Source organism: Paroedura picta, chromosome 7 (genome assembly GCF_049243985.1).
Source record: "Paroedura picta isolate Pp20150507F chromosome 7, Ppicta_v3.0, whole genome shotgun sequence".
Classification (NCBI taxonomy): domain Eukaryota; kingdom Metazoa; phylum Chordata; class Lepidosauria; order Squamata; family Gekkonidae; genus Paroedura; species Paroedura picta.
Genome location: NC_135375.1, coordinates 27,119,713 through 27,191,801, shown reverse-complemented (window position 1 = coordinate 27,191,801; position 72,089 = coordinate 27,119,713). Strand labels below are relative to the sequence as shown.

General features: G+C 44.2%; 1 protein-coding gene across 1 annotated transcript; it reads right to left on the bottom strand.

The window, feature by feature from the left end:
* Positions 1-29,834: 29,834 nt before the first annotated feature.
* On the bottom strand, positions 29,835-65,412 carry GPBP1 (GC-rich promoter binding protein 1). Its single transcript, XM_077347164.1, has 13 exons — positions 65,241-65,412; positions 63,186-64,153; positions 62,065-62,132; positions 42,767-42,892; positions 39,754-39,877; positions 38,745-38,968; positions 38,092-38,158; positions 36,892-37,076; positions 36,425-36,562; positions 35,577-35,738; positions 33,880-34,067; positions 32,226-32,328; positions 29,835-30,743 (listed from the first exon to the last, which is right to left on the bottom strand). The coding sequence occupies exons 4-13, from the start codon at positions 42,833-42,835 to the stop codon at positions 30,585-30,587; spliced, it is 1,419 nt and encodes a 472-aa protein (XP_077203279.1). The 5' UTR covers positions 42,836-42,892; positions 62,065-62,132; positions 63,186-64,153; positions 65,241-65,412; the 3' UTR covers positions 29,835-30,584.
* Positions 65,413-72,089: the final 6,677 nt, after the last annotated feature.

Here is a 72,089-nt window from a genome sequence, read left to right as displayed (position 1 = left end):
CTCCAGGTGTTTCCAAACCCAGAGCTGACAACCCAAGTCTCTCAGGAGGATGTACTGGGCTCCAGAGACAGGGCAAGGCTGGGGTGTTACCTGCAAAACATTGTAGGGTTTTTTTAATATATAAAAGTATTGCTAGTTCTGATGGTGACAGGCAAGAAGTTTATCCTATGTCTGCTGCCCATTCTTCAAGTTCTAAACCAAGAAACAAGCTGGGGATGTGGTTTCTTGCAGAAGGCAATCACAGCAAAATGCAAATACCTAGCCCACACAGAACGGGACCTAAACACAATGCTGGCCTGAAAAGGAAATGAAATTGTTCCTAATTAGAAACATTATGAACCCTCCCCGCATAATGTAACATTTACACTTCAGAAGAATCCATTATGTGGTGACCCATCTGAAAACCCTCCACAAAGAAGATCAATCGAGGTGGTATAAATCCTCTCCGTGTCTTCTAATGACATTTCTCTTCCCCGAAAGATAGCTGAATTTTAACTTTGCTAGCTAAACAGATCAATTTGCCAGATGGCTATAAACCCAGCTTCCTGCTTCGGGGTTGTTGTTGTGTTTTTTTTTAACCACTTCTAAAGGATGATCACCACTCCATAGAGCCATTCTGCACATAGTTTGTCTCTCTTGCAAAGAAATGTTTAAAACACTTCATCTGAATGCTAGGGATCAAGGGTGCAATCATGCAATCAGAGCTGCAAGGCACCTCCGGGGTCACCTAGTCCTGCACAATGCAGGAACTCCCGACTATCTGCCCACCCACAGTGACCCCAGTTTCATGCTCAGATGATCCCTCCACCAAATCCTAAACCTGTTTACTCAAAAGCAATCCCACTGAGCTCAGTGGAGTTTACTTCTGAGTAAGCATGCTTAGGATAGCAGACTTGGTTTTATAGATTAGCAGCGATCTACTTTGCCAGTTATGTCTCAGGGGTTAGTGGACTTCCTAGTAAATACACCATCAGGCATGCCGAGGTCTGGCTGGATAAAGGGTGGAGATGCATTTCTGATAAACCTACAAGGGGCCCTGCCCATCAGAACATGTATCATTTGCTCCAGGGACTGTGATGTTTCCTCCAAATCCCGATTGGAGTGATATTTTGAAATAACCAAAGAAGCACAGAGAAGTATGGATAAGGTGGATGACATCAGAATAGGGGCCTGACAGTTACACCACCATCACCACACATCTGTAACCTATGAAGAAGAAGAAAAAGTAGAAGAACTGTTTTTATACCCCGCTTTTCACTACCTGAAAGAGTCTCAAGGTGGCTCACGATCGCCTTCCCTTCCTCTCCCCAAAACAGACACTTTGTGAGGTAGGTGGGGTTGAGAGAGCTCTGACAGGACTGTCCTGTGAGAACAGCACTATCAAGACTGTGATGAGCCCATGGTTCCCCCAGCTGGCTGCATGTGGAGGAGCGGGGAATCAAACTCAGTTCTCCAGATTAGAGACCACTACTCTTAACCATTACATCACACTGGTACTCAAGCAGATACGTTTATAGACACAATAAGGTCTTCCTGAGTGCTTATGAAGCATCTACCACAGTGGTCCCCACTGTCAAAGGACCTCAAGGTGAAGTGCTTTTTGAAGGTGATGGGTTGGTCAAGGCAAAATCAAAAAAGCTGAACTAGAACTGAATTCTATGGTTTCAGAAGCTGCCTTGCCAAACAGTTTCCGTAGATGCCAACCTGGGAGTCTGGCATCCCATTCCAGCATTCTAAGCCAGGGTTAGTCAAACTGCGGCCCTCCAGATGTCCATGGACTACAATTCCCATGAGCCCCTGCCAGCATGCTGGCAGGGGCTCATGGGAATTGTAGTCCATAGACATCTGGAGAGCCGCAGTTTGACTAACCCTGCTCTAAGCACTACACCATGGGTGGCCAAACTATGGCTCCCCAGATGTCCATGGACTCCAATTACCATGAGCCCCTGCTACCATGCTGGACATGGACTTTGTTGGTCCTTGGCTATTTGTTTCCTGCTCTGCTTATTGCTTGTCAAGAATGCGAGCTGCTCTTCTGTTTTTACTGCCTAGTCTTGTGGGACCCGTGACCAATTCAGCCTTGGGCCTTACATCTCATTGATGGCAAAGCATTGACAGTGGCAACTGCACCTGTACCCACACATCACTGGATAATGTGCTATCACAGTATTCATTTGCAACTGCATTCTCCTGCGGGCAAAGCTCGTGCAATGGCAAAGGAGAGCTGTAGTACAGAGAGAGTACAAAACCCAATGAAATGTGGATGCAGACAATAGACTCCAGGGCTATTGGATCAAAAAAAACCCACTGATTATTATCTTTAGAAGGGTTGTGTGAGTTTCCTTTAGCCTCTGAGACATCTATATTACAGAGACATGCACAACCACTTAAAACTATTTTTAACTGCACAGAGGCATGCCTAGTAACCGTCCAGTTCATGGGTTTGTATATGTAAGAAAAGGTAGTTAGAATTCTGTGCACGCACACACCCCTCCCATTAACCTCCGAGATTCAGAACCATCGTCTGTAAGAAAGCTGATTTCAAATTAAATTAAGAGGATCGCATCAGAAGGTACAGAAATCAATAATGCCCTTATTATGTGGAGCGCCATTACTGTCTCGTTCACTGACAAGGTTCACACCCTGTATTCTCGTTCTCTACTGACTTTGGCACAAAGCGATAGTGCCATTCCAGTGAGATTAAATTAGAAAGTTCATTATGTAGCGCCCTTTGAGAAAATGGAAGGCCAAGATATTTTGAACACAAGTCAGGTATGAACTGATACCGGTGATTCTGATGGCACCATCATCTGCGACTTTGTCATAATGCGGAGAAGTTACATAAACACATGAAGCATCCGGACACTGTTGCAGACCACTGGCCCTTCTGAGCTAGAACAGTTGATCTAGAGCAGTGGGGGTCGGGATCCCTTTGGGGGTCAAACGACCCTTTCACAGGGGTCGCAGCAGGGCGAGCAGCTTGGCCGGGATAGGGGGGCAGCGCCGCTGTTGCCGCTCCTCCTGCAGGCACCCCATAACAGCCTTGCGGGGTAGATCAAGATAGAGCGTTCGTCTGTAAGGAGCAGTGGAAAAGAGCGGGATCAGCATGGTGGGACAAGAGGCAGAACCGAACTGAGAAACCCCAGAAAAAAAGAACAATTTATATACAATCATGACCAATGGATCTTGGTGCCATTGGTCAGTTTCGGTTTAATTTCTGCGAAAGAACACTTGCATAATTTGATGGTCGGGGGTCACCATAACATGAGGAACTGTATTAAAGGGTCATGGCATTAGGAAGGTTGAGAACCACTGGGCTAGAGGGATCTCAGACACATGTTTTCCCCAACCCTACTGCCAATGGCTCTTTAACTGAAGATGCCAAGGATCGAACCTGGAGCTCTCCGCATGCATCTCACAAACCAGAGATGGGAACAAGGACTAGAGCAGGGGTGGCCAAACTGTAGCCCTCCAGATGTCCATGGACTACAATTCCCATGAGCCCCTGCCAGCAGGGAATTGTAGTGAGAGCCACGGTTTGGCCACCCCTGGAAGGAAGGTATAAAATTCTGGACCTCAGGTGCTGGATAGCGTGCCATTCTGAGACTGTAGCAGCTTCCCTGTTCTAATGACAAGCTCACAACAATATTCTCAACAAGCTATGGCTGTTCTGTTCATGAGCCGCTTGCCATCCACCCATGAAGTTACCCCACTGAAGGGAACCTACACGGCTTCCTTGAAACCGACTCCATCCATCTTAGTAACAGCGTGGAACCTTCTTCTCGTAATTCATTAGCTACCGGCACATTAACAAGGCATACACATACCAAATCATTACCATTTAATTTAGAGCCTAATTAAGAGCCCACATAATAATAACCAAGCTACCTTTCAGCATATTGTTGATAGTTCCCTTTATCAAGACAGCCATTAAACAACGGACGCATAAAGACTCAGCAAGAGCTTCATTAGTGGGGCATCTAAATCACCATGATAAAATGAAGGCTCTCGCAGGCAAATGAGCAGCATCCATTCCAGATGTTGTTGAGTTAAGGCACTTTTCATACAGCCAAGCTTAATCACAAACCGTGTCATCTGTGCATGGGGGCTGCCTGGGCCTACATTTTGCAGAGTTCCGCACATTCCAGGTGTTGTGACTGTAGACCTACTGAGGCAGGATCATAGCTTACAACGTTTGAGGCAGGATCATAGCTTACGATGTGATTGACCAATGCATGGCTAGATCCTGTCCCCCGGATCCAGTCAGTTTAAACTGAAATAGGCCAATAGTGTGCATTGGTGGGAAGATCCACTGTTTGCTTGTGTATATAAGTTGGTGTTTTGGGTGGGGGGAGGGAGGTGGTTGGTTCGGTTCAGTTTTTTTGCACCATGCTGGGGTCCTAATAAAGAGCTCAAATCACTACCGGTGTCGATGCCCACCTCTGAGCCCACGGATTTAACACCAAGTCTCGTATAAAGTGGAGGGGCCACTCAGTCACCTGCATTAAACCCTCTCAGCTTCTCTGTGGCATCACAGCAACGAGACAAATAGCAATCAGAGGAGCAATATTTTGGCATAGATCTGCTGTGATGCCAGTCTAGGCAGAACACCCATGGTATAATCCCGCTATTGTCCTCTATATTTAAGTGATTCGTGGAGGTTTATTAATAATATTCAAGTTATAATTATAATCGTTTTTCAGCATTGCCCCCCACACAAAGCCTCTGGGAACCAAACGTGATGAAAATTCAGGTTAAACAAATCGATGTGAAAAACTATGTCTGACTTTCAATAACCGCAGAAGAATCCTTTTACTCGAGTCACACAGCCTTATGTCTTTTAATAGAATCCTAAACCTTCTGAGTCCACTAAAATCAATGGACTCGGTGGCTGAGAAGTGCCATCAAGTCACAGCCAAGTTATGGCAATCCCATAGTGGCTTTAGGGCAGGAGATGTTCAGAGATGGATAGCAACCCTGGAATTCCTTGGTGGGCTTTTATTCAAACCCTAATCAGAGCTGAGCATGCTTAACTTCCGAGATTTGACAAGATCTGGCTGGCCTGAGCCATCCAGGAAAGGATGAATGGACTTAGCAGAGGGAGGGAGCTGATTAACTTTCCCTGTACTTGTCTCCTTACTTTCTCATATTCCGTGAGTCCCCTCAAGTATATCAATGGCATGAGAAACAGTCTTGTTAACCAAACCTTAGCAAGTCCTCCCCAGGGTATTGTGGCTTATTAAGCAACGACTGCCAATCAATGCATGCACAAAAAGATAACTATCACCTATAGGGCTACGTTGGTGAAGAAGGAGCTTGTATTTCCTGAATCTTCTCATGAGCATCTCGCTTTCCTGGCAGTCCGAGGCACGCAACCACTGTGGCATGCTGAATCAAGCATTCGACATTTCTTTTAGCAGCAGGCAAAAGGTGCAACGAGTTATTTATAGGGGGATTTTAGACTGTTTTTACTAGTTAATTCCCTGAGCCTTTTTGCTGACGAGGTATTAACAAGCAAAAATAGCCCACAATCAAAATAACTCTGGGTGATGTGTTTGCTTCCTTCGGAAAATAAAGCAATAGAGGCCTTGTTTAAGTTCAAAGGTGCTTTGCCCAAATGAAATAATTCACTGGTTGAGTGCAAAGTCCTGCAGGTGAGGGCATTTCAGTGAAATCCCATTCTGCCAAAAACAGTGGCTCAGACTGGGATATCTCTGCCTGAATTGTGCTGGATCAGACTCCTTAAAGAAATAAACAGGAAGAGAGGAAATATGAGCTTTGGGGAGTTTATCTAATGGCACAGTCTGTCAACAAAGATTTGAACGATCGTATGGGTTGCTTTCAAATTCATGTCCATTCGTATTTCCTTTTCCCCTGGTTTGGTCATTTTAAGCACTGTCTATGCCATGGTAACACTTCGGATGAGTCAGGTACATTTCCTGCAGATTAATGTCAAACTTTTCCCTTGTGACAAAAACGTTACAAAACGAATGCAAGTGTCTTAATAATCTATTTATTTTTGTATGTCCCAAGACAGCCTCTTTCGAAACTATGTTAGTCATGTTTGACCATGGAAGGGTTTCTTGAGAGCATCTTCGGGTGTTTGATCAGTCCGGAGGCAGGAAGAGGAAGTACGCTTCAGCTTCCTGTTTTGAGTTCCTGCATAATGTCTGAAGTCGAAGCCCTCCCCTCTGCAGGCATGTCTGGTCTCTCCCCATATCAGGACCTCACACACGGTCATAAGGCAAGCATGCATTGTACATATGCTAACAGGACATGTTCCCTTTATTTTGCAAGATAATCTTTCCTTTGCTGTGTCTAATGTCTGCCTCTGCTTCTCTTTCAGTCTCAACAGATCAATAGACAGACAGGCAAAAACCTTCATTTCATACATCTGATGAAGTAGGCCTTTGCAATAAATTAGAAATCTTGTGGTACTTTCAACTTTTTTATCCTAGCACAAGCTTTCATGGACTAGGCTGCATGCATTTATTTAGTCCATTTCGTCAGGTGCATGTATTGAGGTAGACTGATTCAAGTGGGTAGCCGTGTTGGTCTGTCTGAAGCAGCACAACAAAATCAGGGCCATTTCGCACGGGAATCTTTGTTGCAAATTGATCACTGAATGAAAAATCGCCATTTAAAATAGTGGAATTCGTCGTTTTGCACACCTGGCTTTGTAGTGGAATCAGTTGCGTTTTTTAGCGTTTCCCACAGGCTTCCGGTCTCGGCAGAAATCGCTAGAAAGGAAGCGCTATTGCCAAGCTCATCCCGCCCCTGGCCGTCAAGCAGCCAATGGGCAGCCGTTAGCATGCTCCCAAACAGCCCCTCTCCCTTTAAGAAAGGTTTTTTTAAAAAAAAAAAACAGACCCATTGCAACGAATCTGGGTAGATTCCTTGCAATGGAGAGACCCATCCAGCTGCCTAATGTGAGCTGTCGTTTGATCGTGTGATCGTTGCCACGCTGCCTCGGGTGATAAAAAAAAAATCCCCCCCCCTCTCACGGGCCCGATTTTCGGCTGAATTAATGTGTAAAAAATAAAGGGACTTTATTTCAGCAAACGGGCTTTTATGTGGTTTGTGCTTAGTGACTAAAGGTGAAGGACTGAAGCCAGGGAAGCCTCTAAACAGAAAGAGGCTCGCTGGTGCGTTTATCCCCGCTCGCTCGGAGAAAAAAAAATGGTGATCGCTTCGCCGGAAGTTTGGAGGACAGGCTCAGGAGGAGGGACTTTGAAGACACCGCAACAATGGTAACGCACAGAACTTTCCCGCTAGTGTTGCAGATTGGTTGCAGGAGTGTATCGCTTTCCGGAGGGTGAATCCACTTTTTGGGATTCCCCTGAAAGCGCTAAAACGAAGCGCTTTTTGCTGATCGGTTTCAGGAGTGTTGCAGATTGTCTACGACGTCGTGGGTTATGCCAAATTAGTAGCGTTTTCAATTAGCAACCATTGTGCTATTTTTAAGCCGTGCGAAATGGCCCTCAGAGTCCAGTGGCACCTTTAAGACCAAAAAAGATAGACTGAGATGTATATGTATATGCAGGGGTAGTCAACCTGTGGTCCTCCAGACGTCCATGGACTACGATTCCCATGAGCCCCTGCCAGCATGGACATCTGGAGGACCACAGGTTGACTACCCCTGTATATGTATATATACTTTTAAGGTTCAGAAAGAAATTTGGCTGCAAATGGTATGGTAAAGGGTGCTACCATGCAGGAAATACAAGGTGAGGTGATTATATAAAATTCAAATGATATCAAGAAAGGCACAGAGACCACCTGCAACAGCATATGACAAAACTGATCCTAGTCTATGAAAAGTGCTCTAGAATTAAACCGTGTTAGTCTTTAAGATACCACTCCTGTTTCCTTCTGCAATGACTAATGCAGTTATTCCAGTGGAGGCATTGCAGCAACAGTTCTTAAAACAGATTCCAATGAGTAGCCGTGTTGGTCTGAAGTAGCACAATAAAATCAGAGCCCAGTGGCACCTTTAAGACCAGCAAAGATTTATTCAAGGCGTGAGCTTTCGAGTGCAAGCACTCTTTGTCAGACTAAGAACAGACTAGTCCCCTCAAATTCAGTTCATTGGCTGTTTCAGCAAAGAATTATCACGTGGCTGTGTTTGGATGTTGTGATACAGGTTACTGATTTAACAGGATTAACTTTTGCTTATATAGTCCCACTGTCATGATGGTCAGATCATAGTCTGAGGAAGAGTGCTTGCACTCGAAAGCTCACTCCTTTAAATCTTTGTTGGTCTTAAAGGTGCTACTAGACTCTGATTTTATAGTTCTTAAAACAAAGATGAATTTTCAGGGGATCAGGTGAAAGCCATGAGTTGATGAGAATCTTGCAGAGAGTATTGCTAGAAGGGTCTTGGCCACATCCAGCAAACGAAGAAACATGTTCTTAAGAATGGATCGTCATCATGTTATTATTGCTGTTGTTGTTTGAAGCATTTATATTTTACCTTTTGACTTAAATAAGGTACCAAGGGTGGCAAATATATCAGTTCTGCCTCCACTTTTAACAGATCTGGAGTCTGTGCTCTCATCAGTGACCCTGGAGGGAGTAAAATAGACCACTGAAGACGGAAAGCAACCCACCGTAAGTTGCTGCCCTGCTTTTCCTAGGCAATATGAATCGCTAAAGTGATCAGGCTTAAAGGCATGACAGTTTTGACTTGAAGAAGAACCATCAACTCTTAGTACTACAAAGTCAAGGATCAAGCCCCTAGTACAGCCTTGCTCAACATTTTTAACATTCTTGAGAAACCCCAGAAGTGATGCCTGCAGGCCGCACCTTCCTGCTACACCTCAGGAAGTCACATGGCACCAGAAGAGACATCATCCAGACACTCCCACCGGATGTGACATCACCAGTCCACTCCCACAGCACAGGAAGTGACAGCACAGAAATATTTTCAAATTATGTGTGTGTCAGAACCATATCTGTACTCTGGGCTGACTACCAGTTTGCTCTTCTTCACCAAAGGGAGCCTGTAGTGGGAGCCTGCAGAACCAGGCCTGGGGCAGGCCTAAGCCTCCACCCTCACCCCAATGCCAGAAATGGGGCCAGGGGACATCTGTGCTACTCCATTCCCCTCCCCCCCATTCCAGAAACAGGGCTGGGACAGGCCTATACTGCTCTGTCACCCCCACACAAGAAACAGGGCTGGAGCAGGCCTATGCCACTCCATCCCGCCCCGCCCCGCCCCGCCCCGCCCCGCCCCGCAATTAAGTTAAAATGAGAATACCTACCTCTCTAGACTCCAGGGGCTACCAAGTGCAATGAGCCCCAGCCAGCAAGGATTTGTATGACCAGGGCCTCTCCCGTTAACACCTCTTCCACCCCACCCCATCATTGGGTCAACATGATTGAGAAAACCTGCCCTAAGAAGTTAAAAGTAAGTGCCCTTTGACTGAAAGAAACAACTCACCTTTATAGGTCAGGCAATTCTGTCCCAAGATATTTTTATCAATAGAATTTCTGGCTGTTCACAAGGATGAACAAAAAGAAACCAAATAAACCAGAAATATGACTGCTTTCGAAAAACACAGGAGACACAAACTCCGGCGCAAACTGTGCCTTAAAGAGGACATGAAGACAGTAATCCCCAGCAAGAGAACACATGATCAGTCTAGCTGACAAATGTCCAGGAGGGAACCTCTCTCTCCAGCTGCTTCCAGCACCAAGTTCACAGAAAGTCAAGGAAGATCGTTCCATACCCCAGTTCAGGTTTAGGCATTGTGTCTTGATGGAAGAAACAAAATCTCAGTGCACACTATGACTTTTCAGATAATTACAAGATAATTTCATCTTCAACTTTACAAAGTGTTGGCCAAACTAGATGTCAGGCTGATGTTCCATGATGGATTCTTCCAGTCCCTAATCTGGCTTTTAAAACTAGTTTTACAGATCAAATCATTCTGAGGCTGTAGCAACTGGGGGAAGAAGACAAGGTGCGCTAAATCCCCAGGGAAAACACATCTCAACAGTGCCTTAAAGCCCCGGTAGAGAAAAAGAAGATTTTAATACCCTGTTTTTCTCTACTATAAGGAATCTCAAAGCAGCTTGCATTCACATTCCCTTCCTCTTCCCACAACAGGCAACTTATGAGGTAGATGTGTGATAAGGTAAGTAGGAGCCAGCATGGTGTAGTGGTTAAGTGTGGTGGCTCCTAACCTGTTGAGCCGGTTTGATTCCTGAATTCTCCACATGCAGCCAGCTGGGTGACCTTGGGCTTGTCATTGTCCTGTTAGAGTCCTTGGGCTTGGCATAGTCCTGTTTTCACAAAGCAGTTCTGTCAGAGCTCTCCCAGCCCCACCTACCTCACAGAGTGTCTGTTGTGGGGAGAGAAAGGGAAGGTGATTGTAAGCCACTTTGAGACTCCTTTGGATAGCAAAAAGCAGGGTATAAAAAGTCAACTCTTCTTCTTTTTCTTCTTACCCAACTGGAGTTCTTCTGATTTATTTGGGGGAAATAGTGATTTAATTGGAGACATAGTGAGAGGTGAGTAGTAAAGGGCTCTCCACCTATGATGCTGAGATGTTCCCTTAAGAAACTCTAAATAAACCTGTAAGGTATTGTTAGGAATCAGGCAGAGATTAGCAGGTAGAGTCTGAGATAAAGGAACTTCCAGGTCCAGGCAGAGTAAGGATCTAAAAGCAGTACTTTATTAAGCAGAATCACTACAGCAACCAACACACGCCAAGACTCGTTGAGCAACCATCTTGGCAGAGGCAAAGGTATATTAAACATTGGGTATACTTATGGGGGGGACCAAGGATGGGAGGGGGGATGAGTACAAGAAATGGTGGGAAGGCACATTTGCAAATAGTAACAAAGATTCCCAGGCCGACCAGATGGCCCAACGTTTGATCTAAACTAACAGCCTGTTGAGACTCCAGGGAGACCAACAAGGTCATTCTAAACGGAAGAGATAAGAACCCCCTGCTATGGACAGCTTTGGTATGTAAAGGAGGACAGGAACCATTCGAAGATTTATGGGCCCGGTCTGGAGCCCAGGAGAACTGTAGGAGGAAAACGAGGCATGAATTGGGATTCATGACAGGTATAAACTGGAAGCTTTCTTTATTAGAGGGAATTAAAGTAGTACAAACAAGCACATAAAACATGTAAACAAACATACAAGATTTTCTTGGGAAAACAAGAGGTGAGGAGGGATAGCATATAAGGAAAAGAGGCAATATTTACTATCAGGACATGAAGAAGGAAGTCTGCAGATTCAGCAATTAAACGGTCACCGCTTCATGGAAAGAAAAGGAGACCTACACACAAGTAAGGATGAGTGTAAGAGTGTAAGATCCAAGGAAGCACACACAGAAGAGGCAGGCAGGCCCTCACACAAGTGGGAGTATGTGGAGATTTCCAGACTACACTCACACAGCGTTCGCTGGCAGGGGCTCATGGGAATTGTAGTCCATGGACATCTGGAGGGCCACAGTTTGACTACCCCTGCTCTAACTGATAGGGAAAACGTCACCTCAGGCTAGGCTAATGTGCTTGTCCTTAAAACAATGTCTTGATGGGATTTCCTGTCTATGACAATGAGCTAGGAGAGATGAGATGGGATTGCCTGGGTGTGGACAGTTGTTTCCCAGGAGACAGACAGTAATTTGACGTGCCCGCGTAAAATTAAAGGTGTAGAATTAAAGTACCTCTCAAGTACTGGACAGGAAGTTATCAAGGCGGGGCAGGAATTGCAAACTGTGGGTGTGAAGGGAAGGAGAGATTGAAAAAATAATATGATTAATTACCAGGTTTTGGAGAGCCTGCTGTCCCAAAGGTATGCTTCTCTTTTGAGTGGGGAAGAACTCCACTCAGAGAAAATTGGACTGGCTGAAAGTCACTCTCCATGCTTCACGTGGAGGAGCAGGGAATCAAACCTGATTCTCCAGATTACAGTCCGTTGCTCTTTACCACTGCACCATTCTGGCTCTCCACAGACAGATACCCATATCCTGTGATTGTATTTTCCCCTTGGGACAAGCTTGCTGGGAGCAGCAGGGAATAATAATAATGGTAGTAGTAGTAGTACTAGTAGTAGTACTAGTAGTAGTATCATAGAATAATAGAGTTGGAAGGGACATCATGGGTCATCTAGTCCAACCCCCTCTATATGGCACCCTTTTAAATACTTGAAGATGGTTATCAGATCCCCTCTCAGTCGTCTCCTCTCTAGGCTAAACAGACCAAGCTCCCCCAGCCTTTATGAAGAAATGTCTTGGTCTCCAAACCCCTCACCATCTTTCTTGCCCTCCTCTGGACCCGTTCCAGTTTGTCAACATCCCTCTTCAATTGGGGTGACCAAAACTAAACACAGTACTCCAAGTGGAACCGAACCAGAGCAGAATAAAGCAGTACCATCACCTCCCTTGATCTGGACACGATACTCTGTTTGATACAGCCCAAAATCCCATTTTGAGTCATACTGCTGACTCATGTTCAATGTATGGTCTACTAAGACTCCTAGTTCCTTGATGTGTAGTAGTAGTAGTAGTAGTAGTAGTAGTAGTAGTAGTAGTAGTAATATTTTTCTACAGGGAGAGCAAAGACGACATAGCAGAATCAATCCATATGATCCATCCCTTCCTCTAGGGTTGCCAAACTCCAGGTGGTGCCTGGAGATCTCCCACTACCACAATTGATCTCCAGCTATGGTCCCCTGGAGAAAATGGTCGATTTGGACCGTGGACTTTATGGCATTATATCCTGCTGACGTTGCTCCCCTCCCCAAGCCCCACCTTCCTTAGTCTCCATTCCCCAAAACTCCAGGTATTTCCCAACCCATAGCTAGCAATCCTCCCCTCCCTGGAGGCTGCTCTTAAGGTCAGGTATCATAACAGGATTCCAAAGTTTTTAAAAGTCACCCAAAGAGCACATTTTTTAAAATGTCTTTTAAAAAAACACAGCTAAAACTAGTGTTGAAAACACATGCGGGATTTTATCGACTGTTATTTTGTTATACCAACTCCGTGTGTCAGACATATGGGCTGAGACAGACACAACTAATTCCACATGCCCAAGAGGACTCTGGGCTTCTGTTTCCTGCCTCTCTGCCCTCTCCTCCCCCACACCATATGGCAAACCACTTTTGAAGCTGAAGAGGCTTTCCAAAGAAGATTGTGATGTTATGAACACATCCTGTTCAAGGAAATAGAAGCCAGGGATCCCACTGGTAATGCCTAAACCTTTACATGTATTTAAGGCAGTCTTTGTCAACCTCGAACTGTGGAGGAGCCCCTGAAATAATTTTTTCAGACTTCGAGGCACCCTGGAAGTGATGTCAGCTCGCCATGCCCCCTGCCATGCCCTGGAAGTGACATCATTACACCCCATTACACCATCATTACACCTTAGCCCTCTTCTTGCTCCACCCCTTGCCTTTGCTTCTGCTATAATGGCTCTGCCCCAGGTAGGCCAGAAAGAAGAAAAGGATATGAGAAGACCACCATATCCCCCCACCCCGCCAATGCTATGCCACTTCAGAACTCCCACGGACCCCAGAGAGGGCAGAGCTAGCAGAGGGGACAAAGCTCAGTCCGGATGCGGTGCCACAGAGTCCACCCTGTGACGTTTTCTATAGGATGAAGATCAGCTGTAATTCCAGGAGAATTCCAGGCCCCAACTGGAGACTAGCAACCATTTCACCACCAGTTTTCATGTTAATGTAACAGCCTGAAATCCTACTGAATTCGGTTTGTGGGTGTGCTCAACCTCTGCTACTGCACAGATATCTCTATTAATTGAATGGATTCATTCCAGGATTAAGGGCGTGGTGTGTGTGTGTTTAAGAAACTAAGAGTTTTCGGTGGTCTGGGAGATTCCTCTTGATTTACAGTTAAATTGCAACTGTGGGTAGGTCCCATTATGCAGAAAGGGCTAACAGCACAGAAGGTAGTCCCTGGCTATTGAAGGATAAGGTTTCCCATTGGATACTGTCCCTTTGCAAGCAAGATGAAGCAGCTGCTATTTCACTTCCAGAATAATGACCCCCCCATTGTTAACATTTTTAAATCATAGACTAAATCCTGCTATTTTCTTGGAATCCTCACAAAGATGTGAGCCTCTGTCTCCCTTTTGTACACAGTATTTAGTAAGGCGAAGCCACCCACCTCTGGAAGCAGATTTGGGGTGTATCATTAAAGGGCAACCAATTTTAGTTATTTTGTGTACTCTTATACATTTACCCCCATGGGAGGCCATTGAGATTTCCTGCCTCAAACATCAAACTGTCTTGGTTTGTCTCTAAAATTAAGCTGCCATTTGGGGCCTAATTACGCCGATGGGGCCTGTGATTATCTGGCAAGAGAAGCCAGCCCACTGATGAGAGAAGACGGGTGAGTCAACCGGAGCTAGAGGATTGCACCTGCATGTCCCCCAATTTTGTAAGACAATGGCAGGGCAGCTATTTGAAAGTGTAAATGGAGTGATGGGGAGAGATTATGGGCTGTATCTTTCCCAAGGGGAGAGGGGGGAACCTGCTTTCTAAATGAACAGCAGCCATTTATTAACAAAGATTGCCCAGCTCTGGCTGTAATTTTGAACAAAACTATATTGGGCCATTGAAGCAAAATAGCTTTTAAAAACAGAAAAGAAACCAAGTCCTACCTATTCATTCACCAGAGTGAGAAAAAACTGTATTCATTGAAATAGGCAGAGTTAATGCAGAGTAGTCGCTAGAATACTGAACTGTGAAACTTACCTCACAAGAAACCGACTAATGCTTGGGACAGAATGGTCACATTTGATTACATTTTCATTGTTTACTTTTCTTTGCAGAGCTTATTGGAAATTTCCCCTTTTCGTATTTTTATTTTATGAGCAGGGAAGGTTCTTAATTTTGAAGAAATCAATTGACTTCTAGGAACTGTTTCGTGTGCATTAGAATTTTGTTACATGCAAAGAATTTCCACTTGTATCGGTGGATATTATATTCATAATATCCGTCTCCTACTACAGCTGCTACAAATCTACCTGAGCTAGATTAATGTTATTGTTGTTATTATGTTAATATTATTGTTATTTGCCTTGTTGTTCTATAAATGATGTTACCTGTATTATTTTCTTGTTTCATGTAAACCTCCTTGAGCCTTTGGGGAGGGCGGTACATAAATACAATCAATCAATCAATAGTTTGAGGGACAAGTTTCTTAGATCTTATGCTCTCCTTACTGTCTCATCCCTTCCTCAACTTCCTGAGCTTCCCCTTAGCCTGCATTTTAATCAAGCCATTGGAAGAGCAATAATTCATTTTCTTTCAGTAAAGCTTTGAGAGGAGAATGTCCTTGTGCAAGGATTTCCAACAGATATCTTGTGAACCGTCATTTCTGCTGCGGAGTTGCTCATGCAGCTCCCAGAAGGTCCTGGGGGAAATCACAGAAAGATTCGCTTTAGGCAGTTTTTAAAGATCCTTTCATTTCATATGATTTTATTTGTACTGCATAGCTCATTGCTTCATTTCTGGTACACTTTCTAGCCCATATTCTGCTTCTAGGCAGAATCAAAACTTGGTAGCATGCTGAGGGGGGGAGTACTTCTGGATATCTGTCATTACTTAGCTCTCATGAAAGAAATGGTGGGCAACAGCTGTCCTAGTGGATAATGACCTTAGTATGTAGGGGGCCTTTGATAAAGAGATGCTGGATCTCTTGATTAATACCCAGTTGAGGCCCTGCTCTCAGGAAAAACATCATTTTGGGGGAACTGAAAAAATATTATCTCCTGAGAAATATAACTTCTTGGATCGCAGAATTAGAGAAGATGAGTTTCTTTTATGGAGACAAATAGGCAGGAACGCATTCAGCAGCACACAGTGGATAATTCATTTTCAGTGTGCTTTTGGAGCTGGATTTTCTTGCCCCAAACAGGAAAATCTGCTTCTAAAGTGCCTTGAAAGTGTATTAACCAACGTGCGTGGAATGATTCCCTTTTGCTCACCTGCCAGAAAGATGACAAGAGAGATGTCTGCGGAAAATTATTTTTCACTGTGAATGGTGGGGTTGGGTTCTTTAGGTGGATGGATGGATGGATGGATGGATGGATGGATGGATGGATGGATGGATGGAAGGAAGGAAGGAAGGAAGGAAGGAAGGAAGGAAGGATGGATGGATGGATGGATGGATGGATGGATGGATGGATGGATGGATGGATGGATGGATGGATGGATGGATGGAAGGAAGGAAGGAAGGAAGGAAGGAAGGAAGGAAGGAAGGAAGGAAGGAAGGAAGGAAGGATGGATGGATGGATGGATGGATGGATGGATGGATGGATGGATGGAAGGAAGGAAGGAAGGAAGGAAGGAAGGAAGGATGGATGGATGGATGGATGGATGGATGGATGGATGGATGGATGGATGGATGGATGGATGGAAGGAAGGAAGGAAGGAAGGAAGGAAGGAAGGAAGGAAGGAAGGAAGGATGGATGGATGGATGGATGGATGGATGGGAAGAAAAGGCTTAATCTCATACATGCATATACACAGTTTCCCAACCTGCAATGGCCCTAGGAAGATGTTAATTTGCCAAAACTTCCAGGAGCAATTCATGTTGGGAAATGGTAGAAAAGGAAGATTTTAACCCCCTTCTCTCTCTGGATTCCAATTGGGCCTGCTCCTGCTAAGGAATTCAATCCTGTGCACAGAACTCCCAACTCACAGCTGGCCAAGAGGAGGAGGCCTGACAGATTTATGAGGGACAGGGGAGATTTGTAATAGGTGAGTGTGGGCCCTGGTGATTTGCATACCTGAAGCGTATAAATGACAGCTGGGGTTTTGGTTTTTTTCCCAGACAGAAAGATTTGTTACTGTCTTATTGAGATAGAGACATGAGCATGAACAATCAATGGTCACCATGCCAGTTCTGCCTTTAAAAGCTTCCAGCGCCGGAGTCCTTATTCAAAGATCATTCTCAAATGAGGAACTTAATGCATCTTGAAGCAGATGGCCTGTGGTGAAAGCTTCCTGCATCTAAAATAATTTATTCATAATTGCCAAAGAACAACTTTGCAAAGCTCCCGGAGAACATGTATTAATTGTGCCATAAGACCTTTGTGTTTTCATGGGACCCCCAATTATTACTAAACAAATACAGACATTGAGGAGAAGTGAACTATGGACAGACTCTACCGCGCTTGTGTCACTTTAAAGTCAGGCCAGCTTAGCCATCTGTGATTCATTCTTCTGGGATTGCAGCCATTCTTTTACACCCATTTTGTTATCTGGCCTTAGCAAATTAATGAAGTGTTGACCACAATTTCAGCAGAATATGGAGAGTAAGGGCCGTTGCTTATGCAGAGAAATGCCTTCCCATCATGAGCTGTGAATATCATTATTTTTCTAGTTCATCCTTGTTTCCCAATTGTGTACCTTCACATACTGCCTAGAGGAGAAAAAGTACCCTGTCCCTTTAACAGAGGCTTAACGGAATGTTTATTTACCTCTCTGCCTTGAAAAGTTTCAGCTGCCCATTTCAACACATTGTTAAAGGCACAGGGCTCAGCAACCCTAAATACTAAGAGAAACTTGATGAAGGAGAGCTAGGGATCCAGAAGGTTATCCCAAGTTTCATGCTGACATGTAGTTGACCATGCTTGGTGCTGCGGGAGACAAACCTGTGCAGTGAGGACTTGGGAGAAGCTTGAATAGCCTGGAACAGCCTGAACAGGGTTGGCTCTGCTAAACAGCTGGGTGGGAGACTGCCAAAGAAGACAAGGGTTGGTTGGGATGCAGAGGAAAGGGACAGCAATCCACCACAGATCATCTCTTGTCTTGCAAGCCCCAAGAGGAGCTGCTGTGATTAGGAGATGGCCTAATTGGGGACCACAATGCCCGTTTAGGCTTTTCAAGGCATGGAGTTAAATAATCACTAGATTTGAAGTCACTGTTCTTAACTACTACACCACACTGGGAAGGTTCAAGGCGTGGGGACAGATGTACTGGTGCCATACTTGTGTGTGATGTCACTTCTGGCTAAAACCAGAAGTTATCATAGAATCATAGAGTTGGAAGGGACCTCCTGGGTCATCCAGTCCAACCCCCTGCACTATGTAGGACACTCACATCCCTATCGCTCATCCACTGTAACCTGCCACCCCCTTGAGCCTTCACAGAATCAGCCTCTCTGTCAGATGGCTATCTAGCCTCTGTTTAAAATTTCCAAAGATGGAGAACCCACTGCCTCCCGAGGAAGCCTGTTCCACTGAGAAACCACTCTAACTGTCAGGAACTTCTTCTGGATGTTTAGAAGGAATTTCTTTTGAATTAATTTCTACACTATGCAATGGTGGTGGAGATGATGTTCTAAGACAGGGGTAGTCAAACTGCGGCCCTCCAGATGTCCAATGCTGGCAGGGGCTCATGGGAATTGTAGTCCATGGACATCTGGAGGGCCGCGGTTTGACTATCCCTGTTCTAAGATATGCCAAAATAAACCTTTTTTTCTTCTTCAAAATTTCCTTCTGCCTGCCTTTGAGGTGCCAGTAGACAACACAGTTGGGCTGCAAGGACATCTCAGTTTACAGTGGGAGACCCAGGTCCCCTAGCTCAGAGGCAGCCAAACCCAGAAGACTTGGGGCTTTTAAAAAACACAGAGGGGAAATAGCACAAAACTCCATTTAATGTATAGTTTAAGCCTCCGAGTGGCCTGGAAAAGCCTACGAAACAGTTTAAATATCGGAAGCACACAGACTGAAGATACAATCACGCAAATGCTATAGAATTAATTCCAGTCTGGAAATCTATGACAGACATGCCCCTTAGAGATTACCATTTCCAATGAGACTTTTCATAATGACAGTTTAGAGTTCATGTATCAGGGAGTAAAATTAATCGCTGTGTGTGTGTGTTTTTTTTTTAAGACACAGTGCTGCTGATAGACATAGAAAAATAATCCTGCATTCATTAATGACCAGAATGCCAAAACATGCACAATTTTTTACATAAAAAACAACCACCACAGTTGCAAGCCATCTCATTTAAACTCACTGGTGTAAAATTAAGAACACGTTTAATTAAGAGCAGGGCCAAACAGATGGTCAGCTCTGACAGCAGTTGCTAAGTGAGGAAGGAAGAAAGGGATGCCTGGATTTATTCCCCAAAGAAGCTCACTTTGCAGCAGTTCATGGATGCAGATCCAGGAGAGGAAAGTGGAACAAAGAACTGATTTCTGAGAAAGGGTCTCCCCTGAGGGGCCAGGAGACCAACCTGCAAGTCACAGATATGGGGGGGGGGGGTGACAATTCAAGTCAATCACTTTTTAAACAATTATTTGGGCTTTTTAACACATGAAAAATTCTGTGTGGAGAGCACTAAAATGCAATGGCCCTAATGACGCTCCAGTTCTGGGAAACTACTCAGTTTGTAATAGCAGATGGCCTTCTATGATGATGCGCTATCCCCATAGTCACCAAAATGTACATTTAGCCAGTTTCATCAGGAGCCCATGTATACGACAGTATGGTGAGGATTTGCAAAAAGATGTGCCCACTATGGCCGTGCGCATGGGAGGTTGCTTCTGACCAAGGGCTAGAAGCACCAAATACATACACGAAACGACATTCTTCAGAAATTACATGGTACAACTTGGGGTGTCCTTGGGCCTGTTTCTTGGCCTAAATTACCACACAAAGTTCTTGTAATGGGGAGAGGAGAAGGAAAATGCAGCCTTAACTGCATTTCTACATGGACAGAGATGGAAGTAGGATTACCTACTTCCTGGATTGGGAAATACCTGGAGATTTTGCGGGTGGAACCGAGAGTGGGAGGGAAAGAACCTCAGTGTTGTATAATGCTATGGAGTCCACCCCCCCTCCCCAAGTGGCCGTTTTCTCCAGGGAACATGATCTCTTTAATCTGAAGATGACCTGTTGTTCTGACATCCCTGGTTGGAAATGGAATCGCCTTTCAAAGCAGACAAGACTGGCCTCAGCCCAGCTTGATATCCCTGGAAGGATGACTTGAGCCAAGATATGAGTCCCACAAAAGGGAAGAGCTGAACAGCACCGTAGGAAGCCTGAAGTCACTCCAGGCCAAAGGATCATGGTTTGCTCTGTTGTTACGTAAGATGGGTCTCCCCCTTATTTTGCACTTTAAAAGGCCTTGATCTGCGTCAAAGACTTTGTTTCCAGGAAAGTTTACAATTGCGCGGGAAGATTGTATCAACAACAGACTGTGTTAACTAAACATGAACAAGGAAGCCCTAAGAGCTTTGGGAGGAATGGCTGTTGTTTTGTCCAACTGCAAACTCTGCCGTGGGATCATCTGTGAATCACGTTGCTTTGCGGGATAAACAGGATACCGTGTTTTCATACACAGCACCGTTCGCTAAAATGCACGCGAGCAAATGGTGCGGCAGTCCCAGGTTTAAATCAGACTGCAGCAAAATGTCTCAATACATTCAACTTGCATTGGCTTACACCAGCATTCCATTTGCACCATGGATAAATGCAGCTCCAGTTATACATACAGAAAGCTCTTTGCCATGTTTTGGCCAGACAATGAGGATCAGCACTTTCTATCCCAATCGCTGTGTTGCAGGTCTTTGCAAGGAAACTTTATGGAAGCTGCTTCATGTGCAGTCCATTTGCATGCAGCAATTTATCACCATTCCTCTTGGCTCTGTTGGGATGAGGCTGTGGCTCCATGGTTATGTGTCTGTTTTGCATGCAGAAAGTCCCAGGTTCAATCTGTTGGCAGAGTTTCGACATGCAAAGAGGGGCGAAGCACCAGGCTGCTTATAATAAAATATTGTGAAGAGAGAAACAACTTTGTACAAAAAGAGAAAGGAGAGAGTCCTACCGTCTAACCTGGTCTAACCGACTAACGTCCTGTCTGCTGGTTGTGGATGCAAGCTGGGAGGAAATATGATCAAAGGAGCAGGAAGTCTCCAATTGAGCTAATCAGGACAATGGAGGAGAGTATTTGAAAAATTCCAGGATGTTTTTAAGCGATGCTGAATACACATCTCCTCTGATGCCCCCTGTAAGATATTCTTCATATTCTTTTCAGTCATGCACACTGCAGACCTTGCATATTCCAATACAATCCACGGCATCTTCCGCTGAAAAGGTATTTGGGGATGTTAACGGTGGGTACCTATGAGCAGTCCCAGAGCGCTGCTCCCAGTCGGAGGAGACAGCACTGGCCTCACAAGACCACTGGCCCCGATTCTGTGTGCAGCACTTTCATGCATTCACATGATTTTTCACTGGAGCATGAGTTGTGGCATCATGCTGAAATTCCCCAGATCTTAATAACAAGTTGATATTGGGGGAGAATATGAGGTTAATAGAACAGTCACAGAAGCATGATAATGCATGCACCATATAAAGCTTCCAGAAAGCAAACTGCAAAAGTAAAACTTTGGTTTATTGAGAAAGATTCAGTTCATATCTCAGTTGCTGGCCAAAGAAGAGAGAGAAAGAAGCTATGATTAAGAATACTTATTGTAAATGGACAGATAATTTGGTGTCAGATTTCAAGATAATCTTGGAATATGAGGCCATTTTTCCTACGAATATGTGTGGGACCCCAAAGAAAGGCCATGTATAGTAGAACAAAGGGCACAGGATGAGAGGAGGGGACAGCGAGCAGCTCACAGGTTAAGAATAAAGAGAAATCACTCGAGTAACCCATCAGCTGAATGAAAAGCTGAAAAGCCAACCTGACAATGCAAAGGTTCTGCAATATTAAGAATATGCACGAATACTTTGATTAGAACTTGTCATTAATGTAAATGTGCATTTGAAAGAATATATTTATACCAAATAATTTTAAGGACCACAGTGGTTCCAATTCCAATCAATATTCAGGGATCAAGTGGTAACCAATACTACATTAGTGTCTCCTATTGGTATTGGTTACTTCATTCACTGCAATACATGCACTAATAAGGAAATACAGCATTGAAAATTTTGGACAGCCTTTGGAAGAGAGCTAATGACATCTTCTTTCATTAAGTAACTCTGATACTTTATAGCTCTTACTTTGGAGCTTTTTATTGGCTGCTGTACATATTTTATATGTGTTAAGAACTGGTGTGTGTTAAAACCAGACCTTTAGAGAAGACCCTATAAGGACCAAAATGCATCAGTCTTTTGGTTCACATAGTGCATAGCCTACTGGTTTGCAATAGCCTATGGGCTGGATATATGTTTAAAATTCCTATCGCTGTTTTTAAAAATTGTGCACAATAAAAGTAATATAATTTTAACAACAATACAGACATTCAGCCATTGTAGGTCTCAACTGTTACCAGCTGGGTTTTTATGGTTCCAGCTTCGGGGTCTGGTTCAAGCCTGCATGTTCATCACTAAGTGACAGCTGGCGTGGACAAATGAGCTGTCATTGTTCAAGCAACAGCACAGATAAATCTTAGGTACTTCGAGGCACGTCCCTCATAAATGCATCAGCATCCATTCACCATCTCCAGTCATCCATTAAGAATGCAGCAGCCAACTGTGGCTGACTATGGCAGCCAACGAGGTCTCCCTTGCCTGAGACTGTTCCTTTGCTTCCGAGTTCATGCACAGCTTTGCATTTGTTAGTCATGGAATCCTTCCTAAGTGGGATGCCCATAGATGTAAAGTTGTGTTAGACGCATAGGGCTTTTTTGCATAGGCATGGAGTCACTTGATGGCATAATCCTTACACATCCTTGCATTACAAATATATGTTGATGACTTCACTCTCAAGTGATCCCATGCAGATACAAATGAGCCACTTTGGAAATCAGAGATAAAACGTGCCCGTTGCTCCCAAACACAATTCTTGTTGATGGAGTCAGTTCCCAGTTGCCTAGATAGCCCAAAGTAAACTGATCTTGTCAGATCACAGAAATGAAGGGTTGGCCGTGATTAGTATTTGGATGGGAGACCACCAAGGAAATTGAGGGCTGTTAGACAGAAGCAGGCAACGACAAACTACCTCTATCTGTTTCTTGCCTTGAGAATCCATAAGTCAGCTGCAACCTGATACCACTTTCCATCTCCACCACCATCTCCACCCACATTTTGTCTGGGACTTCAACAACAACTCAGCAGTCTAAAAATCAGTCCATTTTGGATTCTAGCCAGAAAACTTTGCGCATGGAGAGCTTACTGGTAGTCCCTGGCCCCAACAAAATGCAATTGGCCTCAACTGAAAAGGCCCTGGCTCCAGGCCTGGTGGAATGAGTTGTCAGCTGACATCCAAGCCCTTTCGGAGCTGACAATGTTCTGAAGGGCCTGCAAGACAGCACTCTTCCACCAGGCACATGGTTGAGGCCAACCTAAGCACAGTATGATAACAACAAAGCCCCCCTCGCTTTAGACCTCCCTACCCATCCTGAAATGTGGACATAAAATTGGAAACAGAATTACTCTGACTGATTGGTCAGAGCCAGGGCATTCAAGAGTGTTTTTAGGCTAAGAATTTTTTTTTAATTACTGTCAAATGCTTTTATATACTTATTCTGTGTACGTATTTATTGGTGTTAGCCGCCCCGAGCCTATCCTAGGGAAGGGCAGCCAATAAACAAATAAATAAAACAACCAACAGTTCTCAGGGTGAGCTTTAACTGTTGGATACAAGAATTCTCTGGGCATGTGGGCCTCTACACAGAGCCTATTGTGCTGAGAATCCATAAGAGGTCCAATATCAGAAAAGGATCTGGAAGATCTAAGTTTGAATCCCTGCATTGCGTTTGTTGTTCTGCTGAGGACCGAGCTTGAGGCAGAATCCACAGTCAATGTAACTGACCAATGTGCAGTTAGAAGATCCCATCTGCAGGATCTAGTCAGTTTAAACTGAAACTGACCAATAGTGCTCACTGGCAGGAAGATCCATTGTTTACTACCATATACAAGTTGGGGGTTTTCAGGGATTTTTCGATTCAGTTTTGCCTCTTGTAACATCATGCTGAGTTCAAAATAAAGAGCTGATTGGACGGCCAGTGGTCCTGGCTTCCTTCAAACCCACGGATTTAACACCCTGCTCTACCATGGAAACTTGCTGGGTGACCTCGAGCCTCTCATACTCTCTCAGCCTATCCTACCTCCAAGGGCTGTTGTGCAGATAAAATGGAGGAGAGGAGTACAATGTAAGTCGCTTTGGGTCCTCCCTGAGGGAAAAGGTGAAGCACAAAGACTGTACATAAACACACAGCTGCACTAGACTGTGTCAGACCTTTACAAGCAGTCCTGATGTAGAGTTATTCTCTTCTGAAATCCATCATTCCCCATGGAAACCGAGTCTATTAAAATCAGTGGGTCTGGTGTACAGTCTCGGGAGGGGGGGGCAAACTATGTCGGTGGACTACTATTCCCATGAGCCCCTGCTGGGGCCTAAGATGATAAGTGTGTCAAGGTCCATATTGGCTACTCTGTCTGGCTTTGATTTATGCAGTGTGTGTGTGTGTATGTGTGTGTGTATGAAGGAAATTATATTTGCTCAGCTCATCTTCAAAAACATATAGCCCTTCCTAAAATACAGATTTTTAGATCCCACTGAGAGTATTATAGATTAGAAAATGCTGACTACCACAGCCCCAGGAGTCACATTGTAAAAAGCAAAGCCCTCCTTTCCCCCCCTTTCCAACATACACACTACAAACAGTGATGATAATTTTGCTGAATATCAGTGCATTTTTATTAACTGGAGCCAATGAAGAGAAAGGTGGGGGAGGGGCTATCTCAAAGATCAATATGAGGCCGATTCTTCCAAATCTGTCTCAGAACTGTATGCTGTTGGAGATTTTAAAAGGAACGAGCCCACAAGGACTTGCAGAGAACACTTCATTTGCCCCCACTTCATTTGCCCCCCCTCTATTTCCTCTTTCATTTCCCCAAACCTCTTTTCCTAATTCCTTCTCTACTCCCCACCTACTTTTCTCTGTTCACCTGTCTTCTGCTTTTCCTCCTTCCTTGTCAGCTTCTGTCTGGACTTGTGAGAACACCTTCCACCCCCCTGCCCCCCCCACCCCCGTTCACTTTTATTTATTTATTTATCATACTTTCCCCACACTGTTCCTTCTTTCTCCTCCTGGCAGCTCTCATATCCTCCCCTTTCTTTGCTTCTCCTCTCCTTCCCATCCACCGAGCTACCCATCTGTCCCTCATCTCCAGCTATATCTGATATTTATTTACTCCATTCATAACCACCTTCTCCCACAATGAAGACCCAAAGCAACGTACCTCGTTCACCTCTTCTCTATTGTATCCTCACAACAACCCTGTGAGGTAATAAACACTAGGTGTGCATGACGGGCCCAAAGTCACCCAGTGAGCTTTCACAGAGAAGGACGGATTTGAACCTGGATCCGAGTCTAGAACTCTAACCATCACACAACTGGCTTCCATGGAGCAGCTGGTGTTGAACAAGAGCCAGCAGACAGGCTGAGTGAGTCATGCAAGTCAGGTGGTCCCTGAGTCACCCAGTGGTTGCTAGTGGATGTTGTCCTGACCCAGCATTTTCTTGACAGAAACCAAGGCTGGAATGCTGCTGTGGCACTTAGCATTGGCCTCTGAGGGGATGTGTTTCTTAAAGCTACAGACACTTCTTTTATCATTTTGGTGGGTGTTATCTCCTCCCATGTTTATTTGTTTTAGATTTCAAATTTTTCTGCAAACCTAGGTGTTTTCTATGGTTTGTAGAAAGATCTGGCTTGTCTGTCTGCGGCCCCAATATGGATTTCAGTGTATATATACATATATACATATATACACATATACACACATACACACACACACACACACACACACACATATATATATACACACAGACATACATATATATACACACACACACACATAGAGCCTCTTGTGGCGCAGAGTGGTAAGGCAGCCGTCTGAAAGCTCTGCCCATGAGGCTGGGAGTTTGATCCCAGCAGCCGGCTCAAGGTTGACTCAGCCTTCCATCCTTCCGAGGTCAGTAAAATGAGTACCCAGCTTGCTGGGGGGTAAACGGTAATGACTGGGGAAGGCACTGGCAAACCACCCCGTATTGAGTCTGCCATGAAAACGCTGGAGGGCGTCACCCCAAGGGTCAGACATGACTCGGTGCTTGCACAGGGGATACCTTTACCTTTACACACACACACACACACACACACACACACACACATATATATGGGTTTTATTCTCATAAAGCTACTCTGCTGACATCTACTGGCTGTGTTCATGTCAGTAGAAGAAAACATCCATAAACGTCAAACTGAGTCAGCATATATTAATTTCTTGGTGAGTGAAGAAGGAATAAACAGATTAATATGGTGTCCTAAACGAAATACTGAATAATCGCAGCCTCCCTTGCACAGGAAGAACTCATCCAGCAGTTAGCAGAGCATTTTCTCCACTGTTCGTCCATCTGTGTTTGAATCATGGGAATGCCCCCTGTGGCTTTCAGAGACCCACTACTCAACCTTGCAAGTAGTTCATATCAGGGTGTGGGATTTTGATCATTTGGACTCTGAAGAGTAAATTTAATCATGACATCAGCACAGGTCACAAAATCAGTATCAAGACAAGATGTCTTTAGTGCCACCTAGTGGAGCTTAGTGAACATTAATACCAATTAATTTTTCACAGGACTAAGATAACAGAGTTAAACCATGTAAAGATGCCTGTATCATTTGAGGATTAGCCTCTGTAATCCTTGCCTTAAAGCCCCTAAGGGTAGAGGACAGCCAGGCTTGATTTCCACGTTGTTAGCATTCATTTGGCAAACTCACTAACAGGATCATGCAGAGAAATGTAGACAAATGCAGAGAATGTGGATGGCAAAGAAGGGGAGGGGGCAGAAGGTCCAGGACCAGTGAAGGTAGAGTGAAGAAACAGAGACCACCAGTGTAGTGTAGAGGTTAAGAGCAGTGGACTCTAATCTGGAGAACTGGATTTGATTCCTCATCCCTCCACATGCAGCCAGCTGGCCAACTTTGGGACTAGTCCCATATCTCTTAGGGTTGCTGTTGCAAATCAGTTCTCTTAGAGCTCTCAGCCTCATGGGTGCCAGTTGTGGGGAGAGGGAGGGAAAGGTGTGTGTTAGCCGCTCTGGGACTCCTTTGGGCAGTGAAAATTAAGGTATTTAAAAGCAGCTCTTCTCTTCTCATCCAGCTGCTGAGATCTGGCTGTTTTCCTCAGCTCAGAAGTTCTGGGGGCATCCAGAAGCACAAGCAAAAGGGCTCTGAGCTTGAAGTGTGTAGCCTAGTGGAGTGGAGACTTCTCTTCACTCAGGCATCCATCCCCCCTGCCTGTTTCTGTCACATCTGTAAACCAATGGAGAGAAAAGTGGGATGTGAATGAATCAACAAAAATCATGGAGGTTCATGGAGGACTGCGTTTTGGAAGGCCTCCCCCCTTCGTAGTGTCTAAAAAGCTTCCCGCAGTTAGAAAGTCAGCATGGCAAGGAGTGGAATGGAAGCGTTCTCCCTGCAACATTCTGGTTTGGCTTGCTTGGAGTTCATGTGAAATATTCCAAGCTGCACTACAGCCCCTGCAATTTGAAGGGGTGTATCCTGGTATCCAAAACGTATTCTCTTGCACATGGAAACCACCAGACTTCTATTCGTGAGGCTTCCCTCCCTTTCAAAAGCTCAATAGAAGAGCAAGCTTATTCCTTGTCCACACATTCCATTTAGATACTTATACCCCACTTTGCTCCTCAACGGGGAATCAAAGCAGCTTACAACATAATTCTCCCCTTTGTTTTAGCCTCAAAAGAATTCTATGGGGTATATTGGGGTGACAGTGACTGGCCCAGGGCTCCCCCCCCCCCCAGCAAGCTTCTATAGCAGAGTGAGAATTAGAACTGTAGGGGGGAGGTCAATGGGATGAGATTAAATGGGGGGGAAAACTTTGACGGATCAAACCCGATGTATTTCCCAATGCCATGCTATTTTAGCATGTTCAGTAGCTCACCGGGCCCTCATAAGTTATCATGAACTTTTGCAATATCTACAGAACTATCTGTTGAAACACAGTCCGCATTTTGAATCATTAGTATCCATAGGGCAGGGCAATTAAGTCTTGCTGGGTCAGACCTGTGGTCTGTCTAATACAGCAGCCTAGCTCACACAGATCAGCTGGTTATGCCAGAGGCCCAGCTACAGGGCAGGGAGGCCAAGGCCTTCTCCTGATGTTGCCTCCCAGTGCTGGCATTCCTTGCTTACTGCTTCTGGCCAAGGAACTTCCTTTTACTACCCAGAGCTAGTAGCCACTAATGGACTTATCCTCCATGAATGTGTCTGGTCCCTTTTTAAAATCATCTATGCTTGCGGCCATCACTACATCTTCTTGTAATGAGTTCTGCATTTCCATTAAGTGTGCCACCTCCCTTATTGATCTGGAATCCATTGCCCGCAAACTGCATGGGGGTGTGTGTCTCAAATTCTAGTATTTTGGGGAGAAAGAAAATACTAAGACTGAAGAATTTTATAAGCGGGAGGGCAAAAAGAAAGAAAAAAGAAACAGAACAATTCCTGTTCATTTAAATAGGGATTCTCTAGAACAGAAGCTTTGTATTCTTGAAGTTATTTTGGCTGATCCTGCACTGAGCAGGTGGCTGAGCATGGCCTGTATAGCACCTTCCAACTTGAGGATTTTAAGGTGCTGGAAAGTATATTCATAATGCAGAAAACCCAGAGTGGGCTCAAAATGATTCATGTACGTCTTGATGGCTGTAGAAATTGCTGTCAAGTTGCAACTGATTTATGGCAACCCTATAGGGTTTTCAAGCCAAGAGACTTGTCTGCAGAGCAACTCTGGACTTCTCTGGTGGTCTCCCTTTCAACTACTAACCAGGACTGATCCTCTCTAGCTGCAGGATCTAACGAGATCAGGCTAGTCAGGGCATAGTAATCTTACTGAAGTAGTTCTTTTTAGGCTGTCCTGTACTTGAGCAATGGAGTCTGCATAGTTGAGAGCAACTCTGCTCCATCCTCTACATGGCAGCCTTCTAAAGATGGTTATCAGATCCCCTCTCAGTCGTCTACTGTAGTAGTCTCCAACCTTTTTATCACTGGGGACCAGTCAACACTTGACAATTTTACTGAGGCCTGGGGGGGGGGTAGTCTTTTGCCGAGGGACGTCGGCGCCTTCTGAGCCCCTGCTCCACTTGCTTTCCCGCCAACACCCCTGACTTCCCGCCGCCCCGCTGGGGGGGGCGCTGCCAGCAGCAGCTGCGCAGTGCCATGCCGAGGGGGAGCCCCAGCCATTGCAACCACTGGAGAGCACCAAAGGTGAGCCAGCGGCAGAGTGGCAGGGCAGCCCCCGAGGCAGCAGCCTGGAAGGAGAACAAGGAGGAGCTGTGGCCCGGTACTGACTGATCCACGGACCGGGACCGGTCTCCAGACCGGGGGTTGGGGACCACTGGTCTACTGCAATAACATCCTTCAGTGAGTTATGAAACAGTATAAATCCAAACATTATCTATAGACGAATCCTATTTTCAGTTTAAAGACAACACTGGACAGAAAACAGTAACTAAAGATTAAAGAAATGTTTATGGAGAGTATTATTAGCCAGATTTTGGTGGCTGCTACCTGCGAGGAAGGTAGATCTCAACAGGCATACCTGTACCCTAACCCTAACCACAGTTTGACTGAATGTACTTTAAATAGCATTCTGGACTAAGAGTCCCAAAATCCACTTACTGTGTATTGACAATGACCAGAAATCAACATTAGTGTTCTAAGGAGCACGACAGGCAGCAAAATGAGACAATTAAAGAACTGTAAGTATCGTTAATGTTATGTACCAAGGTGACATTATGCAAAGACAGTTTATTATGCATGAGTTTTGACAGGATCAGGCAGTGAAATAAGCTTTCTGCTTCTGAATAAGTTATCAAAATAATGTTTATTTCCCCTCCCCCACAAGAATCAGCGCCCATTGTGAGGATCCAGATTCCTGGGTCTCGTAGCATCCAAATAAAGCTTTTGATTTACACCAGTTCTGTGAAGTTTGAAATTGAAGCAAGTCTCTTTCCATAATTACGGTAGTACAAACTGCTAGAGAGCAATTACTGGTATGTATCAAGAAGTGGAATAATTACAACAGTTCAGGAAATGGAAGTTTTAGTGCACTTTTGTCATTTTTTTTTGCCAACATGCTACACTTTCTATTGTCTGTGCACAAAGTGAATACTGTGGATTTCCACCATACAGAAATCCGTCCCAGCAAGCAACACACTGTGTCAAGCTGCCCTTTCCCGCTTTAGACCTGCCGTTTCTTAAGACAAAAACTTTGCCAAACAATACATAATCTTTTTTTATTATTAAATGAGAAAATCTCATTCTCATACATTGTCACATTGCTAGTCAGAGAAATGCTGCAGTGATGAAAAAAGAGTCAATGTTGGGGCAAAGTCCTCCTTTCTACAACATCCATTTACAAAGAAATTATAGTCATGTTTTCAACACAGCTCATCAACACAACAGTCTTAGGTTCCTTCACGAGGAGTCCCAAAGATCCTTCGTCTAATGGGCAGCACAAAGCGCTACTTCAATTTTAGTTCTTCCCCTCTCTCTCTCTCGAGCAATTCCCGCACAAGCAGTGCCAGAAGCGAAAGCACCTCCCGCTCCCCAGCTTCACACATCATCGTCGTCTGACGTGTCGCTGCTGCTTGTTTCTGTGTCTTCGTTCTCAATGGTCGGTTTGAAAGTGCTGTTTTTCCAGGGGCTGAATTTGAAGTCACAGATGAGGCCGTTTTTCAGAATACCATTTTTTCTAAGGCCATTTTTTTGTAACTGGGGGAAAAAAAAACAGCAGCAAAGTTAGCAGTTTCAGAGAGATGTCACCAAAAAGGTTTCTTTAGTTTTTCACAAAACATTAAACTACGTATTTTGCCTATTACTTCAATAGCCTATTACTTCAAACAAAAACTTTCCAAGAGAAAACATCTTGTTTTTCTTGAGCATATGCTCTATAATCTATTCAACTATTCTCCAAAAAGGGATTCTGTAAAGTCTAGCATGCCAAATTTTACAGGTAGAAACCTCTTTCCTTCAAATTCAAGATCCTGGAAGTATCAAGTTTGCAAGCAAAAAAAAAAAAAGAAACTTGTGAGCCTAGAAGAATAAGAAGAGTTGGTTTCTATGCCCCATTTTTCTCTACCCAGAAAGAGTCTCAGCTTGGTGTAGTGTTTAGGAGTGCGGACATCTAATCTAGCGAACTGGGTTTGATTCCACGTTTCCTCACATGCAACCAGTTGGGTGACCTTGGGCTTGCCACAGCACTGATAAAAGCTGTTCCGATCAAGCAGTAATCTCAGGGCTCTCTCTGCCTCACCTACCTCACAGGTGTCAGTTGTGGGGAGAGGAAAGAGAAGGCAACTGTAAGATGTGTTGAGACTCCTTCGAGTAGAGAAAAGCAGCATATAAGAACCAACTCTTCTTCTTCAAAGCAGTTTACAATCACCTTCCTTTCCTCTCCCTACAACATGAACCCTGTGAGGCAGGTGAGGCTGAGAGAGCCCTGGTATTACTGCTTGGTCAGAATACTATTAGGACTGTGACTGTTCCAAGGTCACCCAGCATGTAGAGAAGCGGGGAATCAAACCCAACTTGCCAGATTATAAGCTGCTGCTCTTTACCACTACACCAAGCTGGCCCAGAAATTTAATGCAGAAGTGTCCTGAAGAAACTCCCACTGCCTACCTATTGTTATTTAGCTGTGCTAGCAGCAGGGAGAGCATGATGTTTTCTTGTGTTAGCACAGCACGAGACTAAGTTGCACACACAGCTTTCAGCCTAAGGAGCTACAGAACAGGATGATGCTATAGAGCAGGGGTAGTCAATCTGTGGTCCTCCAGATGTCTATGGACTACAATTCCCATGAATTGTAGTCCGTGGGACATTGTAGTCCGTGGACATCTGGAGGACCACAGGTTGACTACCCCTGCTATAGAGGACAGTATATTCCATCCCATCCCAACCCCTCATTGCTCTTCTGGGCTCCAACAGACATCTGCAGTAGCAAGGGCAGAAGGGAGAGCATAATACTAAGGAAGTTTAGAAAGTGGGAGGAACAGTACAGACAAGCAGGCCAGGAATCAGCGGACAGTGTAACAGTAATTTGCTGTGTGGAAGTCTTGTTAAGAAAATGGTCAATTGTTGACTTTTGACGTGCTAGACCTCAGGATGTTGGTTCTGCTTCTCTTACTGCTGAATGCCGGGAGGACAGATATCACACACACAAACACACACACAGAGGTAGATTTTGCCTCCCACCTGTTCACTGATAGCTTGAAATTCCCTCATTTCATCCTCTGTGAGCGGAGCGCAGGTCTCATCATTCTCACTGTCTTCCTGCCAGCCCATCTCCTTTAACAATCTAAAGAGAAACAGAAGATGTTGCACAGCTTAATTTTAACTTTACCTATGTTTATATACACTGAAAGCAATTAGCAGCTCATGGCCCCATCTGACTGCCTTGAAGAAGGCCAGCTGGGCAGTTACCTGCCAACTCTTCCCATGAGTTTCAGTCTACTCTTAAGACAGGATAGACAAAATGTTTCAGATAAGAGAATCAAAGCAAAAGAGGACTCAGCTTCTGCTGTATCCCCTCCTGTCTCTTCATCAAAGCTTAAAAGAAGGAGAGAAGAGCACATAATGCAGAGCAAGCAGGAGTTTTCAAGTCCCCACCAGCTGAAATAACTAGGATTCCATGAACTAGTCCCACTGTTTTTACCAGATATTTGGGGGAGGGGGTTCCTGATCAGGGCAGCAGAATGTGGGTTCAGGTAGGTGGCCATGTTGGGCTGAAGTAGCAGAACAAAATGCGAGTTCAAGGGCACCTTTAAGACCAAAGTTTTATTTCATGGTGTGAGCTTTCGTGTGCAGACACATTTTCTCAACTGAACCCAAAGGACAGATTTTGTTATTCTAGCAAGGAACTATCCAATCTTCATTATCATGTTACATATTTGTTGTGATGCTGTTTACTAATTTACTACTAATTTACTGTCTCCTTATATCTGTACTTGTACGATTCTTGTTCCATTGTCTGAGGAAGTGTGCATGCACACGAAAGCTCACGCCTTGAATAAAATTTCGTTGGTCTTAAAGTTGCCTTTGGACTCACACTTTGTACAGAATGAGGGTGTTGATGTTCACCTCCCCCCACATGCCACTTTTCCAACCTGCAATTGCCCAAGGGGAGCTGGCTGCTACTTGCCTCCTTGGGCAAGCTATAAATACCAGCTTCTTCACCTAATACTTAGCAGGTACCTGGGACCATTTGGGGGGCAGTAAACAGCGCACACACCCTTGTAGTCCCAATTCAAGCCCTAAGCTGTTGATAACCAAATTGAAAAACCAATACTGGGAGTTCTGCTCATGGAACTCCCGACATCTTATCTGGTATGACCCTCAAATCATTCCTACCCCCTAATGGTATAATGAAGAGAAGAAGAGTTGGTTCTTATATGCCGCTTTTCTCTACCCGAAGGAGGCTCAAAGTGACTTAAAAGCTGGCAGGGGCTCATGGGAATTGTAGTCCATGAACATCTGGAGGACCACAGGTTGACTACCCCTGATTTAGAGCTCTAACTCTGCTTGCTGCTCTATTTGACACCGAGGGTTTCTCAAAGCCTGAAGAATGTTTCAGGGGTTTCTCTGCAGTAAAAAAAAGTTGCTACCCACCTCCACCCCATCTCTTATTGTTATTTCAGAGAAAGGCAAGCTCTAAAGAACTTCCACACAGCCTTCCCTATGGTACAGAAAAGAACCAGGAGAAAAGTCCAACTCACGATGCAAATTTGTCCCTGGCTTCCGGTTTCCAGTCCCATAATTCAGCACCTAATTCCATGTTGAATTAACTTGTACTTATAGAGAAAGATTTTTCTCAAAAAGCTTAATAGAACTGAATTTTAAGAACACATACCGATGCTCTGCTTCAAGTGAGCTTGAAAGGACATCAGTCTGAGGAAATGTTGAAGAATGGATGATCTGCTCAGAAATCATTGCAGCATTTCTATTTTCTTGCGGAATCTCATTTTCAAAATTTCGGTTTATGTCCCTCTCTTGGTGGCCACTGTTGCTGTTATGTAAATTGAATTCTTCGTCATCCTCCTGTTAAAGAAGTCAGATATTTCAAGACGTTCCAAACAAGACTTGCATCCCATAATTTGAAACAAACCTTTACATCACACACCAAAGTAAGTTCTCTTTAAACCGGAAAAAGCTCACTACTAAGAAAAGCTTTAAATTTGAGAAAGGCTTGTTTATGCTGCTGCATGGGGTACAGAACCAATTTCAGCAGCCAAATGTTATGCTAAGGCGGACAGAATATTCCAGAAGCTGCAATATGCTTCAGAGAACCAACATACCAAAGTTTATGATTCAGTACTTTTAGAGATAATAATGAAGAAATCAAAGTACTTTAAAAGAATATAGATCCACACACTATTCAGCCTTGAGCTACCCAATATTTCCTCCCTTTGAAGCAAAATTTATACTGCTTATTCATAGGAAATCAAGTGTGGAAAATGACGAAGAATAGTTGGGTTTTATAATCCACTTTATCCTAAGGAATCTCAAGGCAGCTTCCAATTGTCTTCCCTTCCTTTCCCCACAACAGGCACCTTGTGAGACAGGTGGGGCTCAGAGAGTTCAGAGAAAACTGACCCTGCAGGCTTCATATGGAGGAGTGGGGAATCAAACCCAATTTTCCAGATTAAGATTAACCACTACACTATGCTGACAGTCTAATACAGGGGTAGTCAAACTGCGGCCCTCCAGATGTCAATGGGCTACAATTCCCATGAGCCCCTGCCAGCAAATGCTGGCAGGGGCTCATGGGAATTGTAGTCCACGGACATCTGGAGGGCCACATTTTGACTAGCCCTGGTCTAATACTTGAGTTCAAGGGGGAAGACAGACTGAATAGAATACCAAGAAGTTGCATTCCCTTCCATATTGAATTTCAAAACCTGTAAACTTTGCCATTCAGTTTCAATGCTTCAATTGTGATACCAAGAGACTTATCGAGATCACACCGTTTTAAAACTACTAGAAATGTTCAATAGTACTGAGAAACCTCAGAGTTAAGTTGTGAGTACTCTACACAAGTCAAAGGAAAATAATAAGCCTTTAAAACTGAGTCTGTGGATAGAAAAATATGAAATACGAGGACAATTTATCATCTAAAAACTAGTTCAAGCAATCAGTCAAGTAAAAATACTATATGAGTTTTAAGAATGCAAGAGCATACACTCAACACCATGTGGTTATTTAATGTACTATGGCACAAATGTGTATGTTTAGATGCAAACAGCGGGCTCATACTTGTTCTTCCATATAAACAGAAAACAGTACACAGTAATCAAGCATTAAATGCAAGCCAGCATTAAGAAAGGATGGTATAAGCATATTATTGCTATCAAAAAATAAAAGTGTATTTTTCCGAGCATGACAAGAATGTTAGAAGAACCAGTGCTAAACTGATTTCTTTTAACAATCTTTTAATGTAAAGTTTATATGAAGATCTGCCTGTTTGTAATCTTTAGGGCGACAGAAAGCTTAATGAAATATATTGCATGAGTTTGATACAATGCTATGACAAATCAGGATACCCTTTACCTTCTCTTGCCCAACACAGTTCTCATCATGTTCTTCCTCAACTCGATCCCGTTTCAGCGTCTTCAAAAATTCACTCTTTTTATCCGTGCGCATTCGCGTCAGTTTGGTTAAGCGAGGCTGGCCAAGTTTATCCACTGGGGATGAGGAATTTGACCGATTGCACTAACAGGGAAAAAAAGACAGGATTAAGACATGAGGAAAAGTGAGGAAACGGTAACTTTCAGTCAATCTATTATGTATTATCCCTATTTCAATAACTTGGTTTCACACTCTCCAAATTCATTGTTTAATGCACCACCTCCCAAGCCTGAAAGAGCCTCTTGTGGCGCAGGGTGGTAAGGCAGCCGACATGCTGTCTGAAGCTCTGAGGCTGGGAGTTCGATCCCAGCAGCCGGCTCAAGGTTTACTCAGCCTTCCATCCTTCCGAGGTCGGTAAAATGAGTACCCAGCTTGCTGGGGGGTAAATGGCAATGACTGGGGAAGGCACTGGCAAACCACCCTGTATTGAGTCTGCCATGAAAACGCTAGAGGGGGTCAGACATGACTCAGTGCTTGCACAGGGGATACCTTTACCAAGCCTGAAGCAGCCTGGATGAAAAAAGAAGAGCTTTTTTTGTACCCCACTTTTTAGGAGTCTCAAAGCAGCTTACTATCGCCTACCATTCCTCTCTCTACAACAGACAACCTGCGGAACAGGTGAGGCTGAGAGAGCTCTGAGGTAACTCTGACTAGCCCAAAGTCATGTGGAGGAGTGGGAACTCAAACCTGGTTCCCCAGATTAGAGGCCGCTGTTCTAAAATGTGACACTGGGCTGGCTCTCAAAAAGGAAAAACACATCATTGAAATACCTCTTTCACTGAATTCTGTGATCCGACAGCCTTGGCAGTAGATTTGAAAGCACTGAAGTTTCCAATACCATATGCAGAATCATGAGGAAACGGAGTCCCGAGTTTGTTCTCTTTTGTTTGGCTTTTCCACTGCGTAGACTAAAATCAAAATGGTAAGAGATATTTCAGAAATGAAGTTAATGAGTTTTTTAAAAGTTAATTTATCAAACTTATTATAGGGAAGAGCCTGAAGCTACTATTTATAAGGGCATGTAAAATCCCCTGACCTGAAATCTGGGAGCACAAGAAAGAAAGAGGTAGTGAGGAAAAGTAAAGGGATGGGAGGAGGGAGGGAAATAAGAAATGACAGGGAGCAGATAAATGCAGTTTCACTTTCATACAGTGTCTATATGAGCATTACAAGCAAAGAAACATGCCAACAAGGTGAGGCTGCCCTGCTGTCCAGAAGCACCACTTTCAACTCTTACCTTTGCTGGTGGAATGACAGGCTTGGGAACTAAGCCTTTATAAACACTTGTGCCAGTCCCATTCTTAGCTGGTTGTGAATGAACGTTTCCTCCCACAGGGAATCCTGATATCTGTAAATCTTTTGTATTGCCTTTTTTAATGACCAGCATTCGTGGAGATCTAGATTTAGGATTTAGAGGATATTCTGAAAAGAAGTTTTAAAAGAATAGGGTCATTCCAGATTCCATGGGTAAATTCAACACAGCAGCAGGAAAGACTTAACATGTGTGATTAGATAACTGACCCCCAACTCCCCTTGTATTTCTGTAGGGCATTTAATCAGAGCATTTGAAACCAGGTCTATTCCACATAAATAACACTGCTGCCTGGTTCAAAAATAAAGATCCCTGTACACCAATATATATTTCTCAACACAAGGATTACTGTGTTCAGTTTTGGGAAAACAGTTGAAGAGGGATGTAGACAAACTGGAGCGTGTCCAGAGGAAGGCAACAAAGATGGTGAGAAGTTTGGAGACCAAGACGTATGAGGAAAGGTTGGGGGAGCTTGGTCTGTTTAGCCTAGAGAGGAGACGACTGAGAGATAACCATCTTCTGGAATTAAAACGCTAATATAAAGAGGATGGAGCAGAGTTGTTCTCTCTTACCCCGGAGGGACAGACCAGAACCAATGAGATAAAATTAATGCAAAAGAAATTCCATCTAAACATCCGGAAGAAGTTCCAGACAGTCAGAGCGGTTCCTCAGTGGAACAGGCTTCCTGGGAGGTGGTGGGTTCTCCATCTTTGGAGATTTTTAAACAGGGGCTGGCTAGCCATCTGATGGAGAGGCTGATTCTGTGAAGGTTCAAGGAGGTGGCAGGTTGCAGTGGATGAGCAATAGGGTTGTGGGTGTCCTGCATAGTGCAGGGGGTTGGACTAGATGACCCAGGAGATCCCTTCCAACTCTATGATTCTATGATTCACAGTAGAAGCCCCTGGATTTTAAAAATGGTATCAACATTGCATCTCTCTCTCTCTCTCTCTCTCAGACACACACACGTGCACGCACACACTGACACACAATATGAAGGGATTTAGTTATCAATGAAGAAAAAAAATTTAAGGCAATCTATTCATAACTTACAAAAATTACTAATAATACATAATAATGTATAACAAAATACTATTCAAGAACTTTACTGCATTGCAGTACTCTTACCCCAAACACCCGCAGCTAAGGATTTATTCTGGTTTGGTTCTCTCTCATATTCAGGATTCAGGGATGGCTAAAGGGGGGTGGGATGGAAATAAAGAAACACACAGCTCAATTACTTCAGACTCTTTTTTAAAAGCCTCCTATTTGAATTCTCATCTGTCTGAGAGAACAGCCAGGTCTTAAGAGCATTAAGGAGGCACAGGTGAGTCAAACAACAGATTATCAATCAGATGGAAGTCCTCACATTAAAATAAACGTATATGCCATTCCTGTCATTGCTTGTTTACATTTAAACTCAAGATTATAACACTCAGTGGTTGTGGATGAATTCATTATTTAGTCATACAGGTCCAATATTCAATTAAACTGAACTTTCTAAAGCAATCATGGAATTATGAGAAACTAGGGAGACGTTAGGCTAGGGCTAGAGGTTAATTTTTGTAAGTGATGACAGCCAGAGTTACCCCTGTATTAACTGATACACCAGAACCCTTCTTCCATAACTTGACTAAAACTGTATGTAAAGGTTAGGATCAGTTATAAAGTTTTTTCATTAGAAAATGAAACCCTGAAGGCTGAAAAATTAGTGCAGTTCCTAAAATTTGGGATCTAGCTCTTGGAGCCAAAGAAAATTGGCTAAATCTAGCCAAACTCACAAAATCTTCGGCTTCAAATTGTTTGCGTTCTTCCTTGTCTTCCTTTTTCAGACTCTCACACTCAGGAGCATTGCTTTCATGCAGTCCTTGGCTTTTCCCAGAGTGGAAACTGCTGGTACGAGCACGTGAGCCCCCACTATGGTATCCCGTTCTGTGATTTGTGTTTTCAGTGCCATTCCTGCCTTGCGAGCGCCAGTCATTTCTCTCTTTTCTTCCCATATGCCCTAGAATGTTTGAAATGCAAAACCAAAAAGCAGTTTTGAATAAGTTTTACTTTGCAAAAAGTGTATGACATTCTTAAAACTCAATGTTAAGCTATACCTAAGAAATTATTCAGGCTTCTGATTGAATCTTGTAGGGACTGGGGTATGGTACTGTACAAACCCTTCTCACTCCATCTTACCTACCACATGAGACGAGAAGAAGAGTTGGTTCTTATATGCCGCTTTTCTCTACCCAAAGGAGGCTCAAAGCGACTTACAGTCACCTTCCCTTTCCTCTCCCCACAACAGACACCCTGTGAGGTGGGTGAGGCTGAGAGAGCCCTGATGTCACTGCTCAGTCAGAACAGTTTTTATCAGTGCCGTGGCGAGCCCAAGGTCACCCAGCTGGCTGCATGTGGGGGAGTGCAGAATCAAACCTGGCATGCCACATTAGAAGTCCACACTCCTAACCACTACACCAAACTGGCTCTCTCTGAGTATTTCACCCTCACCCAGAAAGAAAAGCAGAGCCCATGACCTACACTGGGGTCCAAGATTAATACCATGTTTCTAAATGCCCAGGGACATTAAGAATAGACCTAATTATCCTTGCAAACCTTACAGGCACCACTTTTTCATGGATTAACACTGTATTGTTAATCGTGGATTAGAGTACTAGATACTCTATGTGAGCAGGATATTCTGGAGAATTGTTCTGTATGTTGAAGTGTGTTGTACAGTGAAATGTTTGTGTTCTACTTAAAGAGCAAAGGCAGTGAGTTTATGAATAAAGAATAAATACAAACCTCCATTTGAACGGCCACTGCTAGGATCAAATCCATCAGAAGAGTTGTGCCGCCTACGGTTAACTTCGTAACGGTTCTCCGTCCATGAAAAGCTTTCAGAATGTTTCTCAAGATTCAGTGATGACTGAAAGTAGAACAGTATTAAATGAGGGCTACAATGGCAACACTACCTTAAGCATCACCAGCCTTCTAAACCATACAGCAACAAAATATTGTAATGTCTACAGCATCTTAACATTCTACGTGTGTTCCACTGGATGCAACTGTATACTGGGCTGCACTTACGCACCTGAATGCCACTAGATGGCTGCAGTTAGCATGTTCTACTATAGGCATGTGTACCATAGTTCCCAGACAAAACATTAAAAAGTGCCCAGCTTTTTAATATTTGGGTTTCTGCACTTCTGAACGATTAAAGCTAATTATTATTATTCTATATGTTGTAGCCACTGAGAGATGAGCTATCTGGAAGCAGCCTTTTAGTGCTTCATTCTACACCATTTGGAAACTTTCTTTTAAAGCACAGGTAGTCAACCTGTGGTCCTCCAGATGTTCATGAACTACAATTCCCATGGGCCCCTGCCAGCAAACGTTGTCAGGGGCTCATGGGAATTGTAGTTCATGAACATCTGGAGGACCACAGGTTGACTACCCCTGTTTTAAAGCATTGCTTCCGCATATAATCGTGCAGGCTGCAATTTCAACACATGGTGGAGCTAGTGCTCTATCAAGCTCACTGAGGTTGCACTCAAGTTTTGATAAAAGTTTTGGTGATTTATGACCTTTCAGGCTATTATTGATCACTACTCTGCAGTAAGATGAAAAACCTGATACCCGAAAAGTGGGCAAATACTGCTTCTTGTTAACAGAATGCAGGAAGCATTTTTAATTCAATTTTTTTCCCCACTACATTTAAGCATCCTTCATATTACACAACTGCTGTCTCCCAAAACTATAGGGCATATTCTTGGCTTCAAAATATTTCTGGCTTAAAAAAAATTACATTAATATTTTAAAAAGCTGAAGAGGTATCTGTCATAATAATGAACAATGGACGCAATTAATTGGATCCTAGAGAAATTTTTCACTAAAACAGCCAGCAGAAGACACAACTGTGAGTTCTGTAAGGGTCAACCAACTGACTGAATGAATTTTTCAGCTGAATATTTTTCAGCAACCTTGAGGGATACCCCAGACATGCAGAAAAATCCTAAACTGAGAAAAATGGGTGTGGGTGTTAAATAAATCCCAAAAGGAGGAACTGTTGTCAGCTGCAGATAACAACAGAAACTGCTCTTAGGAAGCGGTGGAGCCGGAGAGGGCAAGAGCGAGCAAGCAGAGCAGAAGCCCTAGAAAATAGGAGTTGGATTGCTGGTGCTGCTGCCCAGCAGAAAGGGAATGGCTGTGGCCAGGACAAGAAGCAGCAGGGCTTTCTCCTTCCTTGGACAGAAAGTGAAGGCATTCAAATGCCAGTGGGTAGGAGAGGAGAGAAAAGGTGGTGGGTAAAAGACAGGAGTGAGAAAGGCGCATGTCAAAACATTTACTCCTCCCTTCACATAAGCCAAGTGACAGTGATCCCATCCCCACGGTGCCCAAGGTAAACAAGCAAGCCACTATAAATGGGAAAATGGGAAAACTGGCTCCAAGTTTTACTGCCTTCTCTTGCCTGGCCCTCATGTGGCTCCTAGAGAGTTGCCTCCTTCCTCCAGCCACAGCAGCTGAGAACGTTTTGTTTTGTTTTTAAATCTGTCTCCTATCCACTTTCTCCCTTTTGATTGGATTAGCAGCAACACTAAAACCAGAGGAGAAACCTGTTACAGTCCTATCAAAAATTAAGCAGGCAGGATCCTGAAGCTGATCCCAATGGCCCGATGTGAGGAGAGGGAGTTTTAATTGTGTACCGCCATTTTATTATAGAGTTGGAGATTGTTTTTAGGATTATTATGTTTTATGTGATTTTATATTGGATATATGTTTTATGTTATTTGCTGTGAACTGCCACAAGCCAGCTTGCTGGAATACAGTTTACAAGTCCAAAAATAAATAAATAGATAAATAAATAAAACATAGCAATGCCAAAAAGCAGCATAGAAAAGAGAACCCATGCACAAAAATTACAGCACTAATGAAAGTTAACAAGACGGGTCTGCAATGTTTTGTTGCGGGCCCTGCTTGTCAACCAATTTAAAGCACACTTCGAGTTTTGTGACAACAATTAACAGATTGCTTTACCATCAAATAAAGCCACTATACATCCTAAGAATAGAAAAGGCTCAGCTTTATGCAGCCCACACTTTTTTTTGTACTTCAGACATGTTTCTGCTAAGAGATACAATATGCATTTATGTTTGGCTTTTCCTATGTATGCAAGGATACTAATGAAGATCATTCCCTTGAATGACAAGGCTTTACAGCTCTCTGGTAATGTTTCCATTAAGCCAAGGGGATTTAACCAAGCACTTTAAAATTAAAACAATGTGCCATAAAATCTCACTTTAAATTTTTCAAATGCAATGCATTATCTCTTTTTGAAATAATCTGATTTTTAAAAGCAACTAGGCTGTAACACACAAAAATGACCTCTTAAAATTGAATTTATGAGCATGTTTTTCTTTATAAAGAAAAAATGTGGAAAGCCACTTTCTCAGTCATTATGTAGCATAACTATTCAAGGCAGTTACATGGTATCTGGCAAAGGACTGGCAAGTCACTATAGCTATCACCCACTGCTCCACCAGAACCACCTTTAACTTTGGTTTTATGACATCAGCTATCTATCTCATACAAAAGCTTAGACTTTATTGCACTTGCTTTAGAGTCAAGCATCCTTTTCAACCACATTATTTAAAATGAAAATTCTAGTTAAAACAAACTCAGGCTAAACTTCGATTCCTTGAAGTATATCTTTCAACCCTGAAAACACTGAAGCCAGGTGTATGAATTTCACAATTTTAAAACCTGAAGTTTAAGCAAGTTCTTCTACTTGGGATTCAGGAGATAATAAGAAATTCACCTTTGAAGATGACGATGACGGTGGGGTAGGAAAATTAAGCCAGGCTGGAGCAAAGTCATGCTGCGCCATTTAGGTCCAGTCTCACCAAGTCAGTGAAACAAGGCTTCAACACCTCATTGCAAATGCCTGTCGGAAAAGAGAGACTTTTTTTTATATATATATCAAGACACAGGAAAAATATATTTAGTGCCCAAATCATCAAACTTCACTTTTAGACTTGCCAAAATGGTACCCAATTGTATCAACTGCCAATGGGAATCCCACACACGGAAACCTACACATGGAGTTCAACGGAAACCACACAAGGAGAAGCGCAGAAACCACATAAGCAGAAGTGCTGCTGTGGTCTTCTGGAGTCCAGTTTGAACCGCAAAACAGAAACTGAAGGACATTAGATGGTTTGGCTGAACTGTTTAAGACTAAAACTGAGAACAGCAAAACACAAGGAGGCTGATCGCAATGAACACCAGCATTAAACAAGAACATCTAGGCAGTGCTAGAAAAACGACACTAGTGACAGTAGAGTTCACCCAATCATGTCTGTGACCGTTTATGCACTGGGAACTTCACTGCCCCAGCTCTCTTGCATGAGTACAAATCGGGGGCAGATGAGGTGCACTGGGCCAAATGCTCCCCTGTGTGGGTGCAGGAAGAGATGGGGCAATCTGCCACGACTGAAACTCCAGCTTGCAGCCTGGCATGAAACCTCCAGTGCATAAACAGTCTGTGCGACAAGCTATCCTGTTAAGACATTTTGATGTCCCTCCTCAAAATGTTCTGAGTCAAAGAATAAAGATTCTGAGGCAGTTCACAACATTCTGTACTGCTTGATATTATATACATAGAAGGGACATGGAAGGTTCAGTTAAAGTGATGGTGTGCTCCCCCTTCTGCCATTCAGTCCTAGCTCTTTTGCTGTGCAGAGGGAAATGAAAATTTTGCATGCTTAAAACTTACCTTGGTTTATCCACTAAGAACTAAAGCAGACATGAGACCAGATCAATGTATTTTTTAAAAAGGGAAGAGAGAGAGAGTGTGTGTGTTTGTGTGTGTGTAAAGTTCCCCTTCTTTTAAAAAACAAAAAACTTGAGAGGACCTGCTCACTCATTACCCAGTATCATACCTGGTTTTCCCCTAACTTTCATACTGTCATTCCTGTTCTTTAGATATGACATCTTCAAATAGACAATAACACTGGACTCACTGGAAAGGTCCATCTCACATGAATAATGCCCACACCCATAATCCCTGCAAGCAGAAGTAGGTTCGCTCTTTCTTTCCCCAGAGAAGACAGACATTCTCCAAACTCTTTTTACATAGCAAATACAGAGGTCCATACTTTGCACCAGGGGTGTGCACGAAAAAAATTGCTGTTCCCTCCAGAGTCTATGAGACCTGAAAAATATTGGTATTTACTGATAGTCATGAATATTAATGCCAATACTGGTATTCGGATTCAACAATATTCAGGAATACTGGATATTTTAGAGTATGGAAAAATCTTGTCTTAAGATTCATTCTAAAATATTTCATTGGCTCCCCCCCCCCCCAGATACTCCTACCGCCTGAGAAAATGGAGAGGGAGTCTTCAGGAAACGTTTGGTGTGGTGGTTAGGAGAGCAGACTTCTAATCGGGCGAGCCAGATTTGATTCCACGCTTCCCCACATGCAACCTTGGGCTCGCCACAGCACTGATAAAGTTGTTCTGACCGAGAAGTGATATCAGGGCTCTCTCAGCCTCACCCATCTCACAAGGTGTCTGTTGTAGGTAGAGGAAAGGGAAGGCAACTGTAAGCCACTTTGAGACTCCTTCGGGTAGAGAAAAGCGGCATATAAGAACCAACTCTTCTTCTTCTAAACCAGCTCTTGTGTAGCTTGACGGAAGAAATCATATGAATTGGACTTTCAACAAATAGCTATCCAAGCTTTCAACTTATCCAGAAATATTAGGCAGATTAAAAAAAAAATCCTTGTTAAGACACCTGTATATTGTGCAGACTGCTCAGAGAATACAAAGTAAGTTGAGGGTTGATGGCAGGACAGACCCTCTCTGGCAGATGGCCTGAAGTTCATCTTCCCCATCATTCAGTTGCTCCAACAGCAGCAGTTACAAGTCCTACCAAGCGAGGTGCTTAGGAGAGCCCCAGATGGCTCAAGCCACTCAGACTCCTTCTGGTAGAGAAAAGTGGCATATAAGAACCAACTTCAATTAACAGAAGGTGCTCCCACTCTCCATTGTTCCCAACGGGAGAAAGCAGCTAGGCAGTACAAGCGCAGCAGAAAGTTCCAGAGAATCTCTGCAGTGGAAAGTGAAAGCCAGCAGCACAACCAGGGCAATGTGCCCAGAAGAACCAGTGCCACTGCAGCAGTGCCAACCCCACCAAGAATAAGGTCACATTTAAGAATCCCTGAAGTAAAAACTGAGAGTGAGGGGGCATTAGTGCAAGGACAGAAGAATCACTATTAGCACCCAGCAGCAGAATCCAGTGCCACTGTGGCAAATGCCAACTCAACAGAACTGATGTCAAGCACAGAATCACCATCTGAGTGAAGGAAAGAGGGGTTGAAAGGACAGCAGAATGAGTGCAATAGTGCCCAGCTGCTCAATCCCTGTGCTAATATCAATGTGGACACAGTGCAATGCAAACCCAACAGGCCAAATCACTGCCACACCAGAAAGTCTCAGCAGTGGTCTTTTAAGAAGCAAAGGCACCAGAGCACTCAAAGTCTACCTGAACCAAAGCCTGCTTAATACTAAGAATTCTTATTCACCAGTATGTCAGGGAAGGAATCAGAAAGTGTATGGGGTTGTGTCCACCCTGATCCTCCTCTCTCAACAGGAGCACACCAGCCCATCATTGCCTCAGTGGAGGAGCCTTAGCCTAGGTGCTGCAGCTTCCCTTCATGATTATAGGCTCTTCCTATTCCCCCTCCCACCCCTGTAAAGAGGAAGTTTCATTGCTTATGGTGTTCCTGTGGATTCTGCTGGTTTCACACAGGACTCGCCATCCCAGTCTACCCCTTACATGTTCTCCATCAAGATCAACAAACAGTTTTTCTGCAGCTGTTTAAATTTCAGCATGCAATTTTGGTTTGAGGGCTGGTGACTTCAGCGCATGGGAGCCCAAACCACTGTCAACACCACCCAATGCCACATGCCTAAAAAGGTTCTGTAGTGAAGAAGAGTTGATTCTTATATGCTGCTTTTCTCTACCAGAAGGAATCTCAAAGCAGCTTACAATCACCTTCCCTTTCCTCTCCCCACAACAGACACCCTGTGAGGCAGGTGAGGTTGAGAGCCCTGATATCACTGATCAATCAGGACAGCTTTATCAGTGCCATGGCAAGTCCAAAGTCACCCAGCTGGCTGCACACCTGGATCACCAGAGTCAGCACTCCTAACCACTACACCAAGCTGGCTCTCTCTAAAAAGCATTTTGGTGCTATTAAGTAAAGTAAAGTAAACTTAAGTAAAGTTGGACAAATATGAACACAAGTGCTCACATGAAAGCTTTCCCAATGCTTGACAAGCATTAATGTTCAAAGCCATGGAGTCACTGCAATGTGGACAGACCGTGCTGTTATGCTGTCTGCAACTTCCCACTCTTGAGATCAGGATGCCAGTGAGGTGCATTCTTCAATCCATTCACTGAGAGTAGTCTTAGTCTTCCCTTCTAATAGGGGGATGGCTGATATCAAGTCTTCTTGTGTCATGGCATCTGTGTGTTGAATACTGGCCTCTTTTTTGGGGGGGAGGGGGTATACCAGTCTTAATCCTTGGGTGCCAGCCCACCCCACTGAACCAGAGTGAAAGAGTGAATCCTGATCTGGAAAAGGTGGAAAAACTGGGGGAATCAGTACAACTTTAGTACTGGAACCTCTTTTACAAAACAAACAAAAACAAAATCACTGGCTGTTGGGACTTCTGAAAGTTCTTGTACATCTTAGGTAAACACAAGAACCTGTTGGCAGGTTTAACAAATGCCGTTCCTCCTCCTGTGGGCATAACCTTGAGATGGTATTAGGGGTCAATTAAATTGGGATGAGATTTTCCGCCGGGTCTTTTTGACTTGCTGGTTTTATGTAGAGGTTGTTTTATTGTTATGGGTTTTATCGGGGTTTTAATGTATTGTAACCCGCCACGAGCCCTCAGGGAGTGGCAGGAAATAATTCGAACAAATAAATAAATAACATAGGTTGATTGATTTGAGAGCAGTGGAAACACAGAATTTACTTTTGTCATAAGAGCCTTGTCTAGATAAGGTAAAGGTAAAGGTATCCCCTGTACAAGCACCGAGTCATGTCTGACCCTTGGGGTGACACCGTCTAGCGTTTTCATGGCAGACTCAATACGGGGTGGTTTGCCAGTGCCTTCCCCAGTCATTACCGTTTACCCCCCAGCAAGCTGGGTGCTCATTTTACCGACCTCGGAAGGATGGAAGGCTGAGTCAACCTTGAGCCGGCTGCTGGGATTGAACTCCCAGCCTCATGGGCAAAGCTTTCAGGTGGCTGCCTTACCACTCTGTGCCACAAGAGGCTCTAGATAGAGCATGACTATCTTTGTGGAAAGCATGTGGTCCTCTAGAAAAAGACAGTGCCCCCCAATACTGTCCTGGCTGATGCCACTGCCACTAAACATACCTTACACCATGGGTAGACAAACTGCGGCCCTCCAGATGTCCATGGACTACAATTCCCAAGAGCCCCCTGCCAGCATTCGCTGGCAGGGGGCTCTTGGGAATTGTAGTCCATGGACATCTGGAGGGCCGCAGTTTGACTTCCCCTGCCTTACACAAAATACACTTGTGGTTCAGAGGGTGTGGTTGCAGCACCAAATGCAGTCACCATCAAAGAAAGCAGAGAACTACTGATGGATGCAGAATTGTGTTGCACCCCCCAAGGAACTACTTCACAAGGTGATGCCTGGATACTGGGAGTCATTAATTTGAGGTAGCACTTAGGCCAAAGCCGTAATCTGCTTGAGAAGCACACTGAGCCTTAAACCTTGAGACTTTCTTTCAAGAATGCTGTGATGTGAAGAGGGTGAGAAACTCCCATACTGAAATCATTTTTTTCTATACTATTGAATACATGCTTTCCAAACAATGTCTCAGATTCTGGAGGTTGACTTCCTACAATAGCAAGGTCTGTTTGACTTTTTCGAAAACCCTGCTTTAGTCAATGCTTCCCACTCAAATCGCCGAGCAGTCGACCATAGCCATCCCGAGAAATTGGTCCCCATGACAACATTTCTACTGATATGGAAAGTTCATGGGCCTTGTTGGCAAAGCCTTGAGAACCATGCCTCCTGGGCCACCTAAAGATGCTGTTTCAGTAAAACAGATTTCTGATATGGTATAAAGGTCAACTGGAGCAAGTGAAAGTGAGCTATCTTGGGGAACACCGTTGACTGAAACGGTCATCAGACACTTAAGCAGAGTTTAAAACATCAAGCTGACGGAACAGGATACCCATGTTGGCTGCCTGTATGATTTCTTTCCCCGAGGAATACTTTGTCCTTTACATGTTTTATGATTGCACGGAGGTAAGAACTGATTCCAAAGAGGCCAACGAACTCATCTGATAATTTATGATGAAGCCATATTTTTTCAAACCACACATCAAGACTCTTGAGATCTGGCGGGATCAAATCTCTGGAAGGTGACATAATTAGGCAGTTGTACGGATGGCCTTGACGCAAGGATTAGTGATTACCAAGACATTCAGCTCAAGACAATCAGTTAACCCAAATATCATGGCGCTGCTAGTGATCCTCAAATGAAAACTTGAGGCAGCAACCTAGAAGCTGGTAGAATGGAAACATGCAAATAAATCTTGGGGGGGATCTATAGATGTGATAAAGTCCCTCATTTGAAGAGGTTCCGCAACAGTTTTAAAGTTTTCCATTTTGAGTTTTTCGTAAGTCACAAAATGATTTGAAAAAGACTTCCAATCACTGAGGCTTTTTGCGGGGGGAATTGCAAAACAATTGAATGAATTGAACAATTGCTTCTACCTCTAGCAGATAAGAGATGGCTTCTTTTTGTTTGGGAATTTGGAAACTGCATACTGTATCAATCTGTTTTATGGAGCAGGATATCCTGACACAATAATGCTTTTCACCCACTTGGTCTGAGGCTGACTACTCCCAGATCTGATGGTATCATTCTAGTTGCCCATCCCCCACTAGCAGCCTGAAGCCAGCTGCTCTGCAGACACTGTTCACCAAGCTTCAACGTGCTGAAAGGACTGAAAGCTTCAGCCCAACTGCTCTGTGTGTTCTACAAAGACCTTTTAATGCTGCTTTGGGATCTTAGGAGGTCTTCAGATCATAGAGCCTCTCTTCTGCCTGAGATGAACATCAGCTTCTTCTTACCCTATCTCTCTTCAAGGATTGTCTAGCTGATCAGCAAAGCACATATCCTTTAGAGCAGTGGTCCCCAACCTTTTTATCACCAGGGACCGGTCAATGCTTGACAATTTTACTGAGGCCCGGGGCGGTAGTGTTTTGCCGAGGGATGTCGCCACCACCACCTGAGCCCCTGCTCCACTTGCTTTCCCACCGGCGCCCCTGACTTCCCGCCACCCACTGGGGAGTGCTGCCAGCAGCAGCTGCGCAGTGCCACGCCGAGATGGAGCCCCAGCCACAGCAAGCCACCAGAGAGCAACAAAGTGGCAGTGGTCCCCAACCCCCAGTCCGGGGAGCGGTACAGGTCCGAAGATCAGTCAGTACCGGGCCGCAGCTCCTCCTCATCCTCCTCCCCAGCTGCTGCCTCGGGGGCTGCCCTGCCACTCTGCTACCAGCTCACCTTTGGTGCTGGCCAGCGGCCACCATGGCTGGGGCTCCCCCTCGATGTGGCACTGCGCAGCTGCTGCTGGCAGCGCCCCCCAGCGGGTGGCAAGAAGTCAAGGGCGCTGGCAGGAAACCAAGTGGAGCAGGGGCTCAGGAGGCAACGTCCCTCGGCAAAAGACTACCCCTCCCCCGGGCCTCAGTAAAATTGTCAAGTGTTGAACGGTCCCCGGTAATAAAAAGGTTGGGGACCACTGCTCTAGAGTAGGGACTTAGAAGATGTGTCATGAATCCTTTTTCAGGCACAGAAACATGCAGGTAGATACCACTGATGCCATCACTTGAGCTGCAAGTGTCTTCAGTTAGGTTAGCAAGTAAAGATGAATGCAGCAGCTCTTTCCAGTCTGAAAGGGTAACTGAAGTATTCAGTGGAAAACCCATTGGAGCCCTGGGGGAAAATCTCGCTTTTTAACTTCCTATGGTTGGATTTGGTTATTTATTTGTTTGTTTCTTGCTAGCGTCCTCCTCCCACTACAGACCACAACGTTCGCTTTAGAACACTGATCTCTTCCAATGGAAGCTTCACGTACCATGAACAAGATAAAAGTCACCAAACACCATTGAGATAATCAGCAGTTCTCATGAAAGATTTCTGATCAAGAGATCAGTCAAGAAGTTTGTCAAATTCACCTCCTACAGTGATGCGCTTATATGAAAATGGGCTTGGCTTATTGAAAATCGGTACAAAGGATTTCAGGAGCCAGATATGTAACTCAGCTGGGAAAAAATACTTAGCATAGTCAAAAGACTCATCAGCAGAATTTGCCTGCAGTGTTAGAACACATCCATAGGGGGGTCTCCAAATTCTCTAAGAACTTGAATGTTGGATGTTTTTATGCATCAGGTTATCCACCCCCTTTTGAGCATTTTGATTTTACTATTGCACAGTTTCTGCCAATCCAAGCATATGTAAAAGAGAGGACAATGTAAACATTTGAGTTAGATGTGGTTTAAATGGGTGCAATTTTTAAATATTGCCCCATTTTATCCTAATTATTGTCATTATTGTCATTATTGTCATTATTATTATTATTATTATTATTATTATTATTATTATTAATTTTACTGTTCTGCTTTTAACATCCCCGGTTTCTTAAGGTAGGGAAGTCATTCACTCTACAGAAGATAAACAGATGCTTACAAGGAAGATCAAGTTTGTGCACTTTGGGTTTAAACTAGTCATGAAATGCCTAGCAGAATAAAAGAAACAAGTACATTATGCCTATACTGGTAGTAAAGCCCATTGTATTTTAAAACACAATGGGCGCTAGGAAAGGCACGGGGGGGGGGGGCTCGCAGGGCTGCTGGCGGTCCTAGCCAGAGCAGCAGCCCCCCGTCCTCAACCCCCCTCCCCCCGTGGTCGGTGCGGCAACAGGAGCAGGCCTGGCGCATCTTCAACGCGCCAGGCCTGCTGTGCTTGCCGCAGCAAAGGCTTTCCACCCCTCCCGCCCTCCCCCCCCGGCCTCGGCATGGCGAAAGGAGCAGGGCCGACGCGTCCTCAACGCATCTGGCCTGGTCTTCCGCTGAGGCCTTTTCCACACACACCCTCGAGGTCCCAGCATCAGCGCGGCTCTTCTGGCCATGTTGAAGCCTTCCCGGCTCCCCATTGGCCCCTCCGAGATTTTATCATGGACTCAGCCCGCCCCTTTCTCCTCCCACCTAGCCCTTACAGTTTTATTTTTACCGCTCCGCAGGAGTGGTTTAAAGATTAAAGATTGGCTCCATGGTAACAGATTCTATTTGCCTACTAGACATGTGACGATCTGCTACATTCAGAGCATATTCCAGCCACACGTTCAGATACACTGCTGAAGATGTTACAATATGCCTCAGTAGGACTATTCAATTTAAACTGCAATGGAAAACAGCTATATTAAAAATGATGATTTTTGAAATTTGAAGTTGTCTAGTAAACATATGATAAACAGGAATTGTAAGCAATCCAGATGTAAACCAGATTTATATTTGATTTAGCAAGCTATCCTAGTTGATTTACATTTTATATATTTCTGAAGCCATTACACAATGGGATGCAAGGCAGTGGTCCCCAACCCCCGGTCTGTGGATCATTTGGTAGCGGGCCACAGCTCCTCCTCGTCCTCCTCCCTGGCTGCTGCCTCGGGGGCTGCCCTGCCACTCTGCCGCCAGCTCACCTTTGGTGCTTTCCAGCAGCCGCCATGGCTGGGGCTCCCCCTCGGCGTGGCACTGCATAGCTGCTGCTGCTGGCAGCACCCCCCCAGCGGGCAGTGGGAAGTCAGGGGCTCAGGCGGCGACGTCCCTTGGCAAAAGACTACCCCCCCCGGGCCTCAGTAAAATTTTCAAGCATTGACCGGTCCCCGGTGATGAAAAGGTTGGGGAACACTGATGCAAGGCACAGAAACCTCTCTAGGCATGATCAGTGCCTAGACTCCAGTAATCCTATATGTAAGATACCTCAAACCTAAGTGAATATAGAAACTGTGGTTAGAACCCAAATAAGTATATAAGATATTTTCAAGTGCAGATAGGGCCATGTGTACTTCATGCTGGAAATCCACAAACCACCAGAGGGTTTGAGAAATCAGATGATGTGGGGATTTTTACATTGGACCAATTGATAGACTAGGGTGATGAGATTTATTTTTTTCTCAACCAAGTCTAGATATGACTTCTCAACTTCTAATGCAAGACAGTATTTACAATTCCAACATCTGCTGGCATTTGAATATGCCCCTATGGCATTAAATGTCTTTAGAGTTCCCTTTGCTCTGGAAAGTTCTAATTGAATTGATGCAGAAAACAAAACCTACAATATTTGCCAATAAATATTTGATGTCAATTCATAAATATGATATGCAGAGGCTCAAAGATGAATCCAGTAAGGAGCTAATTTATACCTGCTGTCTCTACGGATTTTAAGTTGTGACATTCAGCAAAAACGAATATGTTTAGATATGCTGGACACAACAGCAACACTTTAGCAAAGGACTGAGTCAAGTGTCTAACTGCCGGCATTGTAACTCACAAGATAGATCCTTTAAACCAGGCATAGTCAAACTGCGGTCCTCCAGATGTCCGTGGACTACAATTTCCATGAGCCCCTGCCAGCGAATGCTGGCAGGGGCTCGTAGGACTTGTAGTCCATGGACATCTGGAGGGCCGCAGTTTGACTACCCCTGCTTTAAACATATGCTTTGGTTGTGCCCAATCATTTGGTTTTTCTGGAAAGTTATTACTCATACATTTTCTATCAGAATGTTCATTGATTTTTGAGGATGCTTGTGTACTTTTAAACTCTCTGCCCATCTCTTGAAAATAGACCCTCCATGTCCTTATTACAGATAAAAGACTCATATTACAACATTGGGGATATTACAACATTGTCTCCAGTAAATCAATGGACTGAGGTCCTTAGAACTTTATCAACATTTGAATGTGCGGCACACTGAAGGCAATTGTGTATGGACTTATTTTAAGATATTTAGAAACCTTTTACAGAAATATAGATGTAAATTTGCCATCACAGTTATACTTTTGTCCCCAACACACACACACACACACACCTTTTTTCTTTTATTTCATTGCTGGATTTTGAGGGGGTTTCCCCTTATTCTTTTTTTCTGGGTTTTGTTTTTGTTTTTAAAGAAAGAATAAAAATGTGCTGGGACTACTTTATGGGAGACTCGGGTTCAAATCCCCATCATGCTAAGGAAGCTAACTGGATGACAATGGGCCAGTCATACTCCCAGCTTAACCTACATCACACAGTTGTTGTGAGGATAAAACAGAGTCGAGGAGATTGATGTAAGCTGCTGTGGGTACCCATTGGGGAGAAAGGCAAGGTATAAAAGAATTAATTTGGGGCTCTGCAGATTATAGTGGCTCCTCCCCTCCTGTTAACTCATCGTTTGAGGAACTAGAGGTATTGCAGGGAAGGCAGTTTAACACCCATCCATACCATGCTCCACTATTAGTCTCCTGTTTTCTCTAGCTTTCCCATGACTCTGATATTAATTTGGTGGCTGGGCTGGATACTCGCCATCTGCACTGGCAAGAGGAGGTTTCACACCAAAAGCCTATTTCCAACAAAATGGTACCATCCCATTCTTGGTTGCACTGTGTGGCTATGAAATTCTTCTGGTTCTCATTGTCTGTACACACTTTTGCAGGGCTCAACCAGCTCGGCTGCTCAGGGGAAGAGTCCCTGCCCCGAAAGTTTGGATAGGAACATCATCCATGGTGAAAAAACCATAAAAGGTATCAGTGAAGTCTCCCTGTACTTCCCTTGCCTCAGCCTCATGGTTGCTCAAATGAATGAGGAGACACAAGATGGAAAAGGACAGAGGAGGAGAGAAAGAGGGAGAAGATGTGGGTCACTGTGGGTGGGTGGGTAGGTAGTTGTGAATGTCCTACATTCTGCAGGGGATTGAAGGTTCCTTCAAACTAGTGATGCAGTCAGATAAAAGGAAGTAAAAGCAAAAACCAAAAAGGAAAAGATCATAGATTGTAGCTTATAGTGGCCCAGTTCTCAAGAGTTCCTATTAAGAGCATCTGTTTCCTGATAAGGTAGGAAACAAACTGCATGAGACAGAAGTTCAAGATTTGGTCCTGCCTCCTTGATTGACAGATAGGAATCACCCATGAAAAGATGACCTCTTCCCTCAGAGCAAGAACAATAATTCCAAAACACCTAATTAAAAAAATGCTGATTTTTAGTGGTTCAGTAAATAAAAGAGCAAATCATTTAAATGCATGTTGGGGGGACTATTAAGTATCTCTTCTCTAGATTAGAAGAAGAAGAGTTGGTTCTTTTATGCCGCTTTTCCCTACCCGAAGGAGGCTCAAAGCGGCTTACAGTCGCCTTCCCTTTCCTCTCCCCACAACAGACACCCTGTGAGGTGGGTGAGGCTGAGAGAGCCCTGATATCACTGCTTGGTCAGAGCAGTTTTATCAGCGCCGTGGCGAGCCCAAGGTCACCCAGCTGGCTGCATGTGAGGGAGTGCAGAATCGAACCTGGCATGCCAGATTAGAAGTCCGTACTCCTAACCACTACACCAAACTGGCTCTACGGAAGTTTTGAACTATGTTAAAACAGTCGCATATTCTACAGACTAGGGTACACCAGCAGGACATTTATTTCCCTGATAAAACTGTAGAACCCTTAGTTAAAACTAGTTCAAGAAAATGTACTGCTTTGGGTACAAACTGGGAAAACCCCAGCTTTTATAATAATAAAAAATATTATTTTACACATCTAATATTTTATAACTGAAAACAGTGTTTTCCTTTTAAAAACTCTAATGACACTAGAAATTTGAAGGCTTTCTGCAACTTTGCTGTCACTCAATCCATGAGCCAAACTTATAAGAAGCTCCACAAAATGCAAAGCGAGGAAATGCTGGGAAATACGGCACTGGTCAGACCACACCTGGAGTACTGTGTGCAGTTCTGGAGGCCTCACTTCAAGAAGGACGTGGATAAAATTGAAAGGGTACAAAGGAGAGCAACAAGGATGATCTGGGGCCGAGGGACCAAGCCCTATGAAGAGAGGTTGAGGGACTTGGAAATGTTCAGCCTGGAGAAAAGGAAGTTGAGAGGTATTTGAAAGGTTATAACTTAGAGGAGGGCAGGATGCTGTTTCCGCTGGCTGCAGAGAAAAGGACGCGCAGTAATGAGTTTAAAAGTACAAGTTTTAAAACTACTGAGCCTTCGGGGAGGGCGGTATATAAATCTAAATAAATAAATAAATAAGTACAACGATATAGGCTAGATATCAGGGGGGGGGGAATTCACAATCAGAGTAGTTCAGCAGTGGAATAGGCTGCCTAAGGAGGTGGTGAGCTCCCCCTCACTGGCTGTCTTTAAACAACCACATATTAAGTTCTAAATATCTATTTCAGTTCATTTCCAAGTGGATGATTACATTAGGACACAGCACTAATTAAGTCTTTGTTCCAAAAGGCTTCAATTTTCTTGACTTCAAACTGATTCCCAAAGAGGAAGTTTCATTGAAATGCATGAACTACCAGCTATTCATCCAAAATAATTAGTTTTGCTACAATATACAAACATTCATATTTTATAGCACAGGTAAAAGAGCTGACTGATAAATTTTAGCTAGCTTTTAAAGGTAGCAATTATTTGCACCTGCTCCCAACTCTGCTTCTTCCAAGTTCTCTGGTACGGAGCAAGGTTTCATCAGGCTTAGCACGGTAGTTTGAAGGCATAAGTGGCTTCGAAAAGCACTATTAAGTGCAAATGGGGGTGGGGGGAGAGGGAGGGAATGGCAACCATATTTATAGACCCTTCAAGAAGACAAAAATGCCAGTGCATACTGAAATTTCAAGATGTTGAGATTTTCAGGATGTTGGTAAAACGACCTGTATTTTTATAGATACCGGCTATGGTTCCAAGCTAAAAAAATTGTATCTAATAAATACTGATATCTCCTATCTGTATGCTGCTACAAATTGCTCTTGCTGTTTGAGAGAAATTACTTGAGCTCTCCTGAATCACATCTAAAGGTAACAATGCCAGGTGACAAAAAGAAACGAGAATTTTGAAGCAGTAAAGGGAATGCCAGACTACCGCTTCGATATATAACAGATTTTCAAAGAAATATTTCTTGCATAATTTATTGCTTCATTTGCGCATCCTCAAATACTTCTTTGCCCAACTTGCTTCAACTTCAGAACTAATTCTTCACTACAGACACATAAATTGTTGACACAGCAGTCTGTGTTACTTAGCAGACCAGAATTAATTTTTGTTTATTCATGTTATTTATTGTGAGCCTTTTTCACTGGGACTCAAGGACCATGCAATCAACAGGATGGGAATCCAAGAAACAGTGCATAAAGTATGGATTGCAGAAATGCAGGTCTACACTTTGTTATTTCATACAAACAGCAGGTTTACTACAATCTTATTTAAGGATGGAGCAAAAACTTCTGATCTCTAAGTTCCACTACTCTTTAGTGCCCATTAAGCCTCTGTTCCAGCTGGCAGGAGCTCATGGGAATTGTAGTCCATGGACATCTGGAGGGTTGCAGTTTGACTACCTCTGCTCTGTTCCTTCATATTCTTTCAAAAAAAATTCGGCACACACCATGACAAGAAAACAAACCTATCTTCTGTGAGCAATATCAGAGTCCCAAAATGTAACATAGCATAAGGGATAAGCAACACTTCCTGTTCCCAAATAACAGTCCAAAGGCACTAGCTACAATTTTTGCTGCGGAAACTAAGCAGGACTACGCCTCTACCATTCTACATTGGATGACTTCCTGAGAGCCACAGGTAGGCTGCTGAGTTTGTTTGATCATGAGCCAGTTGCTGATTAGATCCAACCTGCTTCTCCACCGGTGAAAAAGAAAGGCGGAAGACCACAGGTTGACTACCCCTGCCATATGGTATATGTGCTGCAATAAGGACAGGAACGGGATATATATTATTAATAAGGAACTGCCTTCCATGAACACTGCCCAAAGCTTTTAGGCACAAGGAAAAAAAACCCAAAACTTACAAATACCTTGCTCCTCACACAAAGCATTACCCCTACCAAATTTAAGTTTGACAGGACAACAGGCACTCTTTTTAAATACCAAAGAACAAAGAACATATACATTGATTATTCAGCACACATTAGCATAAGCAAATCTTGATGCCACTACAGTTTTCAGTAAGTAAAAAAGAACTGAAGAAGACTGAATTAAAATATTGGCTTAAACCCTGCCTTTGTGTATGAAATGCAATTTCTTTGCTTGCTTTCCCCTCACTGAAAAAGAGTTGGTTCTTATATGCCGCTTTCCCCTACCCGAAGGAGGCTCAAAGCAGCTTACAGTCACCTTCCAATTCCTCTCCCCACAAAAGACACCCTGTGGGGTGGGTAAGGCTGAGAGAGCCCTGATATCACTGCTCGGTCAGAACAGTTTTATCAGTGCTGTGGCGAGTCCAAGGTCACCCAGCTGGTTGCATGTGGGGGAGCGCAGAATCGAACCTGGCATGCCAGATTAGAAGTCCGCGCTCCTAACCACTACACCAAACTGCAGCTCAGTATTGCTGCTGTGAATCAGAGGACCCACCAAAGAATGAAACATTGGACCTTGCCTGAAGGTTTCTTATCTTCTGTGGGGTGAAGTAATCCAAGGATAGGTAGGTAGGGCAATTCATATAAATCAATTCCCTTTTCCCACCACAGATCTTTAGCTAGCAAAAAAAATAGGGCAGGAGACTAGAGCATAGACATCCAGTAAAGAGTCTTGCCATGAACTCTACACTCCAATTGCAGTTAATCTGGAACCAAACCAATAGTTGCATGTGCACTAAGGCTGTCTCCTTGCTGCAGAGCAACCAGGTTTTAGAAGAGTTGGTTTTTATATGCCACTTTTCTCTACCAGAAGTCTCAAAGCGGATTACAATTACCTTCCCTTTCCTCTCCCCGCAACAGATACCCTGTGAGGTAGATGATGCTGAAAGAGCCCCAATATTACTGCTTGGTCAGAACAGCTTTTTCAGTGCTGTGGGGGAGTGGGGAATCAAACCCGGCTCAGCAGATTAGAAGTCTACACTCCTTACCACTACACCAAGCTGGCTCTTCCACGCCCCAGTGCATAATCTCTAGACACCCAGTGTGATGTAGTGGTTAAAGAGTGGCAGCTTCTGATCTAGCAAGCCACGTTTGATCCCCCATGCAGCCAGCTGGGTGACCTTGGGCTCATCACAATCCTGATAGTGCTGTTCTGACCAAGTAGTTCTGTCAGGGCTCTCTCAATCCCACCTAACTCACAGGGTGTGTGCTGTGGGGAGAGGAAGGGAAGACATTTGTAAACCACTTTGAGACACCTTCGGGCAGTAAAAACATGGGCATAAAACCCAACTCTTCTTCTTCCTCTGGAAAGCAGGCCAGACAGCCCCAAAATAAGGTGCAACAGCATGAGGAAGTAGGCACTTTGACCTAACCACTGCTCTTCACCTCATTTTGCACACAGTCTTCAAAAACAATGCAGGCAGAGTACCAGCAGTGTTGATAGGTGGAAAGGGAAGGTGATTGTAAGCTGCTTTGAGACTCCTAGTAGAGAAAAGCAGCATATAAGAAGCAATTCCTCCTCCTCCTCCACATGTGGCTGTTTCCTTCCTCCACCCATAAACATCAATAGTTGGTAACCCTTTTGACAGGAAGATAGCAACCAAATGCCCTGAGTGAAAGACAGCAGTGCTCAGTCAAATGAATGTGGAAATGGGGGGTGGAGGGCACAGGTGAGCACACAAATCACTGTCTAATTACATATTTCCAAGCTCTCAGTAAGATCATGTAGACTAATTCAATTACCTCATACAAAGTAACCACATCTACCTGGTCTAACCAGATTGTAATTAAAAGAAATGGTCTCATGACTGAGGTATAAGGTTAAACCTGAAGATCTGGAATTCTATTCAAAGCTTTATTAGGTAGTTCTTATGTAACGTGAAGCAAGTAATCTTTAATGTCATGCAAATAGTTCCTTCTTGCAGAGAACTGTGTACACAAAAACTACAATTGGCTCAGATGACATCAAAGTAGTATTGTAAAATTCTGTGTTCTAAAATGTAAGGGTTTCTTAGATTTAAAAAAGTGATATTTTAACTACAGATCAGATAGTACTGTATGTCCTCCACTATTGCTTGCTCCACCCTGTGCAGTTTCATTTTTATTTCTCGAAGACTAAAACAAACAAGTTGACACTGAGGTTCCTCAAATACTGTCTGTGGATCCTACATTACCATAGCTTCTATGAAGAAGATAACTATTTGTAGCAAGCATAAGTGCTGAACTCAGAAATAGTAGTTAAGACTCAGGTGGGTAGCCATGTTAGTCTGAAGCAGCAGAACAAACTTTGAGTCCACCAGCATTTTTAAATCTGAATAAGCATGCTTGTACATGAAAGCTTATATAGATATATCTTGAATAAAACTTTGGTGTTAAAGGTGCCACTGGACTCAAACTGTGTTCAAAATTAGTAGAGCCAAGTTCAAATCACCACTAAGCAATAAAGGCAGTGCTGAGCTAGTCACTCAGAGACTAACTTTGCTTCACTATGTTCTTATGAGGAATTAAGAAACCCATGTAACATTGGTCCCAGTTCCTTGGAAGAGCAAGATACAAATGGGATATATGTGGAACTTGCAATATTTGAAGCATTTCACACACGTTCTCAATCCTTACAAACAGCTGATCACATAGCTCAGTATCCCGCATTGTAGACAGAAAACGAAAATTAGTGTTAAAAGATTTTTTGGGGCTACAAAGTAACTTAAGTCAGAACTTTTCAGCTCAGATCTGTCAGGGAAGCAGCAACAGTATCTAACATTAAAATTGTGAAAGGTCAGCTTGTGAAATAATTGCTTCCTAGGTTCTTACATTGTAAGAGGAGAGGCTCAAGGAAAAAGAAATTTAGAAAGAGTCAAGGAAGAGAGTGAGTAGGTGGTAGGCAGGCAGGGCCACTGCACTGCTACCCATAACTAACCCTATCTGGGAGCTGCAAGTTTGTTATGGTGATGTACGAGTCGTTGGCTTTTCCTGCAAGATTTATGCATTTTCACCCACAGAAGACATGTTAATGACGGTTAGAAACCAATAAGTTACAGTTTAGAAACAGACTCATACTTCTAAGTTTCAGGCCCTGACTAGTCCCGAGTTTTACAGTTGCCGTTGACAAATCTTTCATGTGAGAGATGCCAATAACTAACTCTGAAGTATCTCAACCACAAAACAAGGCTACAACACCAAGCTACTATGTTAACTATGCTTGCTAATGAATAATCACAAAACCTCATTTTCAAGACCCTCTGTACAGATTGATATAGTTTTTTGCATCTATGAATCCAGACTGCCATCAACCCAGTCTCTATATAAGCAAAATATCAGATTTGTGGTCACTATTGCGTACACAGATCCATATTTATGGAGTCAAACAATTCTGAAACATTTACAGCAGAAGAAAAAGTCAGGGCCTATACATGTGGCTCGACAGATGACATCACTATATACAACAGCCGTTCTCATCTTTTTTTAATCATCGAGAAACCCAAGAAGTGGTGCAAACATGCAGAATATGGTTGGGAAACATAGCTGTGCACAGTCCCACCTGGGGCCTCTCCCTTTCCCACCCCCTCCAGGCTCATCATTGGCCATTATGGGGGGAGGGGAAATGGGTGGACATGACCATATATGATCATATCACCCGATGTTTAACAAGTTTAAAAATATATTAAAATTAAATAACTTCCACCCATTCAGGAAACCCTCCCAGGGCTGTCAAGAAACCCCAGGGTTTCACAAAACCTTGGTTTAGAAAGCCTGATATACATTCTCAATCCATGACTAATATTTAAAAACCCACAGAACATGCTATGGGCATTGTAGGCCAGGGGTAGTCAAACTGTGGCCCTCCAGATGTCCATGGACTACAAACAGCGAATGCTGGCAGGGGCTCATGAGAATTGTAGTCCATGGACATCTGGAGGGGCGCAGTTTGACTACCCCTGCTGTAGGCAGTAGGCAGGGAAGAATAGTTTTTCACCTGCAGAAAGTCCAGCAGGAATAAGTACAAAGCCTACATGTGTCACAGTCTTAATAGAAAAAGTTTCACTTTCATATGCAAAGCTGAATTTGAAAATACCACCAACTTTTTAAAACTACATCTCTAACCCCTGCACAATGCAGGAACTCACAACTACCTGCCTACCCACAGTGACCCCAATTTCATGCTCCAGTGATCCCACACACACCAAAAATCTCCAGAATTCCGCCTAGCCTGGAGGGAATTCACCTACTATCCCAGAGTGGCAAACAGCAGTTCACAATGATATTCCTTCTCAAGGACCCTCCAAAGTTCTCAAACTTTTCAAATTTCAAAAAGAACTCAGGGCGTTTGAAGGACATTGTGTACCTAACCCAGAAAGACTTTCTGATCCTGGCTCTACTCAATGAGATGCTCAGCTTTACATAGCAATTAACATTTAAAACATTGTGTTTAGTATGTAATTCACAATCTATCATTTCGGTCTTTACTAAAATTGTTTCAACAAGTCTTGAGACTATCTCTGTATTAAGACTGCACAACAGGGAAGGAAGAGCTACTTGGGAGTACTCTGAACTGTTGCTAACCCACTATTTTGGTCACAACCCAGAATTCTAAAATGTAACCTCTGCTAGTCTCCCTTTTTAATTTAAGAGGGTTGGGGGTGCTTGTACTCAACCCTTTCAACACACAATGAGGAGGTGTAACTCCATTCACAAAAGGCACACACACATAAACAAACCCTAACTTCTTGAAGACACTCTAATATCTTAAGGGTAAACAGAACTCTTTTAAAAACACTGCCAATATCAAAGCTGTTGGGAGTTAAATAGCTAAAGCAGTATTAGAAATTAACTAGATTTTTTATAAATAAGAATAAATAAGACAGTACAAGAATTTTCACTCACTTTATGCACTAGGTTGTTTTGTCCATCTTACATATTTCAAGCAGCACTGGATTCTGTTGAAAATAAACCTGCAGAGAAAGTTAAGATACTGCAACTTAATATATTAAAGAGTACACAGAAAGTCCTAATGAAAGTCTCCCAACTCTGCATTTTTATCAATTACAGAGAAAGGTAGGGGTGAGGTACAGGGGAGAAGGCCAATTTATTTACTTCATTTATAATCTGCCTTTCTCATTAAGATTTCCCCAACTGCTGATCTGTCGTACAGCATTGGTGCATAAATGGACCAGCAAAACATCACATAAAGGGCTTAAAAAAACATTTAAGAGGCAAATGAAGCAAAGTAGCCGAGATTTGCACTACTTTTCAGGGAACAAGATGCTGAACTCTTCCAACCAGTGAATCCAGCTGAAGTCCCAAACAGGATTTACAGCCACCTTTTGGGAAACTAAACATATTTTTCATAACTGTTAAGTCCAGATATACCATGTCCATAAAAATCTTCCTATACTACTCACTCCAGCCCTAAAATTATGACTAGCTGCTCGACAAAACAAAATTGCCATCCAGAAAGCTTAAATCAAAGTTGCACTTTTACTTCTGTGCATTCCTAATCCTAGAACCCTAAGCATACTTATTAGGTACTAAGTCCCAAGCAGACAAAAAATTAGTAGCCCACTGGTTAAATATGCTGCCAAGTGTAAGATAACAAGGAAAATGGTGAATCAGTCAGATTTCTAAGTGTTTTAGCTATTTGCCTTGAGCTGGAGACCAACAAATGTTTCTACTTGCAGAAGGACTTCTGCTTGCAGGATGTGAGCTTCCCACCTCCAGAGCTTTCTCGGCAGTTTAAAAAGCACCCAGAAATCATGCTTCTGGGTGGTCCCCCATCAGAAAACAAAATTTCAGGGAGCATTTCAAGCGGTGAGAAGGAAGCACATTAACATTCCATAGGCAGAACTCTGTATGCTGGGGAAATATCAGTACTTTTTTGTTGTCAGAATTGAAGGGTTGGGTCCAACTAACAGAACTGAAAAAGAAACTACAAACATTCAAACTCCACATTTGTCATTTGCCCCACACTAATACCTAAATCAAAGTGAGTTTTATACAATACTTACAAAATCCAAGAGAACTGCAGAGATTGGCATTAACTCTCCGTGATTTGCGTTTTCCAGTTTGCTCCCTTGTAATAATATCCCGAGTTCCTTAAAGATACTACATCCGTAGCTATAGCTGATCCTTGTAAATCAGCTGCCCATTCTTCACATTTAAGGACTCCACAAGTTATATCCAGGTCAGATAAGTCTGATTTTAACAGCTTGTCTATTCTTTTGAAGTTTCTTCTCTTTCTTATTCCATGTACATCTCACTATCATGAGCGTCAGTTTGAGAAGAAATAAATATACCACTTATGACACAAGAAGCATAACTGAAAAGTCAAATTCCATATCTGTAGTGAAGCACATCTGTAAGTGTTATTGCAGGCATCTGCACAGGGCCATCCCCACTTCTTCTCAACATTTAAAAAATACAAAGGTGTCTAAAATTAAAAAAAGGCTAGTGGGGAAAAACTCTCCTAGTCTCTTCATTTAGGAAGCAGGCTTCAAGGCAAAATGCTACCAATTCTAGACTACCTAAAAAACAAAAGTCAAAGTATCTGCCATAAACCACTAAAGCCAGAGTACAATAATTAGCGGCTGCATTTAATATAATCCTATGAATCTAGTGGGCAAAACAAGTTAATTGTTGTTTTGCATGAAATTCGCAAACTAGAAAATAAAAATAAGTCTTGAAAGTAGCATGCAGAATTTACGATTCTCCAACTATCCATTCCATAGAGACAAAAATTAGTCCAAAAGGGTGTCTTGAATTTTTGAGAAAGTGAGTTCAGGCTTTCAGCCGGTTTCTGCTGACTTCACTAATGTATGAAGTAGAAAAGAGACTCCCCAAGTTATCCCAGTTTCATTTTAGTCAATATTTTTTCATTTTAATTGAAGCCAAGTATAGGTCAACATCCGCTTAACGTCTCATATGCTGAGGCAATAGGTTGCAAAAGATCCGGGCTTCTGTTCAGAATCCAAATAACCTAGGAGTTGGGAGCAGGGAGGGAGGGAAGAGAGATTCACACACTTCACTCAGGTTTGGTTGTTACAGCTCAGAGCACATCCTGTTGTTTTTATCTACTCTCCAAGAATCACCAATACCAACGTGTGACTGCCCGAACAAGATAAAGAGCACACTGAAAGTTTTAAGCCATTCAACAAAGTAAACAAGATCACCGAGGAGGGGGGAAAGTGCTAAAGACAGGAGGAAAGGGGAGTTCGACTCATGAGTGAGAAAAGCAGAAAAAAACGAAGGAAATTAAAAAACCGCAAAGAATTGTTTTTGTTCACACTGGGATGCATAACAGGAAGACGGAAATAAAAAGTGTTGGAGAAAGGATCAGGGAGTGTACTGTTTAGCAAGCACCTTAGTGAGAATTACTTCAGCACAGCCAGGCAAAGATCCCACAGGCAGCCTGGTCCGGAAACTGTACGAGTTCGGACCCTAAAAAATTTAGGAAATGGGAGAAAGGAAGGAAGGAAGGAAGGGGGGGGGAGAAAAAAGCGGCCGTGTTTTGTGTACCCCCGAGCAGGCGCCCGAGTTTCCTGCCAGTGCTCCAGTCTCCCTCTTATATATATACATTTCATAATCATCATAAGCAGGTATAAAGTCGGAGACGAGTTCCCAATTCCTTGCGCCTCTATAAATAAGGCGTCGGCGGCGGGAGGGGGCGTCGTTTAGTTTCTCCCTCCCCAGACCTCCGAGCTGCCTCCGCAGGCCCTGCTTGCAGGAAGAGGGAAGGAGGGAGGGAGCGAGCTGGGGTCACACACGACCAGGGTCTGATGCTAAACAGGGGGGAGGGGACGGAGAGGCCACATGCTCGGGACTTGACGAGGAAGCGGGGGTCGGGGAGAGGAAAACAAGGGAGCCGCTCTCAGGGCCCGAAGGCGCTTTCCCGTCGGGGACATTCATCGCCCGGCTGCTTCCCCTCCCCATCCCTTCCCCCCCCCCGAGACGTCCTCTTTCTCCCTCTCTCTCCGCTCCCCTCCGGCGCCCACCCCCTCCCTCTCCATAAACATTGTTTCCCCCTCCGGCCCGCCCGACGGTGGAGGCAGCGGCGCGGCTCTAACCTGCCCGCCAAAGTCCCAGCCACGCTCGCCGCTTAAGCGGGGTCCCGAATTTGAAAGCTCCTTTTTGCCGCCGCTTCTCCCCCGCCGCGCGCACAACTCCTCGCTCCAGTCAGTCCCAAAATGGCGCCGCTCCGAGCCGCAGCAGCCGAGGCTCTGCGCCCAAACCTCGCGAGATTTGCCCCTCGCTCTTCCACCCTCCTTCCTTCCCTCCCTCCCTCCCGCCCGCGCTGCCGCCGTCACGAGCCAGAGGCGCCGCTTTGAAGGGAGAGAGCGCGCGAGCGCGCCGACGCCGCCGAGTGGGTTTAGGGAAAGGAAAAGGGAAACTGAAGCGAGGAGGAGGGCAGCGCACTCGGGTTTCAAGGCGACCCGCCGAGCGGAGGTTTCGCGGGCCCCGTCAGCCCCGGCGCTCCTAGACATCGCCCCGCCCTCCCACTTTCCCTTGCGCGGCGCCGCTCGACTGAAGACCGGCCAGCCCGCGAGCCTCCCCGTGTGACGTCACTGGGAACAATCCCGAACGTTCTGAGCCGCGAAAGGGGGAATCCCCCGGCGCGCGCGCTGGCTTCTCGCGGGGAGGAGGGAATCCCCCGGCTGGCTGGCGCGGTTGGGCGCCGCGGGAGCCGGCGGGGGCTCGCTCTGGCGCGGAGAAGCGGTCCTGAGAACTGTTGCCGGCCAGGCGTCTCCGTCTTCCTTGCAGAGTGCGCGCATAGGATAAACTCTGAAGGCGCACGCTATTGGGGAGGGGTGCGTGGGAGTACTTTGGTGCAATAAATTTTTTTGTTAAAAAAACAGGACTTTCCCAGATTTTACTGCAAAATCGGTTGCCTTTGACTGGAGTGGGGAGAACTGTTGAGTTGTAGGCGGAAATCTTCGTCGCTGCTGGACGGGCGAGCTCTGTCTGGAACTGAGACTTCCGTAGCTGCTGGCCCAGCGATGAGGTGATATGGAATGATTATGAACATTCCAGCCGCTCCATGTGTTTTATTTTTGTTTCTGTGAGTGGATTCGCACTCCAGGGTAGATGGAGTGTAGATAGGAAGGGTGGAGCAAGAGTCTGGAGGCACCGCCGTGGTAGTCCGCAACCTATAAACAGAATTGCCAATGCTAATACCCTACACGTTTACTTCGCTGTGCTTTGTTGTCAGGTAAGTGTGGATAGGATCCAACTGGGAAAGAAAAAAAGATGTGAAAGGTGTCTGGGAAGTTTTAGTGGGGGTGTGAACTGCATTAGGAGGGAATTCTAACACTTACACACTTTTAAAATACAATTTGCACATTTTTGTGGTTTCTTGCTCTTTAATTCAGTCCTACCTAAACAATACTGTGTAGCCATATTGGTTTTTTTTAACTCCTTCCTCCCTGAGGAGTTTGCAATTTGAATGTCAACACCACGGAAATAGCAAAGCAAAGGAACCAGTCCCTGGTTAGGTGGGGGTCCCAACAACAGAATTTGACAACCCCTCCCCCCAGTGGGATGATTATTCAACCCTGTGTTCAGATCTGCTGCCCAAACAACTCAGATTCAACAAGCACTTTTTTCCATGTCTGAGCCATGCTGTACAAGCGCACAGCATAACATATGCTCGTATAAACGCCACTGTACATATTTCCACGCTTCTCCACCATGCATGCACAGCAACATACGGTAGCACCAGTGAGCTAGCTGTTAAGTTTGGGCTGGACACAGTCTTGACTGCAGTCTCCCTGGCCCATGGACGGGATGAAACCAATAAAGTTGTGGACGCAAGGAGAGGGGGACAGAAACAGTGCTGGCTTGACAAGGCAGAGTTTGGAACAGATCCATAAACAGCTGCCATTGCCAGCTGTCTTGGGGCGATGCCAGTTAAAGTTGTAGCCAGCCACAGAAAAATGGGATTGAACCAAGACAGCAGGGATGCATTTAGTTCAATCTCCGTATGTGAAAACTAGCATGCCCTTCTCGAGGAAAGAAAGTTCGTGGTTTGCTTGGTGCCATCTTTTCCCAGTGTGATGGTTCAGTCCTAGAACATAAGCAAGAATAGAGCTAAGCACAGATGGGCTGGAGTGGAATCGATCTCCCCCCCCCCCCCCAGTGACAACCCCTTTACATCCAGGATTAGAGAAAGGCCTTTCTCACAGTCCTCCCCCTCCACACACACACACACAGAGTTTCTTTGCTGGAAATCACTGAGTAAGCTGAAACGGGAAGATGGCAAAGTAAGCTGTGTGTCCCCCACGTGCCTGGCACAGGACGTTGCCATAGCAACCATTGAGCACAACACAGTTCTATTGCAGCAACTTGCACATACGAGACTGGGGTGAAAGTCCGGGGAAATCAGTTGGCTCTTCTTTAGAACAAGGAGCTACTTCGACAGATGCAAAAGTTTCCTCTCCTTTTCTCCTTTCCAGTTTTCCTTGCAATTCCGTGAGCGTCACCCCTTGCATTCTTGGCCATTCCTGGTGCCGTGCAAATGCCACAGGTGTTTTCTTGAGCTCTTTATTCTCCTGCAGGGTGGCTGCCCTTTTAGTTAGGAAGCTCTGCCAGAAGCCCTGACTAAATGTTAGCCACTACAGACCCACGTCTTAGGCCTGGCTCGTACATGCCGGGTGGTAGTAAAAAGACAGAGTGACATAGGCTAGAGATAGACTACAGATAATGAAATCCAGCTTCCATTATTTCTTTGCATTAAAAAAACCATAAATGGGAAATAAACATAAAAGGAAGAAAGAATCTACTTTTCTTTGTTCTGTAGTATGTAGTATGATTTTTGGGGGAAAACATAGTAAAGGTAAAGGTAAAGGTATCCCCTGTGCAAGCACCGAGTCATGTCTGACCCTTGGGGTGACGCCCTCTAGCGTTTTCATGGCAGACTCAATACGAGGTGGTTTGCCAGTGCCTTCCCCAGTCATTACCGTTTACCCCCCAGCAGCAAGCTGGGTACTCATTTTACCAACCTCGGAAGGATGGAAGGCTGAGTCAACCTTGAGCCGGCTGCTGGGATTGAACTCCCAGCCTCATGGGCAAAGCTTTCAGACAGCTGCCTTACCACTCTGCGGGCATTCCAATAACGTGATCTTCCACCTGCTGTCCAAAGAAGTGCAATCCATTTTATTGTGTTAGGGACTGCATTGTGTTCTCTTGAGCCAGGCCTTAGATTAGAACAACCAGACAGTTGTTTAACCTACATGTACATTAGTGGTAGAGGAGGGGGTGTTAACATTAGGTCTGCTTTTTTGCTGTGGGCAAATGAGGCTGCTGTTGTTGATTTGCACTTTACACCTTCATATAACTTCAGGGGCTTGCTCAAGGGTACAAAGTCAATCGACTAATTGCTTCCCTGTGACAAACAGGAATGGGTCCACCCTCAGGAAGACTACACTCTCAAATGCTCAAGGACTGTCTTGGATAACAAATGTTCATCAAGACAAGAAGTTTTCAAATTTCCATTAGGCTGTCCTGTGTATATCTGGGAGTAATTAAACAGAAATCAAGTGGCAATTGAAGGGCTCAGAAGACTGATTGCAGCATAAGTTTTTACGCTTCATTAGATGCAAGTATTGTATATCCAGGAGGCTGATAGACTCATATTAAAAGCTCCAAACGGCAGACGGGGCGGGAGGGGAGAGGGGAGATGTCACTTAAATGAGATCAAATCGCTCTCATAGTGGCTCTCACACTCTCTGGCTTTGACAAACAGGCATAGTAGGATTAACATACAATCTGATCTAAAATACTGCAGAATGAAACACGAAAAGCAGTTAGAAAGTTACTGCTGATCAGTTCAGCATGTGCAAAGATGCTAGCTTCAATAGTGAATGGGGGGGGGGAAATATTTATTTATTTGTTTGTTAGATTTTTATCCCGCCAATCCCCGAAGGCTCGTGGCAGGTTACAGAATATAATAGATAAAAACCCCTAAAAATGTCTGTTACATCACATAAATGAAACCCCAATATGGTTGCGATGAAACCAATTAAAAGAGCGCCCTCCCCAACCTCCAGGGTAGATCTAGGGGGATGACATGAGCCACCAGAGATGGTTTCAAGGGGGGTCAGATCTTCCTGGGTGCGCTGGCCTAAACCAAAGACCTGGCGGAAGAGCTCCATCTTGTAGGCCCTGCCCTGCGGAACGCTGAAAGGGGGGGGGGGTTCCTGCATCTTCCTTTCTGTTTGCAGCTTTTCATATAAATATAACTTCATGCATGAGGCGAAGTGAGTCCTAGCTCGCAAAAACATATGCTGTAATACGGTCTGTCTTTAAGGTGTCACTAGACTTCTGCTTAATTTTCTGCAACAGACTAACCTGCCTGCCTCTCTGGAACTTTTAATATTTAAACATTCACACCTGTTGCAGCTCTTCTGATTAAGCCATGCCCAGCCTATCAGATACTTACAAAAGTGTTCTCGGGGAAACAACCAAATGAGTTAAATTTTCTTTGCATCATTTCTATGTGGTGTTGCTTTAAGTATACAGAAGTTTGATTGATCGGAGCCTGGCCACAGGGTGGGTGTTATGCCCAGTTATTGCACTTGGGATGAACAGATTCACTGTGCTTGGCCAGACAATCTTGGCATTGCACAAACTTGGAATTCTCTCATTCTTCTGATACCAGTAACTAACTTGAGGTTCCATGAAGCCTTAAAAAAGTACCCTCATCTCTCACTGAGCTGTGACGACTGTTGATAGTAAGTTGTACAAAACTGAGACAAAAGTACATGTAAAGTAAAAGCAGAGATGTTGTCTCTCTGCCTATTAGGCAGCCTGAATGCTGCTTTGCTGAGTAATGTGCAGAAATTCACATTCTGAGATAGAGCAAAAAGTGCTGGAGGAATTAGGCTTGACTTTCGTTATAAAGAAGAGTCTCTTGTGGCGCAGAGTGGTAAGGCAGTGACATGCTGTTTGAAGCTCTGCCCATGAGGCTGGGAGTTCAATCCCAGCAGCTGGCTCAAGGTTGACTCAGCCTTCCATCCTTCCGAGGTCGGTAAAATGAGTACCCAGCTTGCTGGGGGGTAAACGGTAATGACTGGGGAAGGCACTGGCAAACCACCCTGTATTGAGTCTGCCATGAAAACGCTGGAGGGCGTCACCCCAAGGGTCAGACATGACCCGGTGCTTGCACAGGGGATACCTTTACCTTTTACATTATAAACTTTTTGATCTTTGGAAACAAACTTGGCCTGAAATAGGTGGCATTATGGGAGGAGGGCTTCCTCTCCTTTCTGAAATCCATCCCTAGTGATATCTGAATGCATGTCTCTGACTTCGACCAACAATATTACAGACTCCATTTAGCCATCTAAAAGGATACCAATTGCTGAGTTCATTTGATGGGGGGTGGGTGGGAATTGCTACATTCTTTTAACTGATTCCTAAGGCTGTAGCACCATCTCTACATTTCTCTGCATCTTAATGGATCCCTTTTTAACTTTACTTGACCCACTGTTTATCGCTCAGCCATGGCAACAAATATATTACTTTTTTGACAGGTGTTTTAATGGGCTCCAAAAGTCCTACTCATTTCCCAACAAACAGGAAGTTAACACCCTGTTTAAATGCTTAAAACTACTCCACCCATGTAAAGCCTAGGTGTTTCGGCTCCAATACAAGAATGTTAGACAATTGTTACACCTGCAAAAATCAGGTTTGGGGCCAGGAACTAAACTACTGTCTCACTCTTTGATTTCCAGGAGAGTCCCCTTAGGCCTCAGATGGAAGGAAGGGGTTTAACAGAATAACCCCTTTTCTTTGGTTTCCTGTTTCTTGCCCCTGTCTTTGTTTCTTTCCTTACTGAAACATAGAACTTATCAAGCATTGAGATACCTTCTTTCTAAAGAGTTTCTCTCACACTGTCCTTTTCTGTTCTGCATGTGCCAGTGGCACAGACCTTTACATGCCATTTTTTATCTTGTTGCCCTCCTTGCAAAGAAGCCAAAAGGCAGGGAGAAGAACTACAGGGACAAAATTCTCAAGGTCTGAGTCGCTGTGAAGGGCCCAAGACTGTCTACCTACCACACAGAGTTACCAGCTCTTGTTTGGGAAAGGAGATTCGGGGAGTGGAGCCAGGGGAAAGTGAGGCTTAGGAATGGAAGGGAACTCAATGTGGTGTAATGTTACACAGGTTTGCCAACCCCAGGGGGTGACTAGAGATCTCCTGGGATTACAGTTCATCTCCAGACGACAGAGATCAGTTCATTTGGAGGAAATGATTGCTCTGGAAGGAGGACTCCGTGGCATCATACCCTCCTTTCCCCAAACCCTGCCCTCCTCTGGTTCTACCCCCAAAATCTCCAGGTATTTCCCCTGTATCTGGCAACCCTAATGCCACCCTCCAAAGCACCCATTCCCTCTAGGGGAACCCATCTGGTAGTCCGGAGATAAATTCTGCTAGCCAGAAATCTCCAGGTGCCACCTGGAATCTAGCAACCATGCTGCCATCATGCCCTCAAATTTGACACACTGTGCCTGTAATTTGGGCCAGCAATACATACCCATTTGCATTAACTGTGTGCTTACATAGTTAAGTGACCAATAAATGTAAGGGGTGATTCATTCACGGAAATACTTTTTCTTCTCTGATTCAGTAAAAATTTGGTGAAGTTTTCCTCTCTTTCTCCCTATGAATGGAATGTCTGAGGGAAGGCCAAAATGCAGTCTTTCTCCAGTAGTGACCACTGAAAGCCTTGTTACCCAGGATTTTACCTGTGGTTAGGGGTGTGGTCTTCTAATCTGCTGAGCTGGGTTTGATTCCCCACTCCTCCACATGCAGCCAGCTGGGTGACCTTGGGCTCGCCACGGCACTGATAAAGCTGTTCTGACCGAGCAGTGATATCAGGGCTCTCTCAGCCTCACCTACCTCACAGGGTGTCTGTTGT

Coding starts and splice junctions, on each gene's coding strand:
- GPBP1 (XM_077347164.1), bottom strand. CDS start 42,835: ATGGCGCAGCATGACTTTGCTCCAGCCTGGCTTAATTTTCCTACCCCA. Junction 38,969..39,753: donor CAGTGGCCGTTCAAATGGAG/GTTTGTATTTAT, acceptor CAAACATTCTAG/GGCATATGGGAAGAAAAGAG. Junction 36,563..36,891: donor CTGTCATTCCACCAGCAAAG/GTAAGAGTTGAA, acceptor TTTTGATTTTAG/TCTACGCAGTGGAAAAGCCA.